The 63,055-nt window shown below is 46.5% G+C and overlaps 4 protein-coding genes across 8 annotated transcripts; all 4 read left to right on the top strand.

Annotated features, from left to right (window-relative positions):
• Positions 1-1,432: 1,432 nt before the first annotated feature.
• ZNF304 (zinc finger protein 304) lies at positions 1,433-7,513 on the top strand. Its single transcript, XM_025367584.1, is given in 5 exon segments — positions 1,433-1,871; positions 4,177-4,303; positions 4,864-4,901; positions 4,903-5,005; positions 5,632-7,513. Coding segments are annotated over 5 exon segments (2,124 nt in total). The 5' UTR covers positions 1,433-1,838; the 3' UTR covers positions 7,455-7,513.
• Positions 7,514-13,561: 6,048 nt separating this feature from the next.
• ZNF547 (zinc finger protein 547) lies at positions 13,562-29,854 on the top strand. Its single transcript, XM_025368482.1, has 4 exons — positions 13,562-13,819; positions 18,763-18,798; positions 21,949-22,075; positions 27,428-29,854. Exons 1-4 carry the CDS (start codon positions 13,613-13,615, stop codon positions 28,483-28,485), a joined length of 1,428 nt encoding a protein of 475 aa, XP_025224267.1. The 5' UTR covers positions 13,562-13,612; the 3' UTR covers positions 28,486-29,854.
• On the top strand, positions 13,649-15,648 carry TRAPPC2B (trafficking protein particle complex 2B). 2 transcript variants are annotated; one of them, XM_025368484.1, is made up of 2 exons: positions 13,649-13,819; positions 15,104-15,648. In XM_025368484.1, the coding sequence occupies exon 2, from the start codon at positions 15,123-15,125 to the stop codon at positions 15,543-15,545; it is 423 nt and encodes a 140-aa protein (XP_025224269.1). In that variant the 5' UTR covers positions 13,649-13,819; positions 15,104-15,122; the 3' UTR covers positions 15,546-15,648. The 2 variants fall into 2 exon arrangements, with proteins under 2 accessions (XP_025224269.1, XP_025224270.1); XM_025368485.1 differs by having other exon boundaries at positions 13,772-13,814; positions 15,099-15,648.
• A 7,795-nt stretch (positions 29,855-37,649) lies between the features above and the next one.
• Positions 37,650-48,384, top strand: LOC112613185 (zinc finger protein 548). 4 transcript variants are annotated; one of them, XM_025368480.1, is made up of 5 exons: positions 37,695-37,916; positions 40,886-41,033; positions 41,908-41,943; positions 45,117-45,243; positions 46,492-48,384. In XM_025368480.1, the coding sequence occupies exons 3-5, from the start codon at positions 41,920-41,922 to the stop codon at positions 47,949-47,951; spliced, it is 1,611 nt and encodes a 536-aa protein (XP_025224265.1). In that variant the 5' UTR covers positions 37,695-37,916; positions 40,886-41,033; positions 41,908-41,919; the 3' UTR covers positions 47,952-48,384. The 4 variants fall into 4 exon arrangements, with proteins under 4 accessions (XP_025224266.1, XP_025224264.1, XP_025224263.1 ...); XM_025368479.1 differs by lacking the exon at positions 40,886-41,033 and having other exon boundaries at positions 37,654-37,916; XM_025368478.1 differs by lacking the exon at positions 40,886-41,033 and having other exon boundaries at positions 37,677-37,916; positions 41,763-41,943.
• The last annotated feature ends 14,671 nt before the right edge of the window (positions 48,385-63,055 follow it).

Consider the following 63,055-nt stretch of genomic DNA (forward strand, 5'->3'; position numbering starts at 1 on the left):
CAAAAAAAAAAAAAAATTATAACTATTACCTATGATGCTACTTGATGAGTGAGGGAATAATTATACTTTGTTTTTTTGTTGTGTTTTTGTTTTTGTTTTTTGAGACCGAATCTTGCTCTGTTGCCCAGGCTGGAGTGCAGTGGCTCGATCTCACCTCACTGCAAGCTCTGCCTCCCGGGTTCACACCATTCTCCTGCCTCGGCCTCCCGAGTAACTGGGACTGCAGTTGCCCGCCACTACACCTGGCTAATTTTTTTTGTATTTTTAGTAGAGACGGGGTTTCACCGTGTTAGCCAGGATGGTCTCCATCTCTTGACCTCGTGATCCGCCCACCTCGGCCTCCCAAAGTGCTGGGATTACAGGCGTGAGCCACCGCGCCTGGCTGTACTTTGGTTTTTTTTTTTTTTTTTTCAAAATCACCACTGATCCTGAAAAGGTAGATCTTTGATTTATCTTTCTAAAACAGTGTGTGTGAGAACCTTGTGTTGAGCAAGACTGATAGTAGCTTGTATGTATTTAGCACGATGTGCCAGGCCCAGTGTTAAGTACTTTTTACCTCACTTCCCATGTTTCCAATGAGGTTGGCTGTAGTATTTTTCATCTGACTGATTTTTCTTTGTTTGTTTTTTTGGCTAATGACTTCTAAAGACCTCCAGTTCCTGAACTCCAGCTAGGGTCCCATCCCCAGAGTTTATCAGAAGGTGTAGGTTGGGTCCAAGAATTTTCAGTTTTTGTAAGTTCATAGTGAAGCTGATGCTGTAAAACCACGTATCAAATTGGGAATCAATGAATTAGAAGAGGCTCATTCATGTTTTCGCCATGTTACGTGCAAGCTCCTCCGCTTTTCACCACGAAGAAAAGTTCCCTGTGGCCTCACCAGAAGCAGATACCAGCACCATGTTTCCTGTGCAGCCAGCAGAAAGGTAGCAAATTACATCTCTTTTCTTTATATGTTAAAAAAAACTAGAAGGTCATTCAAGGTTTTACAAAAAGGCCCCCAAACGAAATACAGACATCGTTCAATTTATTCATACGTTTCAATCCCCAAATCTGAGAGGTGAAGCAGGTCTCCCAGGGCCTCAGAAGCAGGAGGATTAAAGAACGGGTCCCTTGCTGGCGACTTCAGTGCCGTGGCCTTGTCCCAGGTGGCCATGGAAATCAGGGTGCATACCCTTTAAAAGCAGCTTTGGCCTCCGAGACACCGTTTTCACAGTCTTTCTTCCCCTCCCTGCGCGACGCCTCTTGGCGGACATCCGGGAGAACCCGAAAGTCGCTCGTTGCCTGGTTGGATGCAGAGTACAAACTACATTACCCAGAAATCTGTGCCCAGCGCATTGGTAGCCGGAGTGCAGCCAATGACAGCCCAGAAACTGGGTGTTTCCTGCTGCTCGGGGAGGCGGGGCGAGACCTCTGGCGTCGCCGTCGTGACGTATTTTTCCTTTGCCCGGTCTGTGTATTCTGGTTGTGAAGGCTGAGTCCTAGATGGGGTCGCCTTTCTACTCGGCTCTCGCGGAACGTAGCAAGGAAAGACAGTGAAGGCCGCAGGACCTTCCTCCGCACTTTTGTTACAATCCATGACCCCTGTCGTGGGAAGGGCGGCCTCTCGCGGAGGTGTCTGCCGGGGCTGGGCTCTTACCGAGGCCTCCACACACGCCCTCTTGTCCTTGTCTCCGCCGGAGGCAGCCGCCTTAGTCTTGTGAGCGTTTTTACACCGGATAGACTGAGACTCGCAGTGCTACACTCAGCCCGAGGGCGTCCAGCGCGGTGGAGGCGTGGGGTTTCGGCTGAGCCCACGGGGCACAGTCCGTTCACCCCCTTCTCACGTTCACCTGCTTCTCATGGCAGCGGCGGTGCTGATGGACCGGGTTCAGGTGAGTGGGGGAATCCCTCAAGTGCACACCGGCCTGGCTGTGTGTCCTGCGATGTTCGCTCTCATCGCGCACTTGTCTTGACCACCCTGGAGGGTGGTCACTGTCGCATTATGTGGAGGGGTTCCGCCCCCCTTATCTGTGGCATAAGGTATGGAACGGACTCGAAGGCACAGGGCAGTTCGTACAAATGCATGCATGAAGATGAGGATGAGTTTGGAGAGTTCCGGGAACCGTCTGTGCCTGGTGAGAACAGGGATTGGGAGTCAGAGGTAGGCCTGGAATGGCAGCCCGAGGAGCTGGTCCTCTCTTCTAAGGGTGCTGGGAGTCATGCAAGGTTTGGTGCAGAGAAGGGAGGTCCTCTGACGCAGTTCTTAAAAGGCTTCCTCTGGCTGCAGGGTGGGTAGTAGACTGGGGAATATAGGATAGATGGGAAGATCAAGATGGAGTCTACTGAAATAGTCCAGGTGAGCGTTGATGGTGTGGGCCAGAGTGGTGGCAGCAGAGGTTAGAGAATGTATGGGTTTTGTATGTATTTTATAAGTAATGCTGACCAGATTCTCTGATGAGACGTAGTAATGATATCCTGGGATTCTTCACATGTCTCTCTTCACTTGAGACTGGGGGCGGTGAATGGAGGTCATTTCTAGTTTAGTGTCCTGAATCTGGGCCATGAGTTGTATGGAGTTATGTGGAGAAGTCACCACCTGGCGACCAATGGGATGAGTACTGGAAAAGTATATCAGACCCAGGAACAGGTACGCTCAAATGCTTGTAGGATTGAGTTGGGAGCGCTTAGGGAACCTCAGGTCTTAATTACCTTTGTTGGAAACAGATATCAGAGGAAGGAGTGAGGCAGGAATGGCTGGCTGAGGAGCTGGACCCCTGTCCTGAGTGTGGTAAAAGTCGTGGGAGATTTGGAGCAGAGGAGGGAGATGATCTGACTTGGATTTTAACAAGCTCTCTGGCTTTCAGGTTGAGAACAGACTGTGAGCATGAGGGATGAGCTACTGCAGTAGTGTTGATAGTATCTGGTCTTGAGGGGTGGCTGTGGAGGTGAGAGAAGTTGGTAAATTTTCTGTTTGTTAAGTAGGGTGATTGGAATTTTTGATGTGAAGGGTGAATGAGAGAAGAGAGTCGTGGATGACCCTAAGGTTGGTTGGTTTTTACTGTAGCTGGTAAAATTATGGAAATGCCATCAACTGAGATGGAGAAGTTGGCAGCAGGTATGATTTTTAGTGGTTATATCAGGAATTAGGTTTTGGTCATGTTTAGGTTAAGAGGTCTTTTGTCGGCCGGGCATGGTGGCTCACATCTGTAATCCCAGCACTTTGAGAGGCCGAGGCGGGCGGATCACGAGGTCAGGAGATTGAGATCATCCTGGCTAACACGGTGAAATTCTGTCTCTACTAAGAAAAAAAAAAGAAAAAAAAGAAAACGAAATTAGCTGGGCATGGTGGTGGGTGCCTGTAGTCCCAGCTACTCAGGAGGCTGAGACAGGAGAATGGCTTAAGTAAACCCGGGAGGCGGAGCTTGCAGTGAGCCTAGATCGCGCTACTGCACTCCATCCTGGGCGACAGAGCAGTGAGACTCCATCTCAAAAAAAAAGAAAAAAAAAGAGATCTCAGTTGACATCTTAGTTGAGGCCTCAAGAAGACACACAGGATTTTAGTTCTGGGGAAGGGTTCTGTTGAAGAAGTTGAAAAAAATGGACTGGAGACTGAGAGAAAACTGGGTCTGTTGCTTAGGCACCTGGGCGGCAGTGGTGGATAGTGTGAAGACACCAGCACTTCCTGGACACCGCATGCAGAGTGGGATGGGGGAGGAGAGATATCATGGAGGTGCCTATGGCATGGACCAGTGGTGGTCGGGATCTCAGATGTGAGGAAGGTGTAGTCCAAAGAGTAATGTGCGCTTTGGGAGGAGTGTGAACTGATGGCCTTAAGAATCTAGTATAGGCAGCTCATGGGAGAAGATGGAGCTGAAGTTTGGTTGTGTTTAGAGGCATTGTCTGGACAACACCAGGAGAACTGGTTGGTAGGAGAGTGTTTGGGACCCTTCACGCCAGACCCAGAGTTGAGACAGCATCTGTCTGCACACTTGCCTGGTTCTGCTCTGGGCTGGACACCATGGGGAGAGGGACATGAGGAGAGAGCAGACATAGTGGTGCCAAGGTCTGTATCTCCTCTTAGTTGGGAGGCTGGGGAGGTGAGGGACTAAAGGGTGGGTGTGTGAGTGTATAGACTAGGGAGGAGGGAGTTCTGGGGAGAGATGCTGAATGTGGACTCAACTGTACTCATCATGGCAGAGTTGTGTGACCTTCGAGGATGTGTTCGTGTACTTCTCTCGGGAGGAGTGGGAACTCCTTGAGGAGGCACAGAGATTCCTGTACCGTGATGTGATGCTGGAGAACTTTGCACTTGTGGCCACACTAGGTAAGTCTGTGTTTTAGTTGTCTAATGCTACATGGCAAATTATCCCAAAGCTTAGTAACTTCAAACAATAAAAATTAATTATCTCTCCAGTTTCAGTGCACTGGGAATCTGGTCAGAGCATTTTTTGTTGTTTATTATTTTGAGGGTTGTTTTTTTTTTTTTTCTAGACAAAGTCTCACTCTGTCACCCAGGCTGCAGTGCAGTATTGTGATCGTGGTTCATTGCAGCCTTAAACTCTTGGGCTCAAGTGATCCCCCCACCTCAGCCTCCTGAGTAGCTGGTACTATAGGTGCATGCCACCACTCCCAGCAGCTATTTTTACTTTTTGCAGAGATAAGGTCTTGCACCTCTTTGTCCTAGGTTCTCCCCTCATCCTCTGGATGACATTTCCTGGGGCCTGATTGTACCAGGAATTTCAGGAGCTGACACAATCACTTCTTGTGGTGATTACAGGGCTGTCCTGGTACATCCTCCTTGGAGAGTATTTTTTCTAAACAGTCTGTTTTCTCTGTGGAGTGGGCCTACCTGCGCCACTCACCTGCCCTTTGTTTGCTTTACAGCTTTCATTTTCCCAGTCCCATGCAGTTGCCCAGTTGGAGAGGGGCAGAAAACCTTGGGTGCCTGACAGGGCAGACACCACTGCAGCCACAGTGAAGGAGACCTACAGAGGGCCTGGCCCTGCTGAATGGGAGCTGGAAGAGGGTGTCTCTTATGGTTGGGTTCAGATCGAACCTTCAACTTGTTTTGTGTTTGTCAGTGTTTTGTCGCCAAGGCCCATAGTGATTCTTCACATCTACTTTTCTTCCCTCATTCTTGGCACTTTTCCCGTTTGTCATTTCTCACCTGTCTTCCATCCTTTGGGTGTTTTCTCACTTTTTTGGCCTCCGTGTTTCACTTCCTCTCTTCAACACTAGCTTACTTTAACGTGTTATGAGTTTTGCTCATTAAATAGTCCTCGAGAACTAGCTACTTACTTGGAGTCAGATTTTCCTGGGCATGGACACACCCATTTGCACAGAGCTCACCTGACACCGGCAGCCAAGGCCCTGCTGAAACCCTCTTGCAGAGAAATCAGCTAGAGGCGTAACCTCTACTCCCAATCCTGTATGCCATTGTGTTTAGGTCTTTACCCCATAGTTAGGGTTCCTCCATTCTGTGACCTGTACAGGGCCTGGACTGACAACCAACCCTTCTTTACGCTGCTCCCGGCTCTCTTGTCCTGCCAACAAGCCAGTGGACTCGCATTGGTGTTAGACACACATTTGTGATGGGGCCGCTGCCTCCCACCACAGTCAACATGCACTTCACCAGCATCGTTTTGCTTTCAGGTTTTTGGTGTGAAGCGGAAAATGAGGAGGCACCTTCCGAGCAGAGTGTTTCTGTAGAAGGAGTGTCACAGGTCAGGACTGCTGAGCCAGGTCTCTTCCAGAAAGCACCCCCATGTGAGATGTGTGACCCACTCTTGAAAGACATTTTGCACCTGGCCGAACACCAGGAATCACACCCTACACAGAAACTGTGCACACGTGGGCCGTGTAGGAGAAGATTCTCATCCAGTGCAGACTTTTACCAGCACCAGAAGCAACATAGTAGAGAGAATTGCTTCAGAGGGGATGATGGAGGGGCCTCGTTTGTGAAGAGCTGTACAGTTTGCATGTTTGGGAGATCCTTTCCCTGCAGGGAGGAAGGGATGGACTTACCAGACAGCTCTGGCCTCTTCCAGCACCAGACCGCTTACAACAGGGTGAGTCCATGCAGAAGGACTGAATGCATGGAGTCTTTCCCACACAGCTCCAGTCTCGGGCAACACCAGGGAGACTGTGATGGACAGATGCTCCTCAGTTGTGGTGAGGAAGGAAAAGCCTTCCTGGACACCTTTACTCTTCTTGACAGCCAGATAACTCATGCTGAGGTGAGACCCTTTAGATGCCTACCATGTGGAAATGTGTTCAAGGAGAAATCAGCTCTTATTAATCACAAAAAAATCCACAGTGGAGAAACATCTCATGTGTGTAAGGAGTGTGGAAAAGCCTTCATTCACTTGCACCACCTAAAAATGCACCAGAAATTCCACACTGGGAAAAGACATTATACATGCAGCGAATGTGGGAAGGCCTTCAGCCGCAAGGACACACTTGTTCAGCACCAGAGAGTTCACACTGGAGAAAGATCTTATGACTGCAGTGAATGTGGAAAAGCCTACAGCAGAAGCTCCCACCTTGTTCAGCACCAGAGAATCCACACAGGAGAAAGGCCCTATAAGTGCAATGAATGTGGGAAAGCCTTTAGCCGTAAAGACACACTTGTTCAGCACCAGAGATTTCATACTGGAGAAAGGCCTTACGAGTGCAGTGAATGTGGAAAATTCTTTAGCCAAAGCTCCCACCTTATTGAACACTGGAGAATTCATACTGGGGCAAGGCCTTATGAATGCATAGAATGCGGAAAATTCTTTAGCCATAACTCTAGCCTCATTAAACATCGGAGAGTCCACACAGGAGCAAGGTCCTATGTGTGCAGCAAATGTGGGAAGGCCTTTGGCTGCAAAGACACACTTGTTCAGCACCAGATAATTCACACTGGAGCAAGGCCTTATGAGTGCAGTGAATGCGGGAAGGCCTTCAGCCGTAAAGACACACTTGTGCAACACCAAAAAATCCACACTGGAGAAAGGCCTTATGAGTGTGGTGAATGTGGCAAATTCTTTAGCCATAGCTCCAACCTTATTGTACACCAGAGAATTCACACTGGAGCGAAGCCTTATGAGTGCAATGAATGTGGGAAATGCTTTAGCCACAACTCCAGCCTTATTCTGCACCAGAGAGTTCACACAGGAGCAAGGCCCTATGTGTGCAGTGAATGTGGGAAGGCCTACATTAGCAGCTCCCACCTTGTTCAACACACGAAAGTTCACACTGGAGCAAGACCTTACGAGTGCAGTGAGTGTGGGAAATTCTTTAGCCGCAACTCTGGCCTCATTCTACACCAGAGGGTTCACACCGGAGAAAAGCCTTATGTATGCAGTGAATGTGGGAAAGCCTACAGCAGAAGCTCCCATCTTGTTCGGCACCAGAAAGCTCACGCTGGAGAAAGACCTCATGAGTGCACCAGTTTTGGTGACCCTTTAGCTGCATCTCTTAAACTTGTTTAACACTGGAAAATTCACACAAAGAGAAAGGCCTTATGAATGCAGAAAATATGTCCTCTTCTTGGTCATCCTCATAGGAGTGACACCAGAGCAATGCTCTGTGAGTACCCTTTGTGAGAGAACCGTCAGCTAGCGGATGAGCGTTGTACTTTCATTCCACCCTGGGGAGATTCCTGATAAGCACCACATATGTGGGAAGCTTTCATGAGGCGTGTTGCACTTTGTAACTGTCTAGGGTTCTTGATGGAATTATATCACTGCCAGTGCCTGTGGCGGAAGCCATCGTATTGCTACCAGCTGTGTGTATCAATCACTCCATTTTGCTCAGGGAAGGCAGACTTCTGTGCTTTCTTTCCTGTTCCCTGCAGATAATCATGAGTATTTTCAAGGACCGCCCCCCCCAACCCCCCACCATTGAGGGTCCTCATCTTTTCCCTCATGATTAGGTTCTGAGCAAACATGATCTAGCTCTGGCTAAAAGGACCTGAGCTAGGGTCTGCTGGGATTTCCTGACAAGATTTTGTCAGGAAACGTGATCGCTGTGACTTACTTGTCTTATTGCCAAATCGCCCAGGTTTGGAACTGCTTGTCCCATGCTGCTCTGGTTTAGACAGTGATAAAGGCCTGTTGTGGCAGCATTTACTCTTGGGGATTTTGTTACTGTGTAGACTAGATTGAGAAAAGAGTTGGGTTCTGTCGTGAAGGGAGTAACACCTTTTGTGGGTACCACCTTTATGTGCCTCAGAGGGGACCAAAGGATGGCAGAAGACAGCTCTCAGTCTAGTTTGACCTAATTTACACCATTGCCCTAGGCCTGCTGGAAAGACTAAAAAAAATTTTGTGCCTAACTTTGTGGCCTGGCTGCCAGGATTTCCTGTGAGCCCAATGAGGGCATAGTTGGTGTGAAAATCTGTGCTTCTGGAAGCACCATAAGTTGGGTCCCTTGACTGTCACGTACTCCCCAGCACTGTTGAGGGATTGCTGTTTTCTGTACCTGTACAGGATCAAGTCCCTGATATCCAGAATCCCATAGGCAAGTGACATTGACTGTAAGACCTCTAGGGCAATGTGAAAATCATGATTGGTACATAAACACTGAGATAATGGAGTGGGGATGCCTATGGCAAACCAAAGGAGATTCAAACATTCTAGCAGGGCATCCACAAATATTGGTGCAGTTATGATGGTGTGGGATGGGGGTGCATAGAAATTCTCAGTACCTTCAGATATCTGTATCTCCTGTGGCCAAGGCCACTGTCAGAGGAAATAATCTAAATGTGGATTCCTGTGTCTCCCTTGGCAGTTGGCCTTACAGCCATCACTGCACGGACAGGAACCTCAGCAGTGACAGAAGAGAGATCCAGGGATGGGTCTTCTCTGACCCAGCCAGCATCCCTAGTGACTGAGGTGGACGCGGACTTCATTGCTCACCAATTTTTAGCAACATTGAGGCAGGGCTCACTCTCCTAAATTGTAGGGAGAGGAGTATTGTAGAGCCAAAATAGTCTAATTTTCCTAGTGGAACAGTATATATAGATTTTAATGAGGAACATTTATTTAACAGCTTTATGGAGGTATGATTAACATGCAATAAACTGCATATATGTAAAGTGTAAAATGTGCTATGTGTCAGCATGTGTATACACCTATGAAACCACCACAGTCAAGATATCCAACACAACAAAAGATTGTCCCTTTATAATCCTCAGTCTTTCCTCATCTTGTTTTCCACAATTCACAAGCAACAGCAAGCATTTTCTATAATTTTATAAATGAAACCATATGGTGTGTACTTTTTAGGGGGTGGGGCTCTGACTTTTTCAGTAAACATACTATTTTAAGGTTAATCCATTATCTTGTTGCATGAATCAATTGTTTACTCATTTGTATTGCTGAGTAGTATTTCATTGTATACCACAAGTTTTCTTTTTTGTCAACTTAATTGTTACGGATGTTTGGGTAACTTTCAGATTTTGGCTACTACAAATAAACCTCTGAAGATTCGTGTGCAAGTTATGGCTGAATGATATTCCGTTCTATAAATATACCTCAGTTTCTTTATCCATTTACTTATTGAAGGACAGTTGCTTTCAAGTTTTGGCAGTTATGAATAAACCTACTACATATTTGTATAGTTTTTCTGTAGACATGTTTTCAACTCATTTGGATACATGCCAAGGAGTGCAATTTTCTCTGTCATATAGTATGTTTAGTCTTGTAAGAAACTGCCAGGCTGTCCTCCAAAGTGGCTCTACCATTTTTATTATTATTATTATTTTTGAGACAGAGTGTCGCTCTGTTGCCCAGGCTGGAGTGCAGTGGCATGATCTCGGCTCACTGCAACCTCCACCTATTTTAGTTGGCCAGGCTGGTCTCAAACTCCTGACCTCAAGTGATCACCCTCTTTGGCCTCCCAAAGTGCTGGGATAATGGGGGTGAGCCACTGCGACGGGCTGTGGCTGTACCATTTTTGCATCCAATTAACAATGAATGAACATTCCTTTTGCATCTCATCCTAGTCAGCATTTGGCGTTTTCAGTATTTTGGATTTTAAAATGCCATTCAAATAGGTTTGTAGTGGTATGCCATTGTTGCTTTAATTTGCAATTCCCTAATAACACACAATGAATATCTTCTTTTTTAAGGCAGGGTTTCTTTTTTAAAGGCAGGGTTGTTTTGTTTTGTTTTGTTTTGTTTTGTTTTGTTTTGAAATGTGCTGGGATTACAGGCGTGAGTCACTGTGCCCAGCCTGACTGCGGTTTTTTTAAATATGAGTTTCACACATCTGAGTAAGTGGCTTGCAGACAGAGAAGTTAACAACTTTGGCTGTCAGTTTGTACCTGTGATTTGTGAATACCAAAAAGACAAATACAGAATCTAAGAAAACATAACAGTCCTGTATACACACAGCAGCTGGCAGCCCTATTCCCAGTGTGTCCCATGTACCTACCATTGACCTGAAACCCAGTTCATACATGCTAATTGAACATTTTGTAGAGCAGTAAATACACATCATCACACAGCTTCCCTATTCATTTTTATTTTTATTTTTTGAGATGGAGTCTCGCACTGTCACCCAGGCTGGAGTGCAGTGGCGCTATCTTTGCTCACTGCAACTTCCGCCTCCTGGGTTCAAGCGATTCTCCTGCCTCAGCCTCCTGAGTAGCTGAGATTACAGGCACCCACCACCGCACCTGGCTAATTTTTGTATTTTTAGTAGAGACAGGGTTTCACTATGTTGGCCAGGCCGGTCTTGAACTCCTGACCTCTTGATCTGCCCACCTCGGCCTCCCAAAGTGCTGGGATTACAGGCGTGAGCCACCGCACCCGGCCTTCATTTTTATTTTTTGACAAGTCTTTCCATTTATTATCTTTACTTATCCCTCCAAACAGTTAATAAGCAATGTTTTCAGTAGGAAAAAAGAATTACGGATAGGAAACAGAAGCATAATGTGTCCAAGGTTCCAGCACAGCCAGTCTCAACTTCATTCTTTGACTTCTCAGACTTTTGCTCAAACTTCACTATGAGCTTGCTTTTTTCCCCTTCACATGTCGCAGATTTCTGTAGGACTATTTCTGCCACTTTTTTTGAATAGCAATATAATCACTGTTAGTCCAAACTGCGCCCTCCTGTAAGCCCTCTGCCATTTCACAGACCTCGGTCAGAGTGAAGGACTCCACGGAGTGAGGGCCTTGAGAAACATCCTGACCAACTGCCTGACTTTCTTATCACATCCTGCTGGGAAAAGGTCCAAGGGAGGTCACTATCACACCCCGCCGGAAAAAAGGCCAAAACTGCCTCAGGAACATTTTATGAACATCCTTCAGCCGGGCGCAGTGGCTCCTGCCTGTAATCCCAGCAATTTTGCAGGTCGCGGCGGGTGGATGGCCTGACCAACATGGTGAAACCCTATCTCTACTAAAAATACAAAAAAATTAGCCCGGCGTGGTGGCACGCACCTCTAAAGCCAGCTACTCAGGAGGCTGAAGCAGAAGAGTCCCTTGAACTCCGGGAGGCGGAGGTTGCAGTGGGTCGAGATCATGCCATTGCACTCAAGCCTGGGTGAAAAGAGCGAGACTCCTCAAAAAACAAACAAACAAACAAACAAAAACCCCACCATCCTCCTGGGCAGCAAGCCATACCCTCCCACCACCCCCACCCCACCCCACCCCACCCCTTACCCCTCTCACCCAGACCTATAATTGCCCCAGCCTGAAAGCGGTGGTGGGTCCTGGCAGTAAGCTAGTTCTCTCCATTGCAGGGCTTGTGCTGGACATAAAACCTGCATTGCTGTAGAGCTGCCAACTCTCTGCCTTTCTTTAACCCTCGCCTTCCCTTCAAAACCTAACAATCATTATTAATAGATTTCTGTAATTTTCTTTTTTCTTGTTTTCTTTTTTTTTTTTTTAGACGGAGTCTCGCTCTGTCGCCCAGGCTGGAGTGTAGTGGCAGGATCTCGGCTCACTGCAAGCTCCGCCTCCCGGGTTTACGCCATTCTCCTGCCTCAGCCTCCCGAGTAGCTGGGACTACAGGCGCCTGCCACCTCGCCCGGCTAATTTTTTGTGTTTTTAGTAGAGACCGGGTTTCGCCGTGTTAGCCAGGATGGTCTCGATCTCCTGACCTTGTGATCCGCCCGTCTCGGCCTCCCAAAGTGCTGGGATTACAGGCTTGAGCCACCGCGCCCGGCCTGTAATTTTCATTTCACAAGTATTTTCACAATTTCAACTCCCTGTAAAACGGTAACTCACTTCTCAGGAAGGACATAATCTTAGCCGGGCGTGGTGGAGGGCGCCTGTAATCCCAGCTACTCGGGAGGCTGAGGCAGGAGAATTGCTTGAATCCGGGAGGTGGAGGTTGCAGTGAGCCAAGATCGCGCCACTGCACTCCAGCCTGGGCGACAGGGTGAGACTCTGTGTTTTTATTGGGGATAATACGTGCCCTATGTACATATGCTCCAACTGTGGAATGGCATAAAATGTCCTCTCAGGAAATGGCATGTATCAGTCGCTCTCATTTTCAGATAGGATTGAGACTTTTAAAATAAATGTAAAATATTTCAGACATGAAGTAATAAGTATTAATTTTTTTTCTTTTTTTTTTTTTTGAGACCGAGTCTCGCTCGGTCGCCCAGGCTGGAGTCCAGTGGCGCCATCTCGGCTCACTGCAATCTCTGCCTCCCGGGTTCACGCCATTCTCCTCCCTCAGCCTCCTGAGTAGCTGGGACTACAGGCGCCCGCTACCATGCCCGGCTAACTTTTTTGCATTTTTAGTAGAGTCGGGGTTTCACCGTGTTAGCCAGGATGGTCTCGATCTCCTGACCTCGTGATCCCCCCGCCTCGGCCTCCCAAAGAGCTGGGATTCCAGGCGTGAGCCACCGCGCCCGGCCTGTAATAAGTATTATTAGAATAAAAGCATTGTACTCTTGGTAGGAACGCAATCACTGACTGTACAGATAGTAATGATGTTTTCTTTTGGATCCAGAGGCACAGCTTCACCCTTTCAATCTACGTCGATATCTCCTGTCATCTTTTGTGCAAATTCCCAGCCATGTAGTCTATCTTTGTTCTCTTGGACCAAGCATATTGAAGCTTAATAAACAGAAGTCAAAGCTTAACTGTGTGTGTATTTGAAAAGCAACATATGGCTGAGAGGCATGAGTAGAAACAGAGTGCCTTTATGGTATGGGGTGTCCCTTTGCGGGGTGTAGCCACTGGGAACTTGCTGTGCTTCACAATCCGATATCATAGGTCCCTCACATTTCTGTGAGTATCCTAGACCTTACTTCAAGAAAATCTGGTTATGTCGCCTTTAAGAGCAACCCAAGCCCCGTCCTGTCTTTGGAGTCCGGCACTGCGTTTACCAGCTCCCGTGACGGTGCCACCGAGCCTCTACCCGCCATATAAAGCCTGACCAACGCTCTAAGGCAAGTCCAGAAGCGGGGTCGAAACTTCATAACCCAGAAGACACTGCGGTTCTCGGAGGCGCAACTGACCCAATGAAGGTACAGGAAGGAATGTTTGCGTGCGTGCGTGCGTGCGTGCGTGCGTGCGTGCGCGCGTGCGTGCGTGCGCATCGTCGGAGGGCGGGACTTCCGGCGTCCTCCGCGGTAGTTGATTTGGTTCTCTCTGGTGTTTTCACTAGCTCCGGCCTTTGGCGCTCTATGACGTCACCGAAGCGACGGAGCGGAAAAGCGCGAGAAGCGGCTGGTTTCCCTCGGCGCAGAGGCGGTAGTGACACAGGCACAACTGACAGTGGCAGAGGCTCAGCTGATAAGGACTGGGGACGGCGGTGTCCTTGTCTTGCCTTTGTCGCTCCCGCCCCTCTCTTCCCTGGCTGGGCTGGCGGAGTCCGCGCCGAAGAACCTAAGGTGGGTGCCCCATCCCAGGCCCCCCAACTCCGCCCGACTCCTCCTTCCAGTGCTGAAGCCCACAGAAGGGGCCCTGCTGGTCAGGCCCCTTGTCCCGAAGAGGGTGGCGTTCCTGTGTGGGGTCCCCGTATCAGCTGGTTTGATGCAGCCCCAGAGCTCCCCTTCGGGAACCTCAGGTTCAGGGCATGGAGGCGCTGCCGAGTGGGCCGCGTCGGGAAGCCCGGAGTGTGTGTTGTTTCTGCGGGAAAGTGGGTTTTGTGAATTCTCTCTTGGAATGGCAACCTGAGCAGCCAGTAACCATGGAAGGTTGTCAAGGGAGGACCAGTCGGAGGGGCAGGTACAGAGTTAGAACGAGCAGGGTGGGGAATTGACACAGAGAGACCGAGAAGAGGCCACTGCAGTGGATCCCAGAGACTGCACCAGAGCTCATGGTAGAAGAAGGGAGATGTGATGGGATTCTGGATAGACCCGGAAGATAGAGCCAACAGGTTTCCCTGCTGTATCAGATGTGTCTGCGAGCAAAAATAGGGAGTGAGGGGCCATTTTTTTTTTTTTTCTATTTTGCCTGAACATCTGAAAGAATGAAGTTGGGGAAATCAGCAGCATGAGGAGTAGGTTTCATGGAGAAGATCATGGGTTGCAGTTTGGCCAGTGTCATTCTCAGGCGTCTCAAGTGGAAAATGTCACATGGGTAGGGGGACAGAAAGGTCTGGAGTCTACAGAAGAGAGCTGCTGTAGTTTCTTCAAAAAAATAGAGGGTGGCCGGGCGCGGTGTCTCCCGCTGGTAATCCCAGCACTTTGGGAGGCTGAGGCGGGCGGATCACGAGGTCAGGCGTTCAAGACCAGCCTGACCAACATGGTGAAACCCCATCTCTACTAAAAATACAAAAACTAGCCGGGCGAGGTGGCGGGCGCCTGTAGTCCCAGCTACTCGGGAGGCTGAGGCAGGAGAATGGTGCGAACCTGGGAGGCGGAGCTTGCAGTGAGCTGAGATCCGGCCACTGAACTCCAACCCCGGGCGACAGAGCGAGACTCTGTCTCAAAAAAAAAAAAATACAAAAACTAGCCAGGCGTGGTGGCGTGCGCCTGTCATCCCAGCTACTCGGGAGGTTGAGGCAGGAGAATTGCTTGAACCCGGGAGGTGGAGGTTGCAGTGAGCCAAGATCGCGCCACTGCACTCCAGCCTGGGCGACAGAGCAAGACTCTGTGTCAAAAAAGGTGCAGAGCACGGGTCTCTTCCGCGGAAACTGACATTGCGTTTCCGTTGTCGGCCTCCCGCTGCAGGAGCCATATATTGAAGACCATGTCTGGGAGCTTCTACTTTGTAATTGTTGGTCATCATGATAATCCAGTTTTTGAAATGGAGTTTTTGCCAGCTGGGAAGGCAGAATCCAAAGACGACCATCGTCATCTGAACCAGTTCATAGCTCATGCTGCTCTCGACCTCGTAGATGAGAACATGTGGCTGTCGAACAACATGTACTTGAAAACTGTGGACAAGTTCAACGAGTGGTTTGTGTCAGCATTTGTCACCGCGGGGCATATGAGGTTTATTATGCTTCATGACATAAGACAAGAAGATGGAATAAAGAACTTCTTTACTGATGTTTATGATTTATATATAAAGTTTTCAATGAATCCATTTTATGAACCCAATTCTCCTATTCGATCAAGTGCATTTGACAGAAAAGTTCAGTTTCTTGGGAAGAAACACCTTTTAAGCTGAATGCAGAAAATTCCAAAATAAATGATACCACCAGAGTGGTGTAAACTCAGGAATGTGTACATTGTAAGTTACTTGATTAAATAGCTTGAAAAACTTTTGTGTATTCTCAGCTTATCTGAACTTAATGAAATTCCTTTTATATTTAAAAATAGTACATTCTGTCTCATGTCACATATCAATAGATCAATTGGTATTCCCTTGTGAACAGTGTTATTTATAAAGAGCTTGTTATCAATAATAATGACTTTTTTTCTTTTTCTTTTCTTTTCTTTTTTTTTTTTTTTTTTTGAGAAGGAGTTTCGCTCTTGTTGCCCGGGCTGGAGTGCAGTGGCACGATCTCGGCTCACTGCACCCTCCACCTCCCGGGTTCAAGCAGTTCTTCTGCTTCAGCCTCCTGAGTAGCTGAGATTATGGGCTCCCGCCACCATGCCTGGCTAATTTTTTTCTGTACTTTTAGTAGAGACGGGGTTTCGCCATGTTGGTCAGGCTGGTCTTGAACTCCTGACCTCGTGATCTGCCTGCCTTGGCCTCCCAAAGTGCTGGGATTACAGGCGCGAGCCACCGCGCCTGGCCATGAAATATTTTTACTTAAAAATTGGGAATAAGCTTTTCTTTCCTCTTTTTTTTTTTAGATAGTCTTGCTCCTGTCATGCAGGCTGGAGTGCAGTGGCATGATCTTGGCTCACTGCAGCCTCTGCCTCCCGGGTTCAGGCAATTCTCCTTCTTCCCAAGTAGCTGGGATTACAGGCATATGCCTGGCTAATTTTTGTATTTTTAGTAGAGACGGGGTTTCGCCATTTTGGCCAGGCTGGTCTTGAACTCCTGAACTCAGGTTATCTGCCCACCTCAGTCTTCCAGAGTGCTGGGATTACAGGCATGAGCCACTGCTCCTGGCTGGGAATAAGCTTTTGACTTTCCCGATTCAGATAGGTTGATCTTTTGTTTTTTTCTGAGATGGAGTTTCGCTCTGTTGTCCAGGCTGGAGTGCAATGGCACTTGGCTCACTACAACCTCCGCTTCCTAACTTCAAGCGATTCTCCTGCCTCAGCCTCCCAAAGTGCTGGGATTACAGGTGTGAGCCACCATACCCAGCCCAGATAGGTTGATCTTAACGTAACAATCCAAAGCAAATGTCATAGTCAAGATTTGGTAGCTAGATTTAAAACTAAAATATTCTGCAGTTGGGAGTGAAATGTGTTAGCACATATGTGGACGTTATGCATTTAGAGATGTTACAAAAATGTATAGGCACTATACACAGCACTACTCAAGAAGCCAAAGAAACACTTGTGCAGTGCTATGTGTCACATGTCTGCTTCTGCCAGAGGGTAGGAATAGTGACCCTGCTATAATGTGAGACCCTGAATCATGTTTGTAAAATAGGAGGCTGGGAGCAGTTCCAGGCCACAGTGAAGTGTGTTGCTTCTGTCACTTTATATTCTTTTATTTCCTTTCCCTCAGACAGTAAACTTGTAAAAGTTGTAAAGGCAATTTTTAGGATTGTTGTCAAAGAAAAGCTTGGATTACATTAACATTTGTACTCAGTCTTTTAGGCAATACATCAGAGGGGGCTGGGAATTGTGTCTGTGTTCCTATAAGTAGATCTTACTGTAAAATAGTAAATGTCCATTGAAAAGCAAGTAATACAACCTGTGCTAATTGGGAGCACTTGAACACTTTTGTTCCATTCTGAATAACTTTTGAGCAAGTAATTCTAAGCTTTGTCTTGTATCCTTGTGTGAAATTGCTACCATCATTTTCACCCTATTTGATTTCTTAAATAAAGATGTTTGTTCAAGAAAAAAAAAAAGAATAGAGGGTGTAGATTGAACTGGGCCCTGAGGATCCAATTTGGTAGGGAGGTCTGAAGATCATTGCCTGTGAGCTATGTGGTGAGGGAGGAGAGAGCTGATACTTGGGGTTCAGACCATAGGTGGAGCCATAAGCCGGACACTTACTTTAGAAAGGCACAGATCTGCCATAGGAAGGATTTTGTTCTCTGCCTAGAAAAAGGGAGGCATGGATGGAATAAGGAATGGGCTTGGGATGGAGACTAAAGTTTCAGATGGTTTATATTCTGCACCTATAGGCTTGACTGACCCTCAGGGCCACTCTTTGTAGGAAAAGAAAAAAGTTATCCAGGCTAGTGGAGCAGCTGGGTTCTAAACTAGAGCACTGCGTTTTCCCCTTCTCCACATATCAAGGCAAGCTTGGATGATCTGCCCCAGTCAAGGTCTCCCAGCAAGCTCCCCTCAGAGCCTTATATAACAGGCAGGCCTGGTTGCAGAGAGGACCAGTAGCTGACCGACCTGCTCAGCCCCTCCCTACAACTCATTGAGAATGTATGAGGCTGGGCGTGGTGGCTCACGCCTGTAATCCCAGCACTTTGGGAGGCCGAGGCGGGTGGATCATGAGGTCAGGTGATAGAGACCATCCTGGCTAACACAGTGAAACCCCATCTCTATTAAAAATACAAAAAAATTAGCCGGGCGTGGTGGTGGCACCTGTAGTCCCAGCTACTCAGGAGGCTGAGGTGGGAGAATGGCGTGAACCTGGGAGGCGGAGCTTGCAGTGAGCTGAGATTGCACCACTGCACTCCAGCCTGGGTGACAGAGCGAGACTCCGTCTCTCAAAAAAAAAAAAAAAGTATGAAACACTTATTGGTATAAACACTAGCCAGTGTCCTTCTAAATGTGTACACATAGGTAGGCAGTTAGAAGTGAAGCTATTCGTTGATTTAAATTCCTGCAAATACTACATAATTGATTTGACCCAAATTTGCCTATAATTATCAACATACCATGGAAAATTTTAGTATCATATCCTCTAAAATTTTAAAAGCTAAAACATACATCTCAGTTTTTGAAATTCTACTACATCATTTACACTGAAAACATATAGTAAACCATTAGTCCAAGAACAGTGATAGCTGATACATATGATGAGCTACCAGTGTTTGACACCGGTAAGAGTCCTATGGGGTGGGAGCCATTCTTACAACCTATTTGCAGATGAGAGCACTGAAGCTCCAGCAGGTTCAGTTCTTTCTAGAGTCACAGTGCTACTAAGAGCCAACGCTGAAGTCTGAGAAGCTGAGTTTATACAATCAACTTGAGATCAGTTTGCTTTAGGGTAAGGAAGAAGAGATGGTGGTCCAACTCTGCCTGTAGGATCTTCCCATGGTTTCCCATTTCTCATGGTTTCCCTCTTCCCTCAGGGACCCCTGGCGATGGCAGAAATGAACCCAGCACAGGTGAGTAGAATGTTTCCTACCTTTCACCTACCCGTTATCTCATAGATGGTTTTGGCACCTCCATATAAAGAAAAGTGGTGTCCTGAGACTCTTTCTCTGTCTTTTTCCCTCTCTTATGTCTGAAAAGTGGGTGGTTCCACCAGTTCTAGTATCTTAAATTAGGTCTGAGATTTTTGTTTGATTGTTTGAAGTTTATTGTGACACCTTATCTGGATGGCCCTGGATTATATGGAGTGGTTCCCATTTTTGACAACTGACGTGGTAACATCTGTCAGAGTGTCATGGGCACAAGATTAAGAATGTTTCAATGTTTGGAGGAGAGACTGAACTGGATTTTTAGTTAACTGCAAGTGTCTGTTATATCAGATAGGAATAGGGAGCAGAGTGGGAGGTGGCTAGAGACACACAAACATCAGGCCTGGAATGACAGCCTAGGTCCTGGGTCTCTAATCTAAGGGAGGTGGTAGATGGGGAAGATTTGAAGCAGAAAAGGGCAGTGATAGGACCCTAGCTTAAGGAACTTTCTTTGGCTTCTGAGGAGGACAGACTGTGGAGATGAGGGTAATGGCAGGGAGAGCTGAGAGGATGTTCCTACAGCAGTCTAGGTGGATGTTGGTGGTAACTTGTCAAGAGTAGTGTTGGCTTCAGGATGTGTTTTGAACTGGAGCTGCCCACATTTTATGATGTAGAGAGTGAGGCAGCTGGGGAGGTAGGATAGAAGGAGAATCAGGAGTGGCCCCATGGTTTTGTTTGGAATTATAGATGCTTCATTAGCTATGACGGGAGAAGTCAGCAGTAGAAGGAATTTTCAGAGTGAGTATGAGGAGTCAGTGTTTATTCAGGCCACAGATGTCTCAGAGACTCCTGGTGGAGGAGTTCAGGTTGGAAACGTCCGCACCACAGTGGCTGTCATATGGACCAGGATGAAGCCGTGGATTCAGTTTAGGTGACAGCATCTCTAGGTTATGGTGGCAGTGCTGTTTGATGATAGAGAATTGGAATGGGGCATGAGACCTGGGTCTCTTACTGGGTACGTGTGTGGTGGGGGGGAGTCACTAGACAAATGAGGGAATGGAATGTTTGTGGGGATGAGTGTATGTGAGATGGTGGGGTATAGGCGTGAGAAAGGCTTCTGAAGGAGAGAGGACATGATGGGGTTGATGAGGGGGTAATAGGGTGAGGTTGGAGAGTTGCTAAGCATCAGTTGGATTGAGGTGAGGATGGGAGTTGTACTAGTCCATTTTCATATTGCTACAAAGAACTACCTGAGACTGGGTAATTTATGAGGAAAAGAGATTTAATTGGCTCACAGTTCTTTTTCTGTTGTTTGTTTATTTTTGAGATGTGGCCCAGGCTGGAGAGCAATGGCATAATCTCAGCTCACTGCAATCTCTGCCTCCCAGGTTCAAGTGATTCTTCTGCCTCAGCCTCCTGAGTAGCTGGGACGACAGACTCACGCCACCACGCCCAGCTAATTTTTGTATTTTTAGTAGAGATGGGGTTTCACCATGTTGGCCAAGATGGTCTTGATCTCCTGACCTCATGATCCGCCCTCCTCAGCCTCCCAAAGAGGCAGGACACAGCTGAGAGTATGTGAAGTCCTCACATGGTTGGTTTGGGCTGCTGACAGTGAACTGAGAAACAGGGGCATGTAGGGAACCTTCAAAGCGGGGCTTTGGGCTGCCCCCGGTGCTAGGGGACTTTGGTGTTCTGGGGTAGGCCTGGGAGTGAACTGGATGCTGAGTGTATTTGCCGTGCACCACCTGGTTTCCCTGTGCAGAGTGGCCTGTTAGGAGGTGAAGGAAATGCCTGTGGTGTGGGCTGGTGTCTGTGGAATTGACAGGAGTGGAGGTGTGAGAGCTGGGATTGGAGTGCTGACCAAAGACTGATGTTTAGGCAGGAGGAGTGTGAATGGAGGCCCCAGGCCCTGCCCCTGGTAGCTCAAGGGAGGAGGATGAGTCTGAGTTTGGTTGTCTTGGGAGGCAAGATCTGGGTGACCCCATGGACTCTGGCTGGCAGGAGAGGATGGATCCCCCCATGGGAGTCCCACATTCCTTTTCTACCTTATCTTCCATCTGTTTCCTCTGTGCTGGACACGGTGGCCAATGTAAATATGGAGAGAAAAGTCACTTGTGCCACCTGGATGTTGTTTGTCTGCCACACTGGGAGGGTGTGGAGGAGACTGAGGAAGGAATGGAGGTGTAGGGGAGAGGGATGAGTTCCTGGAGAGAGAAATGTAGCAGTGATTGTACCCACTGGGTTTTTTCTTTTTCTCTTTCTTTTTCTCTTTTTTTTTCTTTCTTTTTTTCCTTTTTTTTTTTTTTTTTTTTTTTGAGATGGAGTCTCGCTCTGTTGCCCAGGCTGGAGTGCAGTGGCACGATCTTGGCTCACTGCAACCTGCACCTCCTGGGTTCAAGCAATTCTGCCTTAACCTCCCAAGTAGCTAGGACTACAGGCCTGTGCTGCCATGCCCAGCTAATTTTTGTATTTTTAGTAGAGATGGGATTTCACTGTGTTGGCCAGGCTGGTCTCGAGCTCCTGACCTCAGGTGAATTGCCCGCCTCAGCCTCCCAAAGGTCTGGGATTATAGGCATGATCCACTGTGCCTGGCCCCCATGGAGCTTTCATTTATGGATGTGAGTGAGTGATGCCAGGGACAGGCCAATGACACTGAAAGAAGATATATATTCCTTGGACGTTTCCCTAAGGAGGTGCACACCACATTACACGGGGCCACATGGTGAAGCGCCAGATTTGGTCAGGAGAAAAATTGCCATGAGGAGAGTTTAGTTTAGTCCACAGATGCTCTTGGGATTTCAAAGGGAAACAAGGCAGGGCTGGGTGTCAGGATAGTTTGGCTAGTTTTAGTAATTCCAGGACACCTGGGCTATTGGGACTGTCCCTAGTTGAGCAGTACCTGTCCCTGGGTTGATTTAGAACATGGGAAATATTGGCTGGTTTGAGAAAGTTAGAGATGGAGGTGGTTCAGAATATGTGCCCAGGATGGTAGGGGAGATGGAAACACATTTGGCTGTTAGTTTGGCCCTGTGTTTAATGGGTGGTAAATATAAGTAGAAACTAAATAGAGAACTTAAGTAAATACAGCTTGAAAAGAAGCTGCTCATGTATTCATCTCTCCCAATTTGGCAGGGCCGTGTGGTCTTTGAGGACGTGGCCATATATTTCTCCCAGGAGGAGTGGGGGCACCTTGATGAGGCTCAGAGGTTGCTGTACCGCGATGTGATGCTGGAGAATTTGGCCCTGTTGTCCTCGTTAGGTAAGGCCTTCATACTTGCCCAGTGTCCCGGTTGGGCTGTGTTGTCTCCTTTTACCTGAAGGTGGCTCTGCGTTTCCCACAGTGAGACCGTGGGTGCTGCTGCTTTTCCTTGTTTCCTGACATATGTTCTATGAGAGTCAGGACTGGGCTGTGTGCTGTGTGCTCCCTTTTTCCTAGCAGCCCCATCCCCTGCTGCTCCGAGGCTTGCAAGAAAGGGCTCAGGATCCAGAAATGTTGAAGTTGACATAGAGACCCACTGGCCCTGTGTTCTCATCTAATGCATGGGGCCTCTGTGCTCTGTTGTTCCCTTGCTCTTGCCAATATTTCTTGGTGCCTTCTTGTTCCTGGAATTTCTGGCACTGACCTGATCACTAATTTGGTGAAGCACTGGCTTGATTGTGCAGGATGTAGAAATCTTCTGTGAAGTTCTGGTGATTATAGAATGTGGGATATCATCAGGTGGTCTCTCTGGGCGTGTGCTTGTCTCTTTCTGTGTCTTTCCCGTAGGACTGGTCTCTTTCAGGTCTCACAGACTGTCACCTTAAGCAATGGGGAGGGCCCTGGTACCCGAGAGGGTGGATATTACTCCCTGAAGGGCTGTAGAGACTCAGAGGGACATGGTCCTGGTTCCTGGAAGTTGGGAAAAGGTGTAATATCACAGGTTGGGTCATACCACACTAGGAACCTGTCCTGTGACCCCTGTTGTTTAGTTCAAGACCGGTTGCCACAACTCACTCTTCCTTTCCTTCCCGCATTGTCATTTCTACTCTGACTTCTAATCCCTGGCTTCCACCTGTTACCTATTCTCTTTGACTGCTCCCTTTGCAGTGCCCTCCAGTCTGCATGTATTTGTCAGTCGTCCCTGAATGCCATCTCCTCTGTCACAGTCAGATCTCTCTGGGTTTAGACACAGCCTTCTACACACTGCTCACTAGTCACCAGCAGCCATGGCTTGTGGAAGGCCATTTGCAGAGAAGTGATTTGGAGACCCTCCTTCTCCCCTCTGCACTGTACCCCTCTCTTGTGTTCTTACCTATCATCAGGGCTCTCCCATTAGGGGTATTTGCCAGGTCCAACTCTGCACAGCAGGCCTTCTTCTCATTGGCCTTCGTGTTTGTATTACTTCGTTCTCACTCTGCTATTGGGAAATACCCAAGACTGGGTAATTTCTAAAGGAAAGAGGTTAATTGACTCACAGGTCCCCATTGCTGGGGAGGCCTCAGGAAACTTACACTCATGGCGGAAGGCAAAGGAGAAGCAGGCATCTTCTTCACAGGGTGGCAAGACAAATGAATCCAAGCAGGGAAAATGCCAGACTCATAAAACCAGCAAATTTCATGAGAATTTACTCAGTTTCGTGAGAACAGCATGGGGGAAACTGTTCCCATGATTGAGTTATGTCCACCTAGTCCCACGCTTGACACATGGGAATTACTGGCATTACAATTCGAGATGAGATTTGGGTGGGGACACAGAGCCTAACCATATTATTCCACCCCGGCCCCTCCCAAATTTTATGTCCCTTTCACATTTCAACACCAATCCTGCCTTCCTAACAGTCCCCCAAAGTCTTAATTCATTCCAGCATTAACCCAAAAGTCCAAGTCCAAAGTCTCATCTGAGACAAGGCAAGTCCCTTCTGCCTATAAGCCTGTAAAGTCAAAAAGCAAGTTAGTTACTTCCAAGATATAATGAGGATACAGGCATTGGATAAATGTACCTATTCCTAATGGAAGAAATTGGCCAAAACAAGGTCTACAGGCCCCATGCAAGTCCAAAACCCAGCGAGGCAATCATTAAATTTTAATGCTCTGAAATTATATCCTTTGACTCCCATCTCTCACATCCGGGGCACACTGATGGGGTAGGTGGGCTCCCTCCCACTGTCTTGGGCAACTCTGCCCTTGTGGCTTTGCAGGGTATAGACCCCCTCTCAACTGCTTTCATGGGCTGGCATTGAGTGTCTCCGGCTTTTTCAGGCACACGGTGCAAGCTGTTGGTGGATCTTCCATTCTAGGGGCTGGAGGACAGTGGCCCTCTTCTTGTAGTTCCACTATGTAGTGCCCCAGTAGGGAGTCTGTGTGGGGGCTCTGACCCCACATAACCCTTCCTGCAGTGCCCTAGCAGAGGTTCTCCATGAGTTCCACCCCTGCAGCAAACCTCTGCCTGGACATCTGGCATTTCCATACATCCTCTGAAATCTAGGTGGAGGTTCCTTCCCAAATATCAATTCATGACTTCCGTGCACCCACAGGCCCAACACCATGTGCAAGCCACCAAGGCTTGGGGCTTATACCCTCTGAAGCAATGGCTGGAGCTGTACCTTGCCCCTTTTAGCCATGGCTGGAGCTGAAGCAGCTGGAATGCAGGGCACCATGTCCCGAGGCTGCATAGAACAGGGGGACCTAGGGCCAGCAGCTGGGAGGCAGGGCTCCATGTCCTGAGGCTGCACTAAACAGTCTGGGCCAGACCCATGAAACCATTTTTCCCTCCTAGGCCTCTGGGCCTATGATGGGAGGGGCTGCCAGGAAGGTCTCTGACAGGTGCTGCAGACATTTTCCCCATCATCTTGGTGATTAACATTTGGCTCCTCGTTACTTATGCAAATTTCTGCAGCAGCCTTGAATTTCTCCCCAGAAAATGGGTTTTTCTTTTCTGTTGCATAGTCAGGCTGCAAAATTTCCAAACTTTTCTGCTTTGCTTCCTCTTGAACACTTTAGCACTTAGACATTTGTTCTGCCAGATACCCTAAATCATCTCTCTCAAATTCAAGTTCCACAGATATCTAGGGCAGGGGTAAGATGCCGCCCGTCTCTTTGCTAAAGGATAGCAAGAGTCACCTTTACTCCAGTTCCGAACAAGTTCCTCATCTCCATCGAAGACCACCACAGCCTGGACTTCATGGCCCATATTGCTAAATCAGCATTTTGATCAAAGCCATTCATCAAGTCTCTAGGAAGTTCCAAACTTCCCCACATTTCCTGTCTTCTTCTGAGCCCTCCAAACTGTTCCAACCTCTGCCTGTTACCCAGTTCCAAAGTCACTTCCACATTTTCAGGTATACAGCAGTATTTCACTACCTCGGTACCACTTTACTACATTTGTCCGTTCTCACACTGCTATTAAGAAATACCCTGGCTGGGCGCGGTGGCTCACTCACTCCTGTAATCCCAGCTCTTTGGGAGGCTGAGGTAGGTGGATCACCTGAGGTCAGAAGTTTGAGACCAGCCTGGCCAATATGGTGAAACCCCATCTGTACTAAAAATACAAAACTTAGTCGGGTATGGTGGCAGGTGCCTGTAATCCTGGCTACTCGGCAGGCTGAGGCAGAAGAATCACTGGAACCGAGGAGGTGGAGGTTGCAGTGAGCTGAGATCGCGCCACTGCACTCCAGCCTGGGTGACAGAGCAAAACTCTGTCTCAAAAGAAAGAAATACCCAATATTTGGCCGGGGTTGGTGGCTCACGCCTATAATCCCAGCACCTTGGGAGGCTAAGGTGGATGGGTCACTTGAGGTCAGGAGTTTGAGACCAGACTGGCCAACATGGCAAAACCCCGTCTCTACTAAAAATAACAACAACAACAAAAATTAGCCGGGCATGGTGGCTCATACCTGTTATCCCAGCTACTTGGGAGGCTGAGACAGGAGAATTGCTTGAACCCAGGAAGCAGAGGTTGCGGTGAGCTGAGATCACACCACTGCACTCCAGCCTGGGGGAAAGAATGAGAGTTCATCTCAAAAAAAAAAAAGAAAAGAAACACCTGAGCTTGGGTAATTTATAAAGGAAAGAGGTTGAATTGACTCACAGTTCTGCATGGTTGGGAGGTCTCAGGAGATTTACCATCATGATAGAAGGCGAAGGAGAAGCAGGCACCTTCTTCACAGGACAGAAGGACGGAGTGAGTGCAAGCAGGGGAAATGCAAGATGCTTATAAAACCATTAGATCGTCCGGGTGCTATGGCACACGCCTGTAATCCCAGCACTTTGGGAGGCCAAGGAGGGTGGATCACCTGAGGTCAGGAGTTCGAGACCAGCCTGGCAAACATGGTGAAACCCCGTCTCTACTAAAAATACAATAATTAGCTGGGTGTGGTGGCACACGCCTGTAATCCCAGCTACTGAGGAAGCTGAGGCAGGAGAATCACTGGAATCCAGGAGGTAGATGTTGCAGTTAGCAGAGATCGTGCCACTGCACTCCAACCTGGGCGGCAGAGCAAGACACAGTCTCAAAATAAATAAATAAAATCCATCACATCTCAGGAGAACTCACGATCATGAGAACAGCCTGGGGGAACCGTCCCCATGATCCAGTTAGTTTCACCTGGTCCCACCCTTGACACGTGGGGGTTATGGAGATTACAATTCAAGATGATATCTGGGTGGGGACGCAACGCCTAACCATATTGTTCCCACACCAAACCGAGGGTGGGGCTGCTTATTCTCGCAGCCCAATAATGAGATGCAGATGAACTGGGAAAATAGAGTTTTTATTTCTGTAACCGGTTACAGGGAGAAGGCCTGGAAATTATTGCCAGACCAACTCAAAAGTACAAAGTTTTCCAGAGCTTATATACCTTCTTTTTTTTTTTTTTTTTGTATTTCTTAGTAGAGACGGGGTTTCACCGTGTTAGCCAGGATGGTCTCGATCTCCTGACCTCGTGATCCGCCCGTCTCGGCCTCCCAAAGTGCTGGGATTACAGGCTTGAGCCACCGCGCCCGGCCGCTTATATACCTTCTAAGCTATTTGTCTACATGTAAGTGTGCATTCTTCTAAAGATGTAAGTGATTAACTTCTCTATAACCAAGATCTGAGTCCTGAAGACCTTCCTCTGGAGCCTCAGTAAATTTACTTCATCTAAATGGGTCCAGGTGCTGGAGTGATTACCCTTGTCTCCTTCTAAATCATGGAGGTTTGGGGAGTTTCTTTAGAACCCCAATAAACTTATTCACGGAGGCCTGGGGAGTTTCTTCAGACCTCCAATAAAACATATTTAAAACGTATTTAATCCTAAACGGGTCCTGTTAAGAATTCCTTCGTGATCTTGTCGTCCTTCAAGGCCCAGGAAAGGCCTAGGCAAAACTCTTGGCGGACTTTGTTACACTCCAGCCTCTGCATGAGAGCACTGGCACTGTCAGCCTTTAATCAACTTCACCAGTCAGTGCTGAAACCGTTGTCATGGAAGCCTGCCTGCTCAGCTGTTAGGGAGACCTGGCCTGCCACAGTACCAGGGTTCATGCCTGTCACCAATTCCATGATCATTTTCATGGGGTGTCTCACTGACATTTGTGATGGGGTTGCCTCTGCTCATCACAGTCAACATGCACCTCACCGGCATTTTTATTCTTACAGGTTGTTGCCATGGAGCTGAGGATGAGGAGGCACCTTTAGAGCCAGGTGTTTCCGTAGGAGTGTCACAGGTCATGGCTCCAAAGCCCTGTCTATCTACCCAGAAGACGCAACCCTGTGAGACATGTAGCTCACTTCTGAAGGACATTCTGCGTCTGGCTGAGCATGACGGATCACACCCCGAGCAGGGACTGTACACGTGTCCAGCACATCTTCACCAGCACCGAAAGGAGCAGATTAGAGAGAGACTTTCCAGAGGGGATGGAGGAAGACCGACATTTGTGAAGAACCACAGCGTTCACATGGCAGGGAAGACCTTCTTATGCAGTGAATGTGGGAAAGCCTTTAGCCACAGACATAAACTTGCTGACCATCAGAAAATCCACACTGGAGAAAGACCTTATAAGTGCAGCAAATGTGGGATATTGTTTATGGAAAGGTCCACACTCAATAGACATCAGAGAACTCACACTGGAGAAAGGCCTTATGAGTGCAATGAATGTGGGAAGGCCTTTCTTTGTAAGTCTCACCTTGTTCGTCACCAGACAATCCACTCTGGAGAAAGGCCTTATGAGTGCAGCGAATGTGGGAAATTGTTTATGTGGAGTTCCACACTCATTACACATCAGAGGGTTCACACTGGAAAGAGGCCTTATGGTTGCAGTGAATGTGGGAAGTTCTTTAAGTGCAACTCAAACCTCTTTAGGCATTACAGAATTCATACAGGAAAAAGGTCTTATGGTTGCAGTGAATGTGGGAAGTTCTTTATGGAGAGGTCTACACTCAGTAGACATCAGAGAGTTCACACTGGAGAAAGGCCTTATGAGTGCAACGAATGTGGGAAATTCTTTAGCTTGAAATCCGTCCTCATTCAGCACCAAAGAGTTCACACTGGAGAACGGCCTTATGAATGCGGTGAATGTGGGAAGGCCTTCCTTACAAAGTCCCACCTCATTTGTCATCAGACAGTTCACGCTGCAGCAAAGCAGTGCAGTGAATGTGGGAAATTCTTTAGGTATAACTCCACACTTCTCAGACATCAGAAAGTCCACACTGGATAAGGCCCTTATGAATGCAGTGGATGTGGGAAAGCCTTCAGTCGCCAACATATTGTGGCTGGACAGCAGGCAGTACACACTGGAGAAGGACTGAGTGCCATGAATGTGGGTAATTATGTAGGTACAGTTCTCCAATTGCTACGTATCAGATAATTCACACTGCAGAAATGTGTGTTCAGCAAACTTGGGACATTATTTTGGTTTGACTCTCATTAGACATAGGAGAGTTTACACTGAAGAAGAGTCTTTTCAATAAAGTAGAAAGTGGTAAAGATTCAACATGCAAGATTGTACTTACTGGGCTTCAGAATATCCACACTAGTGAAAGTCTTCTGAGTACAGCAAATGTGTGACAGTATTTTGCTACTTCTTCGCACTGCTTAGACACCGGTAGTTCACACTGGAGAAAGGCCACATATATGCCTTGAATGTAGCCAAGATAATGAACAACACCCAGAAATCTCTGATTTAGCAGTGAGAACTAGTATCATGTTTTTTAAAAAACAATGGTAAAGTACATGCCACATCAAATTTGCCATCTTAACTGTTGTAATATCCTGTTTAATACTTGAAGTACATTCACATTGTTGTGCAAATAATATCCTGAACTCTTTATCTTGTAAAATGAAACTCTATAACCATTAAATAACAACTCATTCCCACATTTCTTCAGTCCTTGGCGACCACCATGCTAAAGTCATTATGAATCTGACTATTCTTGATACTTTACAGAAGAAGACTCTTAGAGTGTTTTTCATTATTTGTTTTTTTTTCACTTAGGATAATATCCTCAAATTTCAGCCATGTTTTAGCATGCGTCAGAAATTTTAAGGCTGAGCAATATTTCATTGTTGGCATTTGCCACATTTCCTTTATTTATGACATCTGAAATTCATGGACACTTGGGTTACTTCTACCTCTGGCTATTGTGAATGTTGTCCCTACAAGCATAAGGGCACAAATATCTCTTCGAGTCCCTGCTTTCAGTTCTTAATGGGTATACCCAAAAAAGTGGAACCGCTGGATCCTGTGGTAATTCTAACTTTAATTCTCTGACGAACTGAGAAACTTTTCCATAAAACTTGTACTGTTTTACATTCCTAGCATTTCACAAAAGTTGTGATTTGTCCTCATTCTAATCCATAGAAGGCAACATTTCTAACAAGTTTCTAGGTGATTTTGTTATTACTGATGTAGGGACTACATTTTGAGAACTGCCCTATCCCATTTTTAGTACAATGCAGATATTCTGTAAATACCCCTTGTTTCTATGTTCTATCCTGTGAACCTTTTCATTTTGTTAATTTTTCCCAATGTTTACAACCAGGAAATAGCTTGTCATCTTTGATACAAAACAGAAATCTTTGCAAAATACCAATTGCATTCTGTAGCCCTTGGATCAGTTTCTCCCCCAATCTATGTAGATATTTAGTGGCATATAATCTTGTGTGAGAATACCTCATGGTAAGAATACATTTTAAAGGATCTTAAGTAAGGTCCCAAAATAACAGCAGTTTCCCTGTGGACCTGCCCTCCACCCAGGCCATCCAGTCCCAACGACTGTGCTCTCACTGCTGCTTTCCAGGTGTGTACCTGTCATGGGGTGTGCATGCCGCTGACCATTCCTCTTAATGGGTTCTAGGCAACAGATAGAATAGCTTAGATGCCAAAGCCATAGAACCTGCCAGGGGTTGTGTCATTTTGAAAATTATGCAAAATTCTAAATGATCTTACATGGCAGCAGTCCCTAACGTTTTTGGCACCAGGAACTGGTTTCATGGGAGGCCATTTTTCCGTGGATGGTTTTGGAATGAAACTCTTCCACCTAAGATCATCAGGCATTAGTTAGATTCACATAAGGCCCACACCTAGGTCCCTCGCATGCACAGTTCAGAATAGGGTGTGCGCTCCTATGTCTAATGCCGCCGCTGATCAGGAGGTGGAGATCAGCAGGAATGCTCGCTCTTGCTGTGCGGCACTGTGTGGCCTAATTCCTGACAGGCCACGGACTGGTACAGTCTGTGGCTTGGGGGTTGAGGATCCCTGTTAAATGGGATTTGGGGAATTTTATTTGGGTTCTCTCTTTGACTATTCTATTGTCAAAGTTATTGCATCTAATTTTTCTAGAGTAAGCCAGGTTCTGTGTCACGTCATAGAGCCACATAAACAGCCAGGGGCGCTATTGTGAACTGTGCCTGCGAGGGATCTCGGTGTGCTCCTTATGTGAATCCCAGCTAAAATCAGAAAAAAATAAAAAATAAAAATTGAGCCTGTGAGGTTAGAAGCAAGACAGTCATGTTAGATTTCTGTCATTATTCATAGTTCTGCAAAGGTGGTTTCAGGTTCTGCATCAACCCAAATGTGCTCTTCCATCCAGCAGCATTTACAACCAAAGATGCAGTCAGGCGCGGTGGCTCAGGCCTGTAATCCCAGCACTTTGGGAGGCCGAGGCGGGCAGATCACGAGGTCAAGAGATCAAGACCATCCTGGCTAACACAGTGAAACCCTGTCTCTACTAAAAATACAAAAATTAGCCGGGTGTGGTGGCGAGCGCCTGTAGTCCCAGCTACTCAGGAGCCTGAGGCAGGAGAATGGCATGAACCCAGGAGGCGGAGCTTGCAGTGAGCCGAAATTGCGCCACTGTACTCCAGCCTGGGCGATAGAGCGAGACTCCATCTCAAAAATAAATAAATAAATAAAATCAAAGATGCTGTCCCTTAATTAGTTACTCTCACAATCCATTTTAGTATTGGTTCCTCAGGAAACTATTTCAATCTATAAAAGTGAAACAGTTTCTTCACATTATACTCTCTGGTTTGAATAGTTACTTGGTTTTGCTCTTCCCCACATTGACTACCTTCTTGGTAGCCGTAGGTCTCAGAGGCATTTTCTGTTGTCCCTAAATGATTCTGCCCTTGGTGGGGGTGGCTTTTAGGCTGGCTGGTGGCTTTCATTCAGATGGACAGAAATCTAAGCTTGATCTAGCATCAAGTCTGGACCCAGCACTCTCTATTTTTTTTTTTTTTAAGCTATTATAGATAACAAAGGATTGAATAATTTGCTTTTGGCTTATTAGCTCCCATTTTCTTATGCATCCAGTGAACCAGAGATTGAATATTTTGCTTTTTGCCTATTAGTTTGCATTTTCTTATGCATCCAGTGTGCCAACTCCCTGGGAGTTGGATCCACCTCTAAATTTCATGGTAACTTTTACCTTTAGTAACTGAGCACAGACAGCCACATGGCCACCAAGGAATCAAAGGTTTTTCATCCTCCACCCATTTTTAAATAGAGGATTATTCAAAAGTTAAACAAAAAACTTTATTATCTCTTATTAATATATGAAAATTGTGTTCAAAATAGAAAGTGAACTTCTACTTTTCTTTTTTTGAGTGGTGTGATCTTGGCTCACTGCAACCTCCACCTCCCAGGTTCAAGTGAGTCTCCTACCGCAGCCCCCATGTAGCTGGGATTACAGGCACACACCACCACGCCCCGCTAAGTTTTCTATAAGTAGAGATGGGGTTTCTCCATGTTGGCCAGGCTGGTCTCAAACTACTGGCCTCAAGTGGTTCACCCACCTCGGCCTCCCAAAGTTCTGAAAATTATAGGCTTGAGCCACTATGCCCAGTCCGAGATCTATTTACTTTTGTCTACATTATTTTCCTTTCATTTTGAAATGACCTTTACATAACCCCTAAACCTGAAATAATCCCTTTGTGTTTTTTTGGCTTTTTTGGGTTTTTTTTTTAAGAGAAGTCTCACTCTTGTCTCCCAGGATTGAGTGCAAAGATGGCTTGATCTAGGCTCACTGTAACCTCTGCCTCAGGGTTCAAACAATTCTCCTGCCTCTGCCTCCCAAGTAACTGGGATTAAGGCACCTACTACCACGCCCGACTAAGTTTTGTGGGTTTTTTTTTTTTTTTTTTGAGACGGAGTCTCACTCTGTCGCCCACGCTGGAGTGCAGTGGCATGATCTCAGCTCACTGCAAGCTCCGCCTCCCGGGTTTACATCATTCTCCTGCCTCAGCCTCCCGAGTAGCTGGGACTACAGGCGCCCGCCACCTCGCCCGGCTAGTTTTTTGTATTTTTTAGTAGAGATGGGGTTTCAGCGGGTTAGCCAGGATGGTCTCGATCTCCTGACCTCGTGATCCGCCCATCTCGGCCTCTTAAAGTGCTGGGATTACAGGCTTGAGCCACCGCGCCTGGCCGTTTTTTTTGTTTGTTTTTGTTTTGTTTTGTTTTTTTTAGGAGAGACGGGGGTTTCACCAAGTTGGCCAGGCTCGTCTCGAACTCCTGACCTCAGGTGATCTGCCTGCCTCTGCCTCCCAAAGTGCTGAGATTACAGGCGTGAGCCACTGCACCCCGCCCAGAATTACTTTTTCTTTAGCAAAAACCACATCTTCATTTTTTAAATATAAGCTTCTTCACCAAAAACACATAGTAAACATCATGGTGCTGGGCTGCACAATACTTGGATAGAGCACGTTGATGTAAAGACATTTTTCTAAGTGTTTAGACCATGCCTTTTATATCTAAACATGCAAGAAATGAGTAGGTTCCTGTAAACAACTGCCACCAGCTGCCTCTGACACTGCAGCTCTTGCTTGTGACAGCCATCATGCACATCAAGGTCAAGTTCTTTCCCAGGAAAAAGTAATCTCTGGTACCCCCAGAACCAATGATGTCAGGTAATGCACTACAAAAGAAGGCAGAATTTTAGACCTGGGAGAAATCTGTCCTCTTAAAACTCTTGAGAGGGAGATATTTCCTCATCTGGTTAGTGTAGATAATAAGTTGGCTTCCTGAGCTGGTCAGTGCAGGAGTGGGTTAGAGTTCTGTTTTATATTTGGCTTGGCCATTGTTGATTTCTATAGTCAATTTCTTACATGTAAACAAGGAAGATATCTATAATATTGAGATTTCTTGTTTTCTTAACTGGTCTTAGGTTGAAAACTGATTTAATTTTCATTCTCTTCCCCTCTCCCCGCACCATCCCATTCCTCTGCCTCTGCCAGATCTTCAGCTGGGTAGAGTTTTGGTTTTGTTTGTTTTTTAACCTGGAGGATGTCCCCAGATATCAAAACCTAAACTGCTGATTCTTAGAAGTTCTCCCTTCGATGAGCTGCTAGTTTTATTTCTGAACATGAACTTACCAAAACATCCCCCAGCAATCCCCTTGTTTCAGACATAGCTCTCTATGCTTCCCATTCCATGGCAGCAACTAAGCTTAACTCATCCAAAGCAAAAAAGCAATCCCTTTTTGCTTAAGTGACACAAGGATCCCCAGATGAACAAGTAGCTGTATCACCCTCCAATTAAATGGAAATAATATTTACTTCTGGTGGAACCTCTCCTTCCTTGGAACAAAGGGCCCCCAACCAGCAGAATTTACAGTTAAGAAGAAGTGGCCAGGCGCTGTGGCTCACGCCTCTAATCCCAGCACTTTGGGAGGCCGAGGCAGGCAGATCACAAGGTCAGGAGTTCAAGACCAGCCTGGCCAACATGGGGAAACCCTATCTCTACTAAAGATACAAAAAATTAGCTGGGCGTGGTGGTGCATGCCTGTAATCCCAGCTACTCAGGAGGCTGAGACAGGAGAATCGCTTTACCCCAGGAAGTGGAGGTTGGAGTGAGCTGAGATCACACCATTACACTCCAGCCTGGTCAACAGGACGAAAAATATATATATATATATTAGCCGGGCGTGGTGGCAGGCATCTATAATCTCAGCTACTCAGGAGGCTGAGGCAGGAGAATCACTTGAACCCTGGAGGCGGAGGTTGCAGTGAGCTGAGATCACGCCGTTGCACTCCAGCCTGGGTGACAGAGCAAGATTCCGTCTCAAAAAAAAAAAAAAAAAAAGAAATAAAAAAAGAAGAAAGGTAGCAGAAATTCTGTGAATGAGTTATTAAGTTCAAAAATGAGAATGCTCAATATAATCCATAGGTTCAGAAAAAAATTACGATGAAAAGAATTGTCAAATTTTGTAACTGATACTTGACCTGGTTAAATTTGAATTATTTCTAATTCCCTATGCAGTGAGATAAAAGATAAATATTGTATGTGACATATTCATCATAAAATTATTTGTTGTTTATCTGAAATACATTCTAAATTAGGAGTTCCCAACCCTGGGGCCACAGATGAGTACTATGGCCTGTTAGGAATGGGGCCATATAGCAGGAGGTGAGTGGCAGACGAGTGAGCATTGCTGCCTGATCTCCGCCTCCTGTCAGATTGGCCGCAGCATTAGATTCTCATAGGAGTGCAAACCCCATTGTGAACTGCACATGAGAGGGATCTAGGTTGTATGCTCCTTATGAGAATCTAATGCCTCTGAAACCATCTGCCTCCACACCCCTCTCCCTTATCCGTAGAAAAATTATCTTCCACAAAACCGGTCCCTGGTGTCAAAAAGTTTGGGGACCACAGTTCTAATGACATAACTCTTTTCCTGATAATTTGCCTCTACTTAACAATGCCTTGTTTTATAGAATTTGCTCACAGAATTCCTGCAGTTACAGTCTTGATGCCATTTATGTTGTGACAAACCTTCATCATTCATCATATTCAACTTATTTCATTCCTTTATCTATTGGACATTCATTAATGAGAAACACATTCAACAGTAGCATTCTGAGCCTAAAGACTCATGATGATAAGCAGCGTAGAAAACATTACAAACTCTATTATAATTGTCCTACCATCTCCATCTGAATTTAACAAAAAAGTGATTTTGTCTCTTTCTTTGGAACTAGTTGAGATTAGGGGCGTGAGCCACCACACCCGGCCAGGTCATATTCTTAAACTGTGTCCAAGTCTTAATTCATCATTAGCAATAACACAGGTCACTGCCATCAAAAATAAAGATTAATGTTACAGTTGCCCTGGAAATAAGAGGCACTGCACACCACACAGGCCACAAGAAACCTTATTACATACAGAGACCGAAAGCAGAAAGAGAAAAGAGAGTAACTGGAACTATGTCTTTATAACTAAAATGGCAGAGAATGATGTCGAGATATCGTCAATGGGCAGGAAGGAAAAACACATTTTAGTGTTTGTGGTTGGGGGGTTTTATATGAGTTTCATGCACTTCAGTGGCTTGCAAGAAAAAAAAGTAAACAACTTTGGTTCTATTAGTTTGACCCTGTGATTAATGAATATCAAACAAACAAATATGGAATCCAAGAAAACACAGAACAGTCCTGTATACACATAGCAGCTGGGAAACCTATTCCCAGTGTGTCCCATGCACCTGTCATTGATCTGAAACCCAGTACATATGTGCTCAGTGAACATTTACTAGATAAGTAAATACACATCATCACACAGCTTCTCTATTCATTTTTATCATGTGGCAAGTCTTTCGCTTTATCATCTGTACTTATCCCTCTAAGCAGTCAATGAGCAATGTTTTCAAGTATGTAAAAAAATTACATTTTGGAAACAAAAGCATAGCGTGTCCAAGTGTCCAGCACAGCCACAGGCTCAACTTCATTCTCTGACTTCTCAGAATTTGCTGTCTCTCACTCAAACATCATCGAGATCTCATCTTTTTCTCACATCACAGATGGATTTCTCTAGGGCTATTTATGTTTTTTTTTTTTCTTTTGGACTAACCTACATAATTACTAATAGATTTCAGTAATTTTTTTATTTCACAAGTGTTTTTACAGATAATTTCAACTCCCTGTGCAAATACGGTTGTAAACACAGGTGAAATTTTAAATCACTTCTGAGGAAGAAGATAACATCAAGGAATTCCACACCTTTTTTGAGGGTAAAATGTGCATATGCTTCAACTATGAAAATGGTAAGACAATGTTGTGTCCAGAAATGGCATGTATCAGCTGCTCTTGAGAAATAAAAGTAAAATTCTAAGCACCCCCTAACTAACTGAATGGATGCCCTCTTGACCATGAGAACCCTAGAATAACTTTGGAAGCTGAATTCACCACTATACAGAGGAATGGGAAATCAGACACACCTCATTATATCCCCTACCTCACTACAATCATTAGGTTTTCTTCCCTAAGGCTAAATAGAAATCAGCCTTTTCAGAAGACTACTAGCTTATCTTCCAAGGTACAGAACAGAGAGAAGATGAGATTATTCATTCCTTCATCCTTCTCTGAGACATCTGCTTTCTCTATTCCCTTTTCCCCTCACGTGTTTACTCTATCTTATGTAAAATGTAGATTTACTGGGCACTAAGTAAAGTTTCACATGTCTGTAATCATTTGTCTCACTGCCAACCCTTCTTCCTTTTTAAAGAAAATGTATAATAAATACTAAAACTCCTAAGAACCTCTTTGGAAAAATCAGTCACAGATGCTTCTGTGACTTACATTTTTCTGGATGTGCCTTTAGGCTGGTCCAGTAAACCTCCATGATTTTTGACTTATGCTTCAATCACTCATTTTGGTCATCACTCTCATTTTCAGATAGGATTGTGATTCTTAAAATAAATGGAAAATGTATATCAGATATGAAGTAGTAAGTATTATTAGAATAAAAGCGTTGTACATTTCATAGGAACACAATCGCTGACTCTACAGTCAGGTAAGATGTCCTCTCTTTGATCCAGAGGCATAGCTTCACCCTTTCAACCTACTTCAGTGCCTCCTGCCATCCTTCCTACAAATTCCAGTCCATAGCCCTAACTGTGTAGTCTGTCTTTCTTCTTCTGGACCAAACATATTGAGGCTTATTAAACAGACTCCAAAGCGTAACTGTATGTGTATTTGAAAAGCAACAATATGGCTGACAGGCATGAGTAGAGACCGAGTGCCTTTATGGTATGGGGTGTCTCTTCGGACGTGTAGTCATTGGGAATTAGCTGTGCTTCATAGAGTCTTAAATAATAAGTTGCTAACATTTCTGTAAATATCCTACACTACACTACAAGAAAATACCGTGTGTTGCCTTTAAGAGCAAGGCAAGCCCCCTCCTGTCTTTGGAGTCGGGGACTCCGTTTCCCAGCTCCCCTGACAGTGCCACTGGGCCTTTATCTGCCATATAAGGACTGATCAACGCTCTAAGACAAGTCCGGAAGCGGTGTCGAAACTTCATAACCCAGAAGACACTGCAGCGCTCGGCGGCACGACTTACCCAATAAAGGTTTAGAAGGTGACAGTTGCGTGCGTGCGTGCGCACCGTCGGGGGGCGGGACTTCCGTCGTCCTCCTGGTGGTGGTCGTTCTGGTTCTCTCTGGTGTTTCGCTAGGTCCGGCCTATGGCGCTCTCTGACGTCACCGAAGTGACGGAGCGGAAAAGCGCGAGAAGCGGCTTGGTTCCCACCGCGGAGAGGCGGGAGCGAGTCAACTGACAAGCGCTGGGGACGGCGGTGTCCTTGTCTTGCCTTTGTCGCCCCCGCCCCGCTCTTCCCTGACTGGGCTGGCGGAGGCCTTGCTGATGAACCTGACTGAGGTGGGTGCCCCGTCGCAGGCTCCCCCGCCTCCCAGTGCTGAAGCCCCTAGAAGGGGCCCTGCCGGTCAGGCCCCTTGTCCCGAAGAGGGTGGCGTTCCTGTGTGGGGTCCCCGTATCAGCCGGTTTGATGCAGCCTCAGAGCTCCCTTCGGGGACCTCAGGTTCAGGGCATGGAGGCGCTGCCGAGTGCGCTGTGTGGGGGCGCCCGGGGTGTGTGTGGTTTGTGCGGGAAAGAGCGTTTTGTGAATTCTCGCTTGGAATGGCAGCCTAAGCAGCCAGTAACCATGGAGGGTTGTCGAGGGACGGACAGTTGGAGGGGGCAGGTCCAGAGTTCGAAGTTTCAAGTTAGGAAAACCAGGCTAGGAATGGATGGATACAGGGAGACCGGCGAAAAGGCCCCGAGGCCGCTGCAGTAGACCCAGGAGAATTGTGGTTGGGGCTGGACCAGTGACAGGAGAGGGAGATGTGATGAGATTCTTCATAGGCCTGAAGGATAGGGCCGGTGGGTTTTCCTGGTGCTTCAGTTATGTCTGAACAAAGGCAGTGAAGAGCCGTTTCATGTGTTTTTTTTTTTTTTTTTTCCTGTTTAAACGTTGGAAAGAATGGAGTTGGGGAAGTCAGTATAAAGAGTAGATTTCCGGGAGAAGATCACAGGTTGGATTTTGGACATGATGGTTCTCAAATGTCTCAAGATGGATATGTCACACAGGCAGGTGGACATAAAGGTGTGGAGTCTGAGGAAAGAGATTGGGTTGGCCATACCAGAGGGATGGAGGGCGTGGACTGGGCCGGAGCATGGTCTGGGGATCAGATTGAGTAGGAAGGTCTCGGGGGTTTTCGTTTGTTTGCATAAATTTAAGGACTCAAGTGGAGTTTTGTTACATGGATATATTGCATAGTGGTGAAGTCTGGGCTTTTAATGTATCCATCGCCTGAATTATGTACATTGTATCCGTTAAGTAATTTCTCATCATCCATCTTTGTCTCATCCTTCTACCTGTTTGGAGTCTCCAGTGTCTGTCGTTCCATACTCTGTGTCCATGTGTACACATTATTCAGCCTCCACTTATAAGTGAGAACATTTGGTATTTGACTTCCCCCCCACCCCCAGGCGGAGTCTCCCTCTGTGGCCCAGGCTGGAGTGCAGTGGCGCGATCTCGGCTCACTGCAAGCTCCGCCTCCCGGGTTCACGCCATTCTCTTGCCTCAGCCTCCCGAGTAGCTGGGACTACAGGCTCCTGCCACCTCGCCCGGCTAATGTTTTGTATTTTTAGTAGAGACGGGGTTTCACCGTGTTAGCCAGGATGGTCTCGATCTCCTGACCTCGTGATCTGCCCGCCTCGGCCTCCCAAATTGCTGGGATTACAGGAGTGAGCGACCGCGCCCGACCGGTATTTGACCCTCTGTTTCTGAGTTGTTTCATTTAATAATGGCTTCCAGTTCCATTCACATTGCTGTAAAAGACATAGTTTCATTCTTTTGTATGTGTGTGTGTGTGTCCCAGTGGTATTACCTTGTGTATATATATGCCCCATTTTCTTTACCCAGTCATACATTGATGGACAGTTACGTTAATTTCCTATCTTTGCTATTGTGAATAGTGCTGTGATAAAAATACATGTATGTTTTTTATATAATGATTTCTTTTCCTTTGGGTAGATGCCCAGTAGTGGGACTGGTGGATTTAATGGTAGTTGTATTTTCAGTTATTTGAAAAATCTTCGACCGGGCGCAGTGGCTCAAACCTGTAATCCCAGCACTTTGGGAGGCCAAGACGGGCGGATCACGAGGTCAGGAGATCGAGACCATCCTGGCTAACACGGGCGAAACCGCGTCTCTACTAAAAAAAAAAAATACAAAAAAACTAGCTGGGCGAGGTGGCGGGCGCCTGTAGTCCCAGCTACTCGGGAGGCTGAGGCAGGAGAATGGCGTAAACCCGGGAGGCGGAGCTTGCAGTGAGCTGAGATCGGGCCACTGCACTCCAGCCTGGGCGACAGAGCGAGACTCCCTCTCAAAAAAAAAAAAATCTTCATACTGTTTTCCATTGAGGTTGTACTTATTTACATTCTCACCAACAGTGTATAAGCTGTTTCTTTTCTCCATATCCTGGGCAACATCGGTTATTTTTTGACGTTTTAATGATAGCCATTCTTACTGGTGTAAGGAGATACTGTGGTTTTAATTTGAATTTGTCTGATGATTAATGATGTTGAGCATTTTTTATATGTCTCTTTGCCATTTATATGTCTTTTTTTGAAAAATGTCTATTAATTTCCTATGCTTACTGTTAATGAGGTTTTTTGTTGTTGTTGTTGTTTTGTTTGTTGTTGAGTTCTTTGTAAATTCTGGATATGAATACCCTGTCAGATGCATAGTTTGCAAATATTTTATCCCATTTTTCAGGTTGTGCATTCACTTGGTTGATTAGTCTTTTTGCTATGCAGAAGCTATTTAGTTTAATTAGGTCCTATCTGTCTACTTTTCTTTATGTTGTTTGTGCTTTTGAAGTCTTATTCATGAATTTTTTGCCTAGACCATGTCCAGAAGGGGTTTCCCTGGGTTTTCTTTTCGTATTTTTAGTTTCAGGTCCTACATTTAAATCTTTAATTCATCTTGAGTTGATTTTTGTATATGGTAAGAGAAATTGGTCCAGATTCATTCTTCTTCATCTGGCAATCCAGTTTTCCCAGCACCTTTTATTGAAAAGTGTGTCCTTTCCCTAGTGTACGTATTTGTTGCCTTTCTCAAAGATCAGTTGGCTGTAGATATGTGGCTTTATTTCTAGGAACTTTATTGTCTTCCACTGATCTATGTGTCTTATTTCTGCAGTCAAATGCTTTACCATTGAGCTACACTCCCTATGTGCCTATTTCTATACCATTACCATGCTATTTTGGTTACTACCAACTTGTAGTATAATTTGAAGTCAGATGGACTTAATTTGAGGGAAATCTTGGGGTTGTCATTTCAGGTGGGCTCTGTGGTGAGAGAGCAGAGGGCTGAGACTTGGGGGCCAGACCATTGGTGGCTCCACAGACATCATACTCTGTCCAGAAAGGCACAGACCTGGCCTAACAGGGATTCTGGATTGTATCTGTAAAAAGGGAGGCCTGGACTGGGTAAGCAGATAGCCTGGGATGGAGGCTGAGGTGTGAGGTGGTTTCGATTCTACATCTGCAGGCTTGGTTGACCCTCAGGGCCACTCTCTGTTGAACAAGAGAAATGTTATTGAGGCTGGTGGAGTAGCTGGGTTCTAGACCAGAGCACTGCTTTTTCCCCTTCTCTACATGTACGGGCAAGAGGGGATGATCTGCTGCTCCAACCAAGGTCTCCTGGCAAGCTCACTTTAGAAGATTCTGCAACAGGTAGACCTGTTTGCAGAAGGGACCAGTACCTGACCTGCCTTCTCTTCCCCTCTCTATAACTCATTAACTTAATAATGTACGAAACACATACTGATTTAAACCCTAATTAGACAATATCTTTCTAAGTGTGTGCAAACAGGTAGGCAGTTAATAGTGAAGTTATTAAGTTAAATTTCCAAAAGTGGTTCATAATTGGTTTGATGTTAATTTATCTCATTTGCTTTCCATGGGAAAATTTAATATCACATCCTCTAAAATCTTAAGCTAAAAACATACATGAAAATTTCAAAACCCCACTATTTCATTTGTATTGAACACATGTACAAAAGCATTAATTCGTGGACCCTAGCAGCTGATATATGGTATATGCTACTGATGTTTGATACTAACATGAGCCCTGTGAGGGGGCAGCTATTCTTACAATCTATTTACAGATGGGGACACTGAAGCTCAGGTGGGTTCAGTTCTTTTCCATGGTCACAGAGCTGCAGCACTGAGGCCTGAGGAACTTCATGCGATGAATTGAGATCAGTTTGCTCCCAGGCAGAGCAGAAGAGGTGGCGGTCCTTCTCAGCCTGTAGGATCCTTCCATGGCTGTCCATTTCTCATGGCCTTTCTCTTCCCTCAGGGTCCCCTAGTGATGGCAGAAACGGACCCTACACAGGTGAGTAGAGTGCTTCCTGCCGTCCGCCCACTCCGGTTATCTCCCAGATGGTTTTGGCAGGTGCCAGAACCTCTTTTCCTGTCTTTCTCTTACGTCTGAAGAGTGGGTGCTTTCACCAGTTTCAGTATTGTAAGTTGGATGCTGGGTTACATGGACTGGTCCCCGTTTTTGAGAATTGATCTGATAAGATATGTTAGGGCCTCCTGGGCACAGGATTCAGAATGTTTCAATGTTTGGAGGAGAGACTGAGCTGGATTTTTGGGGAACTGCAAGTGTCTGTTACATCTGGTAGGAATAGGGAGCAGAGTGGGAGGTGGCTAGAGACACACGAACATCAGGCCTGGAATGACAGCCTAGGTCCTGGGTCTCTATTCTAAGGGAAGTGGGAGGTGGGGAAGATTTAAAGCGAAAGAGGTAGTGATAGGACCCTAGTTTAAGGGACTTCCTTTGGCTTCTGAGTAGAGGACAGACTGGAGGTGAGGGTAATGGCAGGGAGATCTGAGAGGATGCTCCTGCAGAAGTCTAGGTAGATGTTGGTGGTGGCTTGTCAAGAGTGGTCATAGCGGCCGGGCGCGGTGGCTCAAGCCTGTAATCCCAGCACTTTGGGAGGCCGAGGCGGGCGGATCACGAGGTCAGGAGATCGAGACCATCCTGGCTAACACGGTGAAACCCCGTCTCTACTAAAAAAATACAAAAAAACTAGCCGGGCGAGGTGGCAGGTGCCTGTAGTCCCAGCTACTCGGGAGGCTGAGGCAGGAGAAGGGCGTAAACCCGGGAGGCGGAGCTTACAGTGAGCTGAGATCCGGCCACTGCACTCCAGCCTGGGCGACAGAGCCAGACTCCGTCTCAAAAAAAAAAAAAAAAAAAGAGTGGTCATAGCTTCAGTTTTAACTAGAGCTGCCCACATTTTATGATGTAGAGAGTGAGGGAGCTAGGGAGGTGGGATGGAAGGGGAATCAGGAGTGGCCCTATGGTTTTTGTTTGGAAGCATAGATACTCCATCAGCTAAAATGGGAGAAGTCAGCAGTAGAAGGAATTTTCAGAGTGAGTACGAGGAGTCAGTGTTTATTCAGGCCACAGATGTCTCAGAGACTCCTGGTGGAGGAGTTCAGGTTGGAAACGTCCGCACCACAGTGGCTGTCATATGGACCAGGATGAAGCCGTGGATTCAGTTTAGGTGACAGCATCTCTAGGTTATGGTGGCAGTGCTGTTTGACGATAGAGAATTGGAATGGGGCATGGGAACTGGGTCTCTTATAGGGTACCTGTGCGGTTGCACGGGGGGAATCACTAGACAAATGAGGGAATGGAGTGTTTGTGGGGATGAGTGTATGTGAGATGGTGGAGTATAGGAGTAAGAAAGGCTTCTGAAGGAGAGTGGACATGATGGGGTTGCTGAGGCGGGTAATATGGTGAGGTTGGAGAGTTGCTAAGCATCAGTTGGGATGAGGTGAGGATGGGAGTTGTATTAGTCCGTTTCCACACTGCTATAAAGAACTACCTGAGACTGGGTAATTTATGAAGAAAAGAGGTTTAATTGACTCACAGTTCTTCAGGCTTAGCAGGAAGCACAACGGGGAGGCCTCAGGAAACTTACAATCCTGGCGGAAGGTGAAGGGGAAGCACGGCACATCTTCCCATGGTGGGGCAGGAGAGACGGAGAGAATGAAGGGGGGAGAGACACACACTTTTAAACGACCAGACCTCGTGAGAACGTACTGTCATGAGGAAGGCAAGGGGAAATCCGCCCTCATGATCCAGTCGCCTCCCACCAGGTCCCTCCCCTGACATGTGGGGATTACAATTCGACATGAGATTTGGGTGGGGACACAGAGCCAAACCATATCAGGAGTGGAAATGTGGAGGTCAGTGCACCTGGGGTTGGAATGAGGTTTTGGTGGAGAGTGATTTTCCTGGGTATGGGCCAGAGTGTGCCATGAGGCAGGACACAGCTGAGAGTATGTGAAGTCCTCACATGGTTTGTTTGGGCACCTGACAGTGAAGTGAGAATCAGGGCGATGTGGGGAAACTTCAAAGCAGGACTTTGGGCTGCCCCCAGTGCTAGGGGACTTTGGTGTTCTGGGGCAGGCCTGGGAGTGAACTGGATGCTGAGCATATTTGCCTGCACCACCTGGTTTCCGTGTGCAGAGTGGCCTGTTACGAGGTGAAGGAAATGCCTGTGGTGTGGGCTAGGAGGTGTCTGTGGAATTGACAGGAGTGGAGGTGTGAGAGCTGGGATTGGAGTGCTGACCAAAGACTGATGTTTAGGCAGGAGGAGTGTGAATGGAGGCCCCAGGCCCTGCCCCTGGTAGCTCAAGGGAGGAGGATGAGTCTGAGTTTGGTTGTCTTGGGAGGCAAGATCTGGGTGACTCCATGGAAACTGGCTGGCGGGAGAGGATGGATCCCCCCATGGGAGGCCCACATCCTAGATGGTGCTTTTCTACCTTGTCCTTCATGTGGTTTCTCTGTGTGCTGGACACGGCGGCCAATGGAAATGGGGAGAGAAAAATCACTCATGCCACCTGGATGTGGTGTCTCTTCCACACTGGGAGGGTGTGGAGGAGATTGAGCAAGGAATGGAGGTAAAGGGGAGAGGAGTGAGATCCTGGAGAGAGAAATGTAGCAGTCATTTCACCCATAGGGTTTTAATTTATGGATGTGAGTGAGTGATGCCAGGGACAGGCCAATGACACTGAAAGAAGATATGTATTCCTTGCATTTCCCTAAGGAGGGTGCACACCACATAACACAGGGCCACATGGTGAGGCCCCATATTTGGTTAGGAGGAAAATTGGAGTGAGGGGAAAGTTTAGTTTAGTCCACAGACGCTGTTGGGGTTTCCAAGGAAAACAAGGCAGGGCTGGGTGTCAGGATAGTTTGGCTAGTTTTAGTAATTTCAGGACACGTGGGCTATTGGGACTGTCCCTAGTTGTGCAGTACCTGTCCCTGGGTTGATTTAGAACATGGGAAATATTGGCTGGTTTGAGAAAGTTAGAGATGGAGGTGGTTCAGGATATGTGCCCAGGATGGTAGGGGAGATGGAAACACATTTGGCTGTTAGTTTGGCCCTGTGTTTAATGGGTGGTAAATATAAGTAGAAACTAAATAGAGAACGTAAGTAAATACAGCTTGAAAAGAAGCTGCTCATGTATTCATCTTTCCCAATTTGGCAGGGTCGTGTGGTCTTTGAGGACGTGGCCATATATTTCTCCCAGGAGGAGTGGGGGCACCTTGATGAGGCTCAGAGGTTGCTGTACCGCGATGTGATGCTGGAGAATTTGGCCCTGTTGTCCTCACTAGGTAAGGCCCTCACTCTTGCCCAGTGTCCCGGTTGGGCTGTGTTGTCCCTTTTTACCCAAAGGCAGCTCTGCGTTTCCCACAGTGACACCGTGGGTGCTGCTTCTCTTCCCTGTTCCTTGGCATATATGCTGTGGGAGGCAGGGCTAGGCTGTGTGTTCTATACCCCCTTTTTCCTAGCGTCCCCATCCCTGCTGCTCTGAAGCTTACAAGAAAGGGCTCAGGAACCCAAAGTGTTGAATTTTGCATAGAGACCCCACCAGCCTTGTCTGTCCCTGATCAGGTTACTCTGTGCAAACACATGAGACCTGTGTTCTGTTGTCCCCTTTGTCTCGCTGCTATTTCTTGGTGCCTTCCTGTGCTTGGAATTTCAGGCACTGCCCTGGTCACTATTTTTGGGGACTACTGGGTTAATTGTGCAGGACATAGGACTCTTATGTGAAGTTCTTAGGATTGTAGAATGTGGGATGCCATGGGCTCGATCTCTCTGGGCATGTGCTGTTTACTCTTTTTCTCTTTCCCCTAGAGAGGGCCCTAGGCACCTGAGAGGGTGGCTAGTACTTCAACAATGGCATTGGAGGCTCAGGGACATGGTCCTGGTGCCTGGGAGTTGGGAAGAGGGTTGATGTCACAGCTGGGGTCAAATCACCCTGGGAACCTGTCCTGTGCCCACCATTGTGTGCTGTCAGGGCCACTGGCCACAAATTTCTACCTTTTCTTCCCCATTATCATTTCTAGTATGATTGCTGGCCCCTGCACCTCCAATGCCCCACAGTCTGTACTTCTGGGGCCACCACCCCTCACCCATTCTTTTCCACTGCTCCCTTTGAATGCCTGCCAACACGTGACCTGTATTTAAGGTAGCGTGAAGTCTGCATGTATCCGTGAACACCAGCTCCTCTGTCACAGTCTGATCTCTCTGGGTTTGGAGAGAACCTTCTACACACTGCTTTCCAGTCTCCAGCAACCATGGCCTGTTGATGGCTGTGTGCAGAGGAGTTAGTTGGAGATCCTGCCTTCTCTTTCTGTACCGTATCCCTCCTTTGTATGCTTACCATCATCAAGGCTCTCCCATTATGGGCCCTCGCCAGGCCCAGTCCTGCATAGTGGACCCTCCTCTCACTGGCCTTAATGTCCATGATGTCCCCAGTCCCATGGCCTTATTTGTGTGTGTGCCTGACACACATTGTGATGGAGCCGCCTTCTCCACCAGAGTCAGCATGCACTTCACCCGCATTTCTGTTCTGACAGGTTGTTGGCATGGAGCTGAGGATGAGGAGGCACCTTCACAGCAAAGTTTTTCTGTAGGAATGCCAGAGGTTACAACTTCAAAGTCCTGTCTGTCCACCCAGAAGGTCCACCCTAGTGAGACATGTGACCCACCCTTGAAAGACATTCTGTGCCTGGTTGAGCACAGTGGAATTCATCCTGAGCAAGACATATATATTTGTGAGGCAGAGCTTTTTCAGCACCCAAAGCAGCAAATTGGAGAGAATCTTTCCAGAGGGGATGATTGGATACCTTCATTTGGGAAGAACCACAGAGTTCACATGGCAGAAGAGATCTTCACATGCATGGAGGGCTGGAAGGACTTACCAGCCACCTCATGCCTTCTCCAGCACCAGGGCCCTCAAAGTGAGTGGAAGCCATACAGGGGCACAGAGGACAGAGAAGCCTTTCAGACTGGACAAAATGATTACAAATGTGGTGAATGTGGGAAAACCTTCACCTGCAGCTATTCCCTTGTTGAGCACCAGAAAATCCACACCGGAGAAAGGTCTTATGAATGTACCAAATGTGGGAAATTCTTTAAGTACAGTGCCAATTTCATGAAACATCAGACAGTTCACACCAGCGAAAGGACTTACGAGTGCAGAGAATGTGGAAAATCCTTTATGTACAACTACCGACTCATGAGACATAAGCGAGTTCACACCGGAGAAAGGCCTTATGAGTGCAGCACATGCGGGAAATTCTTCCGGTACAGCTCCACATTTGTTAGACATCAGAGAGTTCACACTGGAGAAAGGCCGTATGAGTGCAGGGAATGTGGGAAATTCTTTATGGACAGCTCCACGCTCATTAAACATCAGAGAGTTCACACTGGAGAAAGACCTTATAAGTGCAATGACTGTGGGAAGTTTTTTAGGTATATCTCTACACTCATTAGACATCAGAGAATTCACACTGGAGAAAGGCCTTATGAGTGCAGTGTATGTGGGGAATTGTTTAGGTACAACTCCAGCCTCGTTAAACATTGGAGAAACCACACTGGAGAAAGGCCTTACAAATGCAGTGAATGTGGGAAATCATTTAGGTACCACTGCAGACTCATTAGACACCAAAGAGTCCACACGGGAGAAAGGCCTTATGAGTGCAGCGAATGCGGGAAATTCTTTCGTTACAACTCCAACCTCATTAAACATTGGAGAAATCACACTGGAGAAAGGCCTTATGAGTGCAGAGAGTGTGGGAAAGCCTTTAGCCACAAGCATATCCTTGTCGAGCACCAGAAAATCCACAGTGGAGAAAGACCTTACGAGTGCAGCGAATGCCAGAAGGCCTTTATTAGAAAGTCTCACCTGGTTCATCACCAGAAAATCCACAGTGAAGAGAGGCTTGTGTGCTCCATGAATGTGGGGAATTCTTTAGCTAAAACTCCAACCTCATTAAACATCAGAGATTTCACAATGGAGAAAGTTTACCATTGACTATTGTAATTGGGTAGTAATGTTATATAAATTCCACATTTTTATGCAACTAATCTCCAGAACATTTTTCCTCTTGCAAAACGAGTAAAATGCTGGACCCATTAAGAACAACTCATTCCCCTTCCCTACTTCCCCAGAAATGTCTCAACTATATTTCTATACTCTATGTCTATGAATTTAATATCTATTGGTACCTCATATAAGTGGATTCATACAGTATTTATCTTTTGAGACTGGCTTATTTCACTTAGGATAAGGTCTTCACGGTTCACCCACATTGTATAATGTGTCAGAATATCCTTCCTTTTTTAGGTGAAAAAATATTCTGTGCTATTTATATACTACATTTATTTATCCATTCATCTGTTAATGGATGCTTGGGTTACTTCCACCTTTTGCCTATTGAAATAATGCTGCTATGAAGATGAGTATACAATTGTCTATTCAAGATTCTACTTTCAATTCTTGTTGGGTATATACTCAGAAATGGTAGTGCTGGATCATATTGGATTTTTTTTTTTTTTTTTTTTTTTTTTGAGACGGAGTCTTGCTCTGTCACCCAGGCTGGAGTGCAGTGGTGTGATCTCGGCTCACTGCAAGGTCCACCTCCCAGGTTCATGCCATTCTCCTGCCTCAGCCTCCTGAGTAGCTGGGACTACAGGTGCCTGCCACCACGCCTGGCTAATTTTTTTTGTATTTTTAGTAGAGATGGGGTTTCACCATTTTAGCCAGGATGGTCACAATCTCCTGACCTTGTGATCCACCTGCCTTGGCCTCCCAAAGTACTGGGATTACAGGCGTGAACCACCGTGCCTGGCCAGATTTCTATTTTTAATATTTTTGAGAAAATTTTTTCCGTAGTACCGGTGCCATTGTACATTCCCACCAGCAGTGCACAAGGATTACAATCTATATATATCCTCACCAACATTGTTCATTTTCTATTTCTGTTTTTTGGGTTTTTTTGTTGTGCCTTTTGTTTTGGATAGCAGCTATCCTGTTGGATGTGAGGTGGAATCTCATAGTATCTTTCATTTTTATTTTGTGAATGATTAATGATGTTGAGGATCTTTTCATGTGCTTGTTAGGCATTTGTGTATCTGGAAAAATATTCAAGTCTTTTTTTCCATTTTTAATGGGACTCTTTGCTTTTTGTTGAGTTGTAGAAATTCTTTATACATTCTGGATATTAACTCCTTACCAAATATATGCTTTTGACATATTACCTCCCAGTCCATAGGTTGCTTTTTTGCTCTGTTGATTGTGTCCTTTGACGAAATTTTAAATTTTGATGTACTGTTGACTCTCTCTGTCTCTGGGTTCTGTATTCATGGATCGAAGCAACCATGGATCAAAAGTATTTGGAGCATCCATGGATTGCACTGATCATTAATCAGAAATATTTGGAAAACAAAAAGGGTACTTGGATCTGTACTAAACACGAACAGACATTTTTTCTTGTCATTATTCCCTAAACCATATATTATAATAAATATTTACATAGCATTTACATTGTATTCGATATTATAAATAACCTAGTGATTATATAGGAAGATGTGTGTAGGTTATATGCAAACTTTATGCCTTTTTATATGAGAGACTTCTTGAGCATCAGATGATTTTGGTATCCACAAGGGGTCCTGGAATCAGTCCCCCACAGACACCAAGGGATGACCGTAGTCCAGTTTATCTATTTTTACCTGTTACCTGGGCTTTTGATGTTATATATATATATTTATTAGTATCAAATCCAATGCCAAGCATTTTCCCTATGTTTTAATCCAAGAATTTTATATTTGTGGGTCTTACATTTAGGTCTTTTTTTTTTTTCTTTTGGAGACAGAGTCTTGCTTTGTCACCAGGCTGGAGTGCAGTAGTGGAATCTCAGCTCACTGCAACCTCCACCTCCTGGGTTCAAGCCATCACCCCACCTCAGCCTCCCTAGTAGCTTGGATTACAAGTGTACACCACCACACCTGGCTAATTTTTGTATTTTTAGTAGAGATGGGGTTTCGCCATGTTGGCCAAGCTGTTCTTAAACTTCTGACCTTAAGTGATCCGCCCACCTTGGCCTCCCAAATTGCTGGGATTATAGGCAGGAGCTGTAATGCACTGTGCCTGGCTACATTTAGATCTTTAATCCACTTGGGGTTCATTTTTGCATTTTGCATATGGTTTTAAGGCAAAAGTCCACTTCCTGTGGCTATCCAGTTTTCCAAGCACCATTTGTTGAAAAGAGCATCTTTCCTCTGTTGAGTAGTCTTGGCACACTTGTCAAAATCATTTGTCTGTATGTGCCATGGTTTATATGTGGATTCTCTATTGTATTGGTCATATGTCTGTCTTTATGTGAGTACCACACATTTTAGGTATGTGTGTGACACTCAGTTTTGAGGACAAGGCTAGTGGGCTTTCACACTCCAGACTGCTGTGTTCCAGCCCAAATTATTCAAGTTAGCCAATCCATGGGGAACATGGAAAACATAGCTAATGCAATCCCCTTGCCCTCCCTAAGTTGTCCCCTGCAGCCTCAGGTTGCTGTTACTCTGTCTCAGATGCATCCCTCTGTGGGACCTTACCCAAGTTCTCTCATTCTTAGCTATAGGTAATAAATAGTTCTGATTTCGTGTATCCAAGTGACATTGGGTTGTTTCTTGCTATGAAAAAAACCAGAAAGGTATTATGAGTCTAGTGAATGTTGGAAAGTCTTTAGCCATTAGCCTAATCTCATTTCGTGCCAGCACGTTCACCCTAGAGAAAAATAGAAGTGAAGGCAATGTGATCTTTCCTTGTTAACATAATAACTCAGTAGAACAATGCTTTGGAGATTAGTTTTTTAGGGAGAGAGCCAGCAGTTGAGCCTCCTGCATCTAAACATCCACACTAGGGATATTGTCTATACTGCCAGATATATGGGAAGATTTTGTGAACTGTGTTGCTCTTTTCAACTTGACTGGGGCCTTTGCCAGAGTTATGCCCCTGCCAGGGCCTATTAAAAAAGTCATCTCTTTTCTACCAAGTGGCAAAGAGCCATGGTGTGTAGCACTTTAGTCACATTAAAACACAGTTATGGCAGCATGCTGTGTTCTCTATCTGAAGAATTCACTAGTCACTTGAACACTTTGGAGGCCTCACCCCCTCTCCTATGATTGATTAGGGCATAGGCATCAGCCTTGGACAGAAGACATGGACTGGCTTTGGCAGGCAGAGTGCAGAAATTTCCTTTCTCCAGGGGAAAGTATTGGTTATCTCATTGATAGTGGTAGGACGCAGATAAATTCCTAGGCAGACTAAGGACGGGTCCCTGGTGAAACCCAAACTTCAAGCCAAAGACAGTTTAAAGCCTGAAAATTGAGCTGCCAGTTCCAAGTCCATGACTGGAGTGAGAACTTCCTCAATGCCTTTTAGCCAATCAAACGGTGCTTTTTCCAGGCTCACCCATGGCCCAATCAGTATGCAGTCCCCATTCTGAGCCCATAAAAACCCTGGACCCAGCTACACACTGGGCTACCCACTTTCGGGTCCCCTCTTGTTGTTGAGAGCTTTTCTGCCACTCAATAAAGTTCCCTGCCTGGCTCACTCTCTGGTGTCCACATAACATCATTCTTCTTGGTTGTGGGACAAGAACTCAGAAACTGCCAAATGGCGGGTGTGAAAGGAGCTGTAACACTGTAGCCCTCCTGCCTTCCACCAGCCCCAGGCAGCCACCCCATGTGACAGGAAGCAGTGGCAGCAGGGCCAGGCCAGCCCACGCAGGGTGGCAGGATCAAACCAGCTGTGCCACACCCCCATTCACTGAAGTGTGTGGACGGTAGGAACGGACAAGCTGTAAGACAAATCAGCTGTAATGCTTCCTCGGGGCTCAGACCTTGGGATTCCCTGAGCGAAAGCTGTAACACCCCTTGGGGCTCCGTGGTTGCTGGCGTCTCTGAGTTTTTGGGCGCTACTGTGTCCCCCTTGTCCAGACACCAGCTCCCAAGGCAGAAGCCGGTCGCAGCACACCTGGACCAGCTGTAGGCCAAGCACAGAGCCATAGTGGGCACAGGATCCGGCTGGTAGCATGAGCCAAGCACAGCCTGCCGGACTGAGTGGGTGGAGTGAGCCCAGCAGGCCAAGTGATGTCTCGGCACAGATGCTTCGGCCATGGAGGTTTCTGGCTGGTGAAGTGGCACTGAAAGTATCCTGTGTCATCATGACACTTGGGATGGAATTTTCCAACCTGCCAGTCACCCACACTGTGAACTCCTTCTCACCCCTAATGCACTCACATACCCTGGTTGGTTTTGTGATAATAAAGGTCACATTGTTTAAGCTACCTTCACTCTTGGAAATCTAGTCTGAATGCAGTGGGTTTTGAACAGAATTGATCTCTGCTAGAATAAAAGCATGAATGTTTTTTCTTTGGGACCTTTGTGAGCTCCAGAGGGAGTAGTAGGAAGCAAAATCTCAGCTCTCATGCAGATTTGGACCAATTTGCACTGCCATGAGAAGCCTCCTGGGAAAGTCTGAAGGACTTCTGCACAAAATCTCAAGCCCTGAGTACAAAGGTTATTTGTATTCAGAAGAGTACAATTTGAGGAGAAAACAGTTGCCTTGATGTTTAAGGCATTGGGCAACAGTATGCATTGGGTATCCCTACACAGATTTCCCATATTTCCCCTGCATTGAGGAGGGATAGCTGTCTCTTGTGACCTGCTGGGAGCTATGTGTCCTGAAGTAAAACACTATCTAGGTGTATGTTCCTGGCTGTTGACCTTTAGGGCCAGATGGAAGCCATATTCTTTTTTTTTTTTTTTAGACGGAGTCTCGCTCTGTTGCCCAGGCTGGAGTGCAGTGGAATGATCTCGGCTCACTGCAACCTTGCTTCCTGGGTTCAAGCAACTCTGCCTCAGCCTCCCGAGTAGCTGGGACTATAGGTGCATACCACCACACCCGGCTAATTTTTGTATTTTTGTTAGAGACAGGGTTTCACCATATTGGCTAGGCTAGTCTCGAACTCCTGACCTCGTGATCTACCCACCTCGGCTTCCCAAAGTGCCAGGATTTACAGGTGTGAGTGACTGCGCCCAGCTGGAAGCCATATTCTATGATAGTGGGCCGGGCGCGGTGGCTCAAGCCTGTAATCCCAGCACTTTGGGAGGCCGAGACAGGTGAATCACGAGGTCAGGAGATCGAGACCATCCTGGCTAACACGGTGAAACCCCATCTCTACTAAAAAATACAAAAAACTAGCCAGGCAAGGTGGTGGGCGCCTGTAGTCCCATCTACTCAGGAGGCTGAGGCAGAATGGCATAAACCCGGGAGGCGGAGCTTGCAGTGAACTGAGATCCGGCCACTGCACTCCAGCCTGGGTGACAGAGCGAGACTCCATATCAAAAAATAAATAAATAAATAAATAAATAAATAAATAAATAAATAAATAAAAGTGGTTGGATTAATAGGACATGGAAGAGACTGCAGTAGAGTGGATGAGTCCTCTCTAAAGGAGCACTCACAAATGTCCCAGTAACTATGGCTATGTGGGGTGGGGTATTACAGGAATTCCAAAGACCTAAGGACCTGTGTACCTCCTGTAGCCAACGTCAATGTCAGAGCAACTAATTCGATGATTTTATGAATTCCTGTCCCCTCCCTGGGCTGTAAGTTTCAAACCATAGTTGCATCATCTACATAGGGATGGGCCTCGAGCCTTCCCTAAAGATAAAAAGCCCACATAGGCTGTGCTGCCCCATCACCTGTGTGTTGGAACATCTTCCTTGTTTCAAGCTAAATGAGTGCTTTTTTGTTCTGTTGAAGTGTGTCATGTCATGCCTGGTGAATTAATAAATCTATCCTCTGTAACTGAAGCGTTCTTCCACTGTGAAACAAGAGGGTTGTGTATAGGTTGTGTTTAACTAACTGGGAGTTAATTAAACCTTTTTACTTTAAAAATTACTCAGTCTTGGGCCGGGCGCAGTGGCTCATGCCTGTAATCCCAGCACTTTGGGAAGCCGAGGCAAGCAGATCACGATGTCGGAAGATCAAGACCATCCTGGTTAACACAGTGAAACCCCGTCTCTACTAAAAATACAAAAATTAGTTGGGCGTGGCGGCAGGCGCCTGTAGTCCCAGCTACTCAGGAGGCTGAGGCAGGAGAATGGCGTGAACCCGGGAAGGGGAGGTTGCAGTGAGCCGAGATCGCACCGTTGTACTCCAGCCTGGGCGACAGAGTGAGATTCTGCCTCAAAAAAAAAAAAAAAAAAAAAAATTACTCAGTCTCAGGCAGTTCTTTATAGCAGTTGGGCTATAGATGAATACAGGTATGTTGAAGTGTTTTGGCTGCCTTTGCCCCTGTGGTGAACACTGGTATCTGAACTGTGGGAGAGCACCCCTGCAAAGCCAAATACTGGTGTGGGCAACAATTTGGTGACTTCTTGAGGGCATTACATTAGACTACCAACTCGTGCTGGACTGCTTGCTTCCCCAGGAACAAGTGGCAGTGGTGGAGTACCATACTTGGGGTGCAACTGTTGGGGGACTGTTTCCTGCCTAGAGAACCTCAGTCCTGGCCAGGTGCGGTGGCTCACGCCTGTAATCCCAGCTCTTTAGGAGGCTGAGGTGGGCAGATCACGAGGTCAGGAGTTCCAGAACAGCCTGGCCAACATGGTCAAACCCCGTCTCTACTAAAAATACAAAAAGTAGCTAGGCAAGGTGCCGCACACCTGTAATCTCAGCTACTCGGGAGGCTAAGGCAGGAGAATCACTTGAACCCGGGAGGCAGAGATTTCAGTGAGCCAAGATCATGCCACTGCACTCCAGCCTGGGCAACGGAGCGAGTCTCCATTTCAAAAAACAAAAACAAAAACAAAAAATCCACCTCAGTCCTTGTATCTCCACATTATGATCAGACTGTTACAGTCTGATCTCTCTGTCTTTCCCCACATATGAGAGTCCCCAAAGACATTCCATGGTGCCCATTCAGACTGTGGGAGCTGCACAGGGCTGGCTGGACCCAGGGTGGCAGCAAGGTTGCCAGGGGTCTAGCCCTTAGGGAGTGCTGCTGCAGAGGGATAGTGCAGCATAACAAGATAGCACTTCTTGGGACAAAGAAAACCAGAGTCCGTACTTTCCGGTGCCCAAATACCTCCCTTTTGCAGGCTGTGAGAAATGGCGCTGCCTCCAGCAAAGATGTGAGCACAGTGATCAGCTCTGTAAGGGAGGAGTGTAGTTCTGTCCCAGCAGCCAAGTGGCCCCAGTGCTCAGGCCCAGGTGTGGAGAGGGAGACTTCTCCCCACTCTGCCCACTGCTACAGACATCACTGCGACTGTCCCTGTTAGGTTTTGAAGGGAAGGCGAGGGTTAAAGAAAGACACAGAGGGCTGGGTGTGGTGGCTCACGCCTGTAATCCCAGCATCTGTGGAGGCTGAGGCGGGGCGGATCACTAGGTCAGGAGATCTAGACCATCCTGGTTAACACGATGATACCCCATCTCTACTTTAAAAAAAAAAAGACACAGAGAGGGCAAATTGACTCAACAGTAACACCAGTTGATTGCAAGAACCTGCGGGGGGGACCAGCTTAGTGCTGGAGCCCATTGCCACTTCTGGGTAGTATGGCTTGCTGCCCAGGAGGATGTTGATAAGAATGTTCTTGGGCCTTTGCACAGCAGTATGTGATAAAGAAGTCAGGTGGTTGGACAGGATGTTACTCATGGCCCAAGCCCCTGTGGAATATTTCACTCTGATCAGGGTCTGTGAAGTGGCAGGGGGTTTACAAAATGGTGCAGCTTGGACTGACATGCTTGCCTTTTACTTTAGTATCAAAGGACATTGTTGATTATCTGGCTACTTCCTGCTGAACAGGGGTGCTGCAATCAGGGTTTGGATTTTGAAGCAGTGGACATCTGGCTTCACAGCTGCTTTCCTGGAGGCACTGATACCTGGAGGCACTGATACCAGACTTGGCGGAAGAGAAGGATGGTATTAACATGTTTCTGGGTGGTTGTTTGGACAAGGGAGTTCAACCTTCAAGAGATAAAGTGGGATATAAAATGTGCATGAGCCAATTGGTACTATTAGGAGGAGGAAGATTAGGGGCTTTAAGCAAGAGGCCACCTGCTATTCTGGTGCCCAGTGTAGCGGAGATGCTTAGTCCTGTAAACAGGGGAATGGGCCGGGCGCGGTGGCTCAAGCCTGTAATCCCAGCACTTTGGGAGGCCGAGACGGGTGGATCACGAGGTCAGGAGATCGAGACCATCCTGGCTAACACGGTGAAACCCCGTCTCTACTAAAAAAATACAAAAAACTAGCCGGGCGAGGTGGCGGGCGCCTGTAGTCCCAGCTACTCGGGAGGCTGAGGCAGGAGAATTGCGTGAACCCGGGAGGCGGAGCTTGCAGTGAGCTGAGATCTGGCCACTGCACTCCAGCCTGGGCGACAGAGCGAGACTCTGTCTCAAAAAAAAAAACAAAACAAACAAACAAAAAAAAAAAAAAAAAACAGGGGAATGAAGCGTACAGCCTGCTTGGTGTGTGTGAAGTAGGAAATAGGGATTACTAAAGGAACCTGAATGGTGTGGTGGTTAGGCAAAATGTTAATGTCTGGAGATGGAAACACTAGGGTGCACGTTCCTGACCAACTTGTTCGCACGCAAAGATAAGAGTTTGAGGCTGGGCACGGTGGCTCATGCCTGTAATCCCAGCACTTTGGGAGGCCGAGGCGGATGGATCATGAGGTCAGGAGTTCGAGACCAGCCTGGCCAATATGTTGAAACCCTGTCTCTACTAAAAATACAAAAATTAGCCGGATGCGGTGGTGGGTGCCTGTAGTCATAGCTGCTCTAGGGGCTGTGGCAGGAGAATCGCTTGAACCTCGGAGGTGGAGGTTGCAGTAGGCCGAGATTGCACCATTGCACTCCAGCCTGGGCGACAGAGGGAGACTCCATCTCAAAAAAAAAAGGAGTTTGTGCCACACAGAAAGAAAAGACGAGGGGTTGACAAGCAAAAGGTTGCAAGTGAAGCCAGCGAGTCATGAGAAGGTGGAGGAGGTGGGGAGGGCTGTTTGGTTTTGGAGAAAGAGGAAGAAATGGGCTTTTGTTGACTACTAGCCATTGTGGTCCTGACAGGGCAGAAGGATAAAGGTTGCAGTTGGGGGAACTTTTTGTATATTTTTTCCAGGGAGTGCTCTTAAGTTGAATACAAGGAGAGGGGTGCTGGCAGAGAGGGGAAAGGTTGGTAATGAGTGAGGGTAGGATTACAAAGGGATGGGGAAATCTGTCCAACAAAGGCACCATGGGCCGGTTTAGGGTATTTGGCTGAGACATAAAAGGGCCAAGAATACAAGTAAATTTGGGGTAGATATAAGATCCCTATGGGTGCTTTATGAAATTTGACTTGTAACATATTTAGTTTAGAGATTACGAGGTGAAGGAGCGTGACAACCCTGCATGTGACGGTATGGGTGAATTTGATGGATTGGGTGAGAAAGGTGTTTAGCTGAGCAAAATTCTAAACAGGTTTTGGGGATGGATTGGTTGAGTAGGTGAGATACAGGTTTGTTTTTGACCGGGTCCATGTGCATGGGTTAACAGAAAGAGATGTGAACTACTGGATTTGTGTGAGAAATTGAAGTGGACTATTCAGGGACTTAGGGAAGGGATGCCAGGAAAGATCTGAAACAAGGTTTGAGATAAAAGATTTGAAATTGGAGGTGGAGAGTTAAGGACAAGGGCCTCCTGGATTTGCAACTTTTGGAATTTTTTTTAAGCACAGCAAGGTTGGTCCTGTGAGAAAGGAACAATATTTTTGGGGTAAGAAAATGTTTGGATGTGGGTCTGGTGCTGGTTTTAGTTTGGAATAGTGAGTGTGGAGAGGATGTTAGCTTTGCCACCATGGGAGTCGCTAGGGTAACCTGGTGAGGACCCGTCCACTTAGGTTGGAGAGGGGAGGAGTCGGTGATCCAGACTCAGTCCCATGGTTGTAGGGGCAGGAAAAAGTATTTGGAGAATGGACTTTCAGGCTTTGGCAAGTAAGCGTTAGCATACTGTCTTATTAGATGTTGAGTGAGGAGTAATGCCGGCCAAGTATCCCGCATAGAAGATGGGGAGATACAGGGAGATTCTGGAGGAAACAAGGGCGTCCACACATGAGTTAAAATGGGCTTAGGCTGAGGGGCTTGCAGGGAATGGCTTGTAAACACATGAGGACCAATGGGAAAAGTGAATCACAGTGAGGACCAATGGGAAAAGTGAATTACGGGCCATTTAACCTCTTAGAGAGAGTTTGGCCCGTTGTTGCTTTAAAAGGGCATTGGCCTGTTCAACTTTTCCAGAAGATTGGAGGTGGTAAGGGATACAGAAGTCCCATTTAATGTTTAGAGGCTTTGCCAGCTGTTAGTTAACCTGTGAAACAAATGCTGACCTGTTGTCTGACTGGATGGAAGAGGGGAGTTTAAACTGGGGAATAATATGGGTGAGGAGAATAGAAGTGATGAGGTATGCCTTTTCGGTGGTGGTAGGAAGTGCTTTTCTTCATTCAGAGACTGTATTTACTATGGTCAGGAGGTACTGGACTTGTTTTATGGGAGGCATGTGGGTGAAGCTGATTTGCTAGTTCTGCCCTGGTGTCTTTGGTGTGTGGGGAGAGGAGGTGGTCTGAGAGCTCCCTGAGGGGAATTTTGAGTGCAAACGGAACATGCCTTAGTAATACCTTTGAGACTGGCAGCCATGGTGGGAGAATGTATCTAAGGTTTTGTTGTTGTTGTTGTTTGTTTGTTTGTTTTTGAGATAGAGTCTCGCTCTATCGCTCAGGTTGGAGTGTAGTGGTGCAATCTTGGCTCACTGCAATCTCTGCCTCCCCGTTTGAAGCAGTTCTCCTGCCTCAGCCTCCCGAGTAGCTAGAACTACAGGCACACACCACCATGCCCAGCTAATTTTTGTTTTAGTAGAGACGGGTTTCACCATGTTGGCCAGGATGGTCTCGATCTCCTGACTTTGTGATCCGCCCGCCTCGGCCTCCCAAAGTGCTGGGATTACAGGCGTGAGCCACCACGCCTGGCCCAGGGTGGCTTCATCCATGCCAACTAGGAGTTATTATATGGCCTCATTTCTGTTTGTCTGCAGAAATTATCTGATAATCCCAATTGGGGTTAGTTCTGGGGACAGCTAAGGTTCCTGTTGCATTATGAGCAGCATCTTGTTGGTGAAGGCATCATGCTGTCTGCATGGGCCTGGTGGCTGTCAGATATGTTCCCTGTCCTCCAGGGTGAGGGAGGAGGAGAGGATAACATAAATGTCATGCCGGGTAAGGTCGTAAGATTGAGTGACATAGAGAAATTCCTTGTGGAAGGAGGTGGGATTTGTGAAAAAGGAGCCAGATCTCTTTTCAAGGTGGGAGAGGCTGGCTAGGGAGAAAGGAACATGAACTTGGACTATGCCTTGGGCCCCCGCGACTTCCCCCAAGAGTAGAACTTTGGAGGCCCTTTGGGCATGTGTCTGGTTTTCAGTGGAAGGGGGCTGGATACGAGATTGGGTATGCTGGGGAGAGGGAAGGGAAGATGGAAGACAGGGATAAGGGGGTATGTGAGCCGAAGGGGGAGGAGGAGGAGAGGGTGGTGGAAGTTGGGCTAGTGTGGTGGTTTCATAAGTGGCATCAAAATCGGAGGAGGAGGGCTTGTCTGGAAGGGGAGGCATTTTGGCAGGCTTCTCATTTAAGAGCAGAATCTGTAAGGTGAACAGGACTTACAGAGGGAAAGGCACAAACGAAGGCAGGCAAAAGCCTGGATGTAGGGTACCTTGGACCACTTGTCATTGCATTAGAGGAAACTTTCTAAATCACGTTAAATTGGAAGTTGAATGTTTTGTTTTCCGGCCGTTGACTATTATTGTCCAATTTACACTGGGGGCTAGGGCAACATTTCAAAGGAACATAAGGTGTTTGGTTTTAATGGAGTTTGCCAAGCCTAAGGCTCAGAGGTCTTGGATGTTTATACTGGGGCCAGGCCCCGTTACAGAGGAAAATAAGGTGTTCGGTTTTAATGAAATCCACGAAGCCTAGGGCTTGGAGGTTCAGGATGACACATGTGAGAGGGGTGTTTGGAGGGGTTTTGAGGAGGCTTTTCTCATATTGGGGCCTGGGAGGGCAAAAACATAGAGGAGGGGAGTAAGCACCCCGATTCCAACTGCGAGAAGGGAAGTGGAGGACCCGGGGCGTCCTCACAGCTCTTTGTGTTCCCTCGGGGCTGCAGCGGCTGGGGCGTGAGCGTTCTGAGGGCATCCCCGGAGAAGGCAGGCCAGGGTCATCCGGCGGTGATCAGGGAGTCCTCTTACCCTCAGGGGCTGCAGCGGCTGGGGCGTGAGCGTTCTGAGGGCATCCCCGGAGAAGGCAGGTCAGGGTCATCCGGCGGTGATCAGGGAGTCCTCTTACCCAGCGCTGGGATGTTCTGGCTAACAGGCAGCAGATGGCGCTCGCAGGCAGGAGATGGCTGAAGTGGACACACTAGGGTGTTTAGGCCTAACCTCAGTGCCCTAGGAGGACTGCTCAGGTGTTTCACATGGTGGACTAGGTTGTGCAATCTCTGGGGGATTTTAAAAGTTTATTGTGCAATTGAGAATGGGATGTTTAGAATTTTTGTCTCCTACAGATTAAAGGTAGAGTATGGGGAAAAAAATCAAGCAAACCTAGGAGTTTAAAGAAAAGGAGAGAGAAGAAAAAGAAATGAAGATACAACAATACAGAAAGAACAGAGGGGAAAACTTTATTTATATTTAATACCTATGATGTGACATGCCCGCAGTTAGGAGCATTCATAAGCACCATCTCATATTACCCTCCAACCAAGCTACTCATGTCAGAAAAAATTAAAATTAACAAAGGTCAACAGGGAGTAAGACATAGAAAATGGAAAGAAAACAATTTTAGAGGGGGACCCTCAAAATGATCTCAGAATTCACCCTCTGATAAGTCTTTCTTTGATCCCAGAGTGCACAAAATGTTACATGAAAAACAAATTAATATAATTAGATGTAAATTTCAAGCTTTCTATTTCATAAAGATTATAAGTCAAAATTGAGTGAGTTCAGGGACTCAGAGAAGACATTTGAAATATCTAAGTGTGCCCAGTTTTATGGTTTTAGGCACGCAAGTTTTAGATTCTTTTGCTTTTTTCTTGAGGCAGGATCTCACTCTTTCACCCAGGATGGAGTGCAGTGGCGTGATCGTCACTCACAGCAGCCTCCACCTCTCAGGTTCAAGCAATCCTCCCACTTCAGCCTCCCCAGTAGCTGGGACTACAAGTGCACACTACCATGCTTGGATAATTTTTAACTTTTTGGTAGAGACATGCTTGGTGTGGACTACAAGTGCACACTACCATGCTTGGATAATTTTTAAATTTTTGGTGTGTATATATACATATTTTCAAAGATATGTGGCCTGTCACCAAGTGTTAGATGGATGTTTGGGCCAGGCAAGGTGGCTCATGCCTGTAATCCCAGCACTTTGGGAGGCTGAGGCAAGTGGATCATCTGAGGCCAGGAATTCAAGACCAGCCTGGCCAACATGGTGAAACCCCATCTCTACTAAAAGTACAACAATCAGCCAGGCATGGTGGCCATGCCTGTAATCCCAGCTACTCAGGAGGCTGAAGCAGGAGAACCACTTGAACCTGGGCGGTGGAGGTTGCAGTGAGCTGAGATTGTGCCACTGCACTCCAGCCTGGGCAACAGAGAGAGACTCTGTCTTAAAAAAAAACTTTGTTTAATTTCTCTTGGTAAATATCTAGAAATAAATTGTAGGATGGTAGGGATGTATTGTTGGTAAATGATTAACATATTTTTAATTTTCAATTTTTTCAGAGACAGGGATCTCATTATATTGCCCAAACTGGTTTTGAACTCATGAACTCAAGTAATCCTCCCGTCTTAGCTTCCCTGTAGCTGGCACTCCTGAGCAGCTTTAACTCTTCCAGACCTTCAGTTGGCTGGTTTTTCTTTTCTTTTCCTTTCCTTTCCTTCTTTCTCTCTCCTTCCTTCCTTCTTTTTGTAATTTGATAAACCAAATTTCAAGACTTTGGCCAAAATACAGCCTTCTCTTTTACTGAATATCTCAGTGCTCCATTTCATTTTTCCCTCACCAATTCTGCAGGAGAGATCACAAGACTATGTCCATATCTTTATTTGTAGGGGTATGATTTTCAGCTAACATAGCCACTAAGTGATTTAATTTACAATTAAATTTTATTTTAATAAAATTTATTTTACAATTAAATTAATTTAACATAGCCACTAAGTGATTTAATTTACAATTATAGTGGTAGAAAAATAGCTCTGACTTCTGAGGTTTTGTAATTTATTGTAAAAAGCTGAATACAGGACATTTAAAGTGACCTGACAAAGTCAATACAGGACTGAGGACTAATTCATTAAATATGTCTTACATGTCTTATAGGATCACAGACAGCTGGCATCCCTATTCCTGATGTGTCCCATGCACTTAGTATTGTACCTGGCATCTAATGAGTGTTCATCAAACATGTTAGAGTAATAAATACGACAGCACAGTTTCCCTATTCAGTTTTACTTTTCTGGTAACTCTTTTAATGTATAGTCTTTACCGCTCCCTTCAAGCTGTTAATGCACAATGTTTTCAAGTTTGAAAAAGAATCAGATTTTGGACACCAAATTTGAGTGTGTCCAAGGTTCTAGGACAACCTTAGTTTTTTTCCTCCTATCACAAATATATTTCTCTGTAACTATTTTTGCCAGTTTCTTTGGATAACTACATAATCATCATTAATAGTTTCAGTAATAGCCATTTCACAAGAGTTATTCAGAGACGATTTCAACTCCCTGTGCAGACACTGTTGATACAATTTCAGGCGAAATGATGAATCACTTTCCAGTAATGAGATGAGCTCATGCATTCCCAAACCTTTATCTCAGGAGTAAGATGCTTTCTTTGCACAAGGGCTTTGACTGGTGGAAGGTCACACTACTCTGGCAGATAATGGTAGATAAGTCGCTTTTCCTTTTCAGTTAGGTTTCAGTTTCTTAAAATAAGTGGAAAATATCTCAGATATAAAGTAATAAGTAACATGTGAATAAAGTGTTGCTGGGTAGGCTGAAAGACAGTA

Source organism: Theropithecus gelada, chromosome 19, assembly GCF_003255815.1.
Source record: "Theropithecus gelada isolate Dixy chromosome 19, Tgel_1.0, whole genome shotgun sequence".
Taxonomy (NCBI): domain Eukaryota; kingdom Metazoa; phylum Chordata; class Mammalia; order Primates; family Cercopithecidae; genus Theropithecus; species Theropithecus gelada.

What these genes read in the sequence shown, in the direction of transcription:
- LOC112613185 (XM_025368478.1), top strand. Translation starts at nt 41,887, where the DNA reads ATGGCCTTTCTCTTCCCTCAGGGTCCCCTAGTGATGGCAGAAACGGAC. An exon ending in CAGAAACGGACCCTACACAG is followed by an intron (nt 41,944 to 45,116) that starts GTGAGTAGAGTG and finishes CCAATTTGGCAG; the next exon opens with GGTCGTGTGGTCTTTGAGGA. An exon ending in GGCCCTGTTGTCCTCACTAG is followed by an intron (nt 45,244 to 46,491) that starts GTAAGGCCCTCA and finishes CTGTTCTGACAG; the next exon opens with GTTGTTGGCATGGAGCTGAG.
- TRAPPC2B (XM_025368484.1), top strand. Translation starts at nt 15,123, where the DNA reads ATGTCTGGGAGCTTCTACTTTGTAATTGTTGGTCATCATGATAATCCA.
- ZNF547 (XM_025368482.1), top strand. Translation starts at nt 13,613, where the DNA reads ATGACGTCACCGAAGCGACGGAGCGGAAAAGCGCGAGAAGCGGCTGGT. An exon ending in CAGAAATGAACCCAGCACAG is followed by an intron (nt 18,799 to 21,948) that starts GTGAGTAGAATG and finishes CCAATTTGGCAG; the next exon opens with GGCCGTGTGGTCTTTGAGGA. An exon ending in GGCCCTGTTGTCCTCGTTAG is followed by an intron (nt 22,076 to 27,427) that starts GTAAGGCCTTCA and finishes TTATTCTTACAG; the next exon opens with GTTGTTGCCATGGAGCTGAG.